Source organism: Mesoplodon mirus, assembly GCF_964341445.2.
Source record: "Mesoplodon mirus genome assembly, chromosome: 14".
Lineage (NCBI taxonomy): Eukaryota > Metazoa > Chordata > Mammalia > Artiodactyla > Ziphiidae > Mesoplodon > Mesoplodon mirus.
The window spans coordinates 48,530,704-48,602,792 of record NC_138990.1 but is presented as its reverse complement, the minus strand read 5'-3'; the positions used below and the strand labels follow the sequence as shown (position 1 = coordinate 48,602,792).

Here is a 72,089-nt window from a genome sequence, read left to right as displayed (position 1 = left end):
CCTGGAATAAACCCCACTTGACCATGGTGTATGATCCTTTTAATGTGCTGTTGGATTCTGTTTGCTAGTATTTTGTTGAGGATTTTTGCATCTATGTTCATCAGTGATATTGGCCTGTAGTTTTCTTTCTTTGTGACATCCTTGTCTGGTTTTGGTATCAAGGTGATGGTGGCTTCATAGAATGAGTTTGGGAGTGTTCCTCCCTCTGCTATATTTTGGAAGAGTTTGAGAAGGATAGGTGTTAGCTCTTCTCTAAATGCTTGATAGAATTCGCCTGTGAAGCCATCTGGTCCTGGGCTTTTGTTTGTTGGAAGATTTTTTATCACAGTTTCAATTTCAGTGCTTGTGATTGGTCTGTTCATATTTTCTATTTCTTCCTGGTTCAGTCTCGGCAGGTTGTGCATTTCTAAGAATTTGTCCATTTCTTCCAGGTTGTCCATTTTATTGGCATAGAGTTGCTTGTAGTAATCTCTCATGATCTTTTGTATTTCTGCAGTGTCAGTTGTTACTTCTCCTTTTTCATTTCTAATTCTATTGATTTGAGTCTTCTCCCTTTTTTTCTGGATGAGTCTGGCTAATGGTTTATCAATTTTGTTTATCTTCTCAAAGAACCAGCTTTTAGTTTTATTGATCTTTGCTATCGTTTCCTTCATTTCTTTTTCATTTATTTCTGATCTGATTTTTATGATTTCTTTCCTTCTGCTAACTTTGGGATGTTTTTGTTCTTCTTTCTCTAATTGCTTTAGGTGCAAGGTTAGGTTGTTTATTCGAGATGTTTCCTGTTTCTTAAGGTGGGATTGTATTGCTATAAACTTCCCTCTTAGAACTGCTTTTGCTGCATCCCATAGGTTTTAGGTCGTTGTGTCTCCATTGTCATTTGTTTCTAGGTATTTTTTAATTTCCTCTTTGATTTCTTCAGTGATCACTTCGTTGTTAAGTAGTGTATTGTTTAGCTTCCATGTGTTTGTATTTTTTTTTTTTTTCTTTTTGCGGTGTGCGGGCCTCTCACTGCTGTGGCCTCTCCCATTGCGGAGCACAGGCTCCGGATGTGCAGGCCCAGCGGCCGTGGCTCACAGGCCCAGCCGCTCTGCGGCATATGGGATCCTCCCAGACCGGGGCACGAACCCGTATCCCCTGCATCGGCAGGCGGACTCTCAACCACTGCGCCACCAGGGAGGCCCTGTTTGTATTTTTTACAGCTCTTTTCCTGTAATTGATATCTAGTCTCATAGCATTGTGGTTGGAAAAGATACTTGATACAATTTCAATTTTCTTAAATTTACCAGGGTTTGATTTGTGACCCAAGATATGATCTATCCTGGAGAATGTTCCATGAGCACTTGAGAAAAATGTGTATTCTGTTGTTTTTGGATGGAATGTCCTATAAATATCAATTAAGTCCATCTTGTTTAATGTATCAGTTAAAGCTTGTGTTTCCTTATTTATTTTCATTTTGGATGATCTGTGCATTGGTGAAAGTGGGGTGTTAAAGTCCCCTACTATGAGTGTGTTACTGTTGATTTCTCCTTTTATGGCTGTTAGTATTTGCCTTATGTATTGAGGTGCTCCTATGTTGGGTGCATAAATATTTACAATTGTTATATCTTCTTCTTGGATCGATCCCTTGATCATTATGTAGTGTCCTTCTTTGTCTCTTCTAGTAGTCTTTATTTTAAAGTCTATTTTGTCTGATATGAGAATTGCTACTCCAGCTTTCTTTTGGTTTCCATTTGCATGGAATATCTTTTTCCATCCCCTTACTTTCAGTCTGTATGTGTCTCTAGGTCTGAAGTGGGTCTCTTGTAGACAGCATATATATGGGTCTTGTTTTTGTATCCATTCAGCCAATCTGTGTCTTTTGGTGGGAGCATTTAGTCCATTTACATTTAAGGTAATTATCGATATGTATGTTCCTATTCCCATTTTCTTAATTGCTTTGGGTTCGTTATTGTAGGTCTTTTCCTTCTGTTGTGTTTCTAGCCTAGAGAAGTTCCTTTAGCATTTGTTGTAAAGCTGGTTTGGTGGTGCTGAACTCTCTCAGCTTTTGCTTGTCTGTAAACGTTTTAATTTCTCCATCAAATCTGAATGAGATCCTTGCTGGGTAGAGTAATCTTGGTTGCAGGTTTTTCTCCTTCATCACTTTAATTATGTCCTGCCACTCCCTTCTGGCTTGTAGAGTTTCTGCTGAGAGATCAGCTGTTATCCTGATGGGGATTCCCTTGTGTGTGATTTGTTGTTTTTGCCTTGCTGCTTTTAATATGATTTCTTTGTGTTTCATTTTTGACAGTTTGATTAATATGTGTCTTGGCGTATTTCACCTTGGATCTATTCTGTATGGGACTCTCTGTGCCTCCTGTACTTGATTAACTATTTCCTTTCCCATATTAGGGAAGTTTTCAACTATAATCTCTTCAAATATTTTCTCAGTCCCTTTCTTTTTCTCTTCTTCTTCTGGAACCCCTATAATTCGAATGTTGGTGCGTTTAATGTTGTCCCAGAGGTCTCTGAGACTGTCCTCTGTTCTTTTCATTCTTTTTTCTTTATTTTGCTCTGCAGCAGTTATTTCCACTATTTTATCTTCCACCTCACTTATCCGTTCTTCTGCCTCAGTTATTCTGCTATTGATCCCATCTAGAGTATTTTTTATTTCATTTATTGTGTTTTTAATCGATGCTTGATTCGTCTTTAGTTCTTCTAGGTCCTTGTTAACTGTTTCTTGCATTTTGTCTATTCTATTTCCAAGATTTTGGATCTTGGAAATAGAATCTTGGATCATCTTTACCATCATTATTCTGAATTCTTTTTCAGGTAGACTGCCTATTACCTCTTCATTTGTTAGGTCTGGTGGGTTTTTATCTTGCTCCTTCTCCTGCTGTGTGTTTTTCTGTCTTCTCATTTTGCTTATGTTACTGTGTTTGGGGTCTCCTTTTTGCAGGCTGCAGGTTCGTAGTTCCCGTTGTTTTTCGTGTCCATCCCCAGTGGCTAAGGTTGGTTTAGTGGGTTGTGTAGGGCCGGCGGATTCTTAACCACTGCACCACCACGGAAGCCCTTTACTTGTATTTCTTATCTCCTTCAAAGATCTCCTAATTCTTCCAACTTTTCCCAGTGTGCAAAAGGTAAAACCCAGACACATCATAATGACAAGAGGCAAAGAAAAGGGTTCCAATAGTCTCCTATGAGGAGATATGACAGCATAATTACATATAGGGGGGTGCACAATAATCTTTTCTGATCTTCAGGAGGTAGTATGGGAAAGAGGCCATTCTGCTGAGTTTGAATCCCAGCTCTATCATTTACCAACTCCAATTTTGGGCAAATTACTTAACCTTACTATGCCTCTGTTTTCCCTTCTGTAATGTAGGGATGAAAATATTAATTATCTCACAGCATTAGTATGAGAAATAAATAAGTTAATGTATGTAAAGTGCCTGGTATATTGTGTGTTATCTATTATTGTCATTACTAAGATAGGATTACCATGGCACACCAGGAATGTGACTAGTTTGAATGTTCAAACTAGATAATGTCAGAGTAACTCAGTAATCTTAACACCAGACAAAGAACTTACTGGTTAGTGTTGTATCTTCTCATTAGGTAGAAGGGCACCATCCACATTATTGCAGGTTTAATCATTAGTGGTCCTCAGTGGTGCTAGTTTAGTGTTAACCATGTTGCAAATTTCACAGAATCATTGAGTTCAGGGTTGGATGGTGCCCAAGAAAATCAAATCTAATTTCTTACCTCGTGCTTGAAACCTCTTAAAATAAAGCTATAGAAAAGGAAGACTTTTATGAAAGAAGATCAGAAAAGCAGGAATATTGAAAGGGTATCAGATCTACTTAAAAAATAAAACTGAGGAGATGGCAGAAAATAGTATGAATCAATAAAGTTTCAAAGATTGCTGGGAGTGGCCATTAAGAGAAGCTGAAAGTAAGGGGGGTGGTTCTAGAGAGCTGATAGCCTGGGTCCAAAAGAGAGAATTTCATTCAGAAAAATGTCTGTGCCTTGGAAACCAAGGGCATATTCTCAAGAGTCCACATTACTGCCTAAATGGGTTATCTGAAGGTCTTGGAACAACCCCTCCCCTCTTCCTGCCACCAGGCTGCCAACAGACCTGGTACTTCTACTTTTGTGTTAAGACTTTGGGTGCCCTACTGAAAGAATATATATATAATTTATGAGGAGTAAGCCCATATCATCCAAGGAACCCTTAGATTTAATTCCTCAGCTTAGGCCTAGCTAAGAGCAGGTCATAAGGTATATACATAGCAAAAGAAGTTCTGCTGGACAGAGGGGAAGGGAAATGCCCTGGGCATGGGACCCTCTTACAAGCAGGGAAGGTCAGAATGGAGCCTCAATGAAACCAGAGCAGGGGATGGAGTGAGGTAATACAGTATAGGGTTGTGAGTAAGGGTGTGGGAGGGGAGGGTGAAGAGTGGATGGAATCACCCACCTGGAGTTGGCTCTAGCTCCCAGAGGTTTCTTTCAAATGAGTTGAAGAGCCACAGACCTGTGGGGAGTCTTGACCCCCTCCAAGGAAGCAAGGTTAGATCAAGGCCCACATGTCACCATGTGGGATCTCCCTTCTGAACGCAGACTCCAGGGTCAGAGAGTTTTACATGCACTGTGGTTTGTCCCTGATGAGAGCAGCACCCTGTTTACAAGCACTTAAATATTTTTTTGCTGCCCCTTATACCCCTGGAAGCTGGAAAAGACAGTAACATTATCCCCAAGATATGGAAGAGAACACTGAGGGTCAAAAAGCAGGGCAACTTGCCATTGGTCCCACAGCTGGACAGGAAGGAGTCAGACTGGCCTCACATCGGGAGCCCCACAGCTGCCAGAAGGGAGCTTTGAGCCAAATGGAGAGCTGGTTGAAGCTATGGCAGGCACTTACCCCAGGTCATTATCTTAGAGCATGACTGGGCTGGGCTGGCTGCCCTAGGTGTTTCCTCCCACAGGGAGGGGTCTGCTAAGGGAGCTGCCACCCTGTAGAGGTCATACACCTGGGTGTGGGCACACAGTACTGTCATGAAGCTTGGTTGCTGCCCTGGCTGCAACAGCACCTCCTGCTCTAGCCCTGTGGTCACTGCCACTCCTCCATTCTCTTAATTCATTCATTCAACACACAGTGAGCACTGACACACTAAGAATACAGAGGCAAAATAGGCCCCTATCATGGCCTTTTAGTGTGGGGGAAGGAGGCAGTGCCTAAGCAGACGAGGGCAACAAAATCTTGACTCTCTTTTCAAGAGCGGGAGAATAGTGAAGTGGTTAGTATCACAGACTTTGGAGCCAGAATGGGAAAATGAATTAAGGCAGGAGGATATATTTGAAGGTATCGTAATTGAGAATGTTGTAGAAATAAAGAAAATATAAAACTTCTGTTGAAAGGATTCAGTGTTAAACAAGATAGATAAAAAAGGAACTCACGGGGCTTCCCTGGTGGCGCAGTGGTTGAGAGTCTGCCTGCCGATGCAGGGGACGCGGGTTCGTGCCCTGGTCTGGGAAGATCCCACATGCCGTGGAGCAGCTGGGCCCGTGAGCCATGGCCGCTGAGCCTGCACGTCTGGAGCCTGTGCTCTGCAACGGGAGAGGCCACAACAGTGAGAGGCCCGCGTACCGCAAAAAAAAAAAAAAAAAGGAACTCACACCTAGAAATATTGTAGTAAAAGTTAAGAACTTTAACAACAAGGAAAATTCTCAAAATATTTATAAAGAAAAAGTAGATCAACGAAAAAGGAAAAAGAATCAGAATATGAAACCTCAATAACAAAAATGCATACAAGAAAGCAGTGAAGTAATATTTTTTTTTTTTTTTTTTTTTTTTTTCTTTTTGCGGTATGCGGGCCTCTCACTGCTGTGGCCTCTCCCGTTGCGGAGCACAGGCTCCGGACGCGCAGGCCCAGCGGCCATGGCTCACGGGCCCAGCCGCTCCGCGGCATATGGGATCCTCCCAGACCGGGGCACGAACCCGCATCCCCTGCATCGGCAGGCGGACTCTCAACCACTGCGCCACCAGGGAGGCCCCTGAAGTAATATTTTTAATGTTGGTGGAAAAGGACTTCAAACCTAGAATTTTATATCCAGCCAAAATATCATTTAAATGCAAGTAAAATAAAAGTAATATCAAGTATATAAGGCTTCAGAGGGCTTACTCCAAACCCCGTTTGAAACATTCTTAGAGCTAATTTTATAATGCAGGAAGCTAGAAAAAAAGCTCCAGAATAAACCTAGAAAGAGGAAGAGGAGAAAGATGAGGAAGGAGGAGGAGGAGAAGGAGGAGAAGGGGAGGAAAGGAAAACATAACAATGTCAGAAATCAGAGAGACAGAGTGCAGAAACAACAAGACATTAAGCTGGTTTCTTGAAAAGGTTGTAAAATATACAAATAGTATATGACAAAGTTAGAAGAAGAAAAAAGGATATGTAAACATGCAATTAATACTGAAAGAAGCACCAGCACAAAAAGTTTTAGACTAACAATATTATGAAAAATTGAATGGAGACATTAAAATTGATACAATTCTGGAAAAATATGAAATTCCAAAGTTGCAACAGTAATAAACAGCAAACTGAATTGTCAAGTATTCAATAAAGAATTACAGTGTAGGGCCTCCCTGGTGGCGCAGTGGTTGAGAGTCCGCCTGCCGATGCAGGGGATACGGGTTCGTGCCCCGGTCTGGGAGGATCCCATATGCCGCGGAGCGGCTGGGCCCGTGAGCCATGGCCGCTGGGCCTGCGCGTCCGGAGCCTGTGCTCCGCAACGGGGGAGGCCACAACAGTGAGAGGCCCGCATACTGCAAAAAAAAAAAAAAAAAAAAAAAAAAAAAGAATTACAGTGTAATCAAAGACCTCCCCTCTTCCTGAAAAGCCCTTGGCTCAGATGGTTTTACAGATAAGTTTCACCTAATGGTAAGGATGAGATAATACCCTGACATATACAAACTGTTCCAGAAAATAGAAATCAGTTTCGCCTTTGTTATAAGACTGGTCTAACCTTCATTACAAAGTCAGATAAGGATGGTAAAAAAAAAAGAAACAAAAAACTATAAGGCTATTTCATGTTTGAATATTGATATGAAATTCTACATAAAATATTAGCTAACTGTATCCAACAGTGTATTTAAAAAGTTATGACCAAGTAAGGTTTATTTTTAGAATACAGGAAAGTTTAATGTGAGAAAAAACTATTAATGTAAGTTTTACCATTAATGAACAGAAGAAGAAAAATTTCATGATTATCTCAATAAATGTTTTAAAAAACATTTGAACTTTTATTTTGAAAACCATTTGTATCAAATAACACTTCTGAATTTTTTTAAAAAGTCTCCAAAAAAACTAGAATAAATGTTTTATTTTCTCAACTTGATGAAGGCTATATATTAAGTGTCTACAATATATATATTACATGGAGAAAGTTTAGATTCATCTCCACAATCAAGGGTGCCTGTTATCACTGCTATGGATCAGCATAGTACTAGAGACTTAGCTAAAGCAATAAAAATCAGAAAAATAAATAAGAGCTATAGGAAGGAAAGAGAGAGAACTCTGACCGACCACACTGACAACTCAACATAAAAAAATTATTAGCACTAATAAGAAAGCTCAGCGTTTGCTCATGAAGATATCACAAATATCTTTCTTCTATTGATACATCACCTATAAAAAGTATATTAAAATAGAAAATATATGAAAAACATACCATTTTTTTCAAAATAGCAAAAACAAGACAAGCCATGAAGTATTTGAGTATCATTCTTACAAAGAAGCATAACACCTTTAAAGAGAAAAAAATTAAACAAAAAAATCAAACCTACAGAATGGGAGAAAATATTTGCAAATCGTATATCTGATAAGGGGTTAAAATCCAAAAAATATAAAGAGCTCATACAACTCAATAGCAAAAAAACAAATGCTTTGATTTTTTTTTTAAGAGACGTCTTTCTAGACAAGACATACAAATGGCCAACAGGTGAAAAGGCACTCAGCATCACTAATCATCAGGGAAATTCAAATCAAAAGCACAATGATATATTACCCCACACCTGTTAGAATGACTGTCCTCCAAAAGGCAAGAGATAACAAATGCTGGCAAGGATGTAAAGAAAAGGGAACCCTTCTGCACTGTGGGTGGGAATGTTAATTGGTGCAGCCACTATGTAAAACAGTACGGAAGTTCCTCAAAAAAATTAAAAATAGAACTACCATATGGTCCAGCAACCCCACTTCTAGGTATATATCAAAAGGAAATGGAAACAGGATTTCTAAAAGAAATCTGGACTCCCATGTTCTTTGCAGAATTTTATTCAGGATAGCCAAGATTGAAAACAACCTGAGTGTCTGCCAATGGATGAACGGGTAAAGAAAATGTGAGATACAGATATAGATATAGATATAATCTCACATGTTCTCTATCCATTCATATGTTATATATATATATATATATATATATATATATATATATATATATATATGAATGTTATTCAGCCATGAGAAAGAGGGACATCCTGCCATTTGTGACAACATGGATGGACCTTGAGGGCATTATGCTAAGTGAAACAAGTCAGACAGAGAAAGACAAATACTGTATGATATCACTTATATGTGAAATCTAAAAAGCTGAACTCATGGAAATAGACTATAATGGTGATTGCCAGGGGCTGGAGGTGGGGGAAATGGGGAAATGTTTGTCAAAGAGTACAGAATTACAGTTATAAGATGAAATAGTTCTGGGAATCTAATATACAGTATGGTGATTATAGTTAATAATACTGTATTTATACCTGAAAGTTGCCGAGAGTAGAACTTAAATGTTCTCACCACAAAAAAAAAGAGATGGTAATTATGTGATGTGATGCAGGTATTAGCTAGCACTATGGTGGCAATCATTTCACAATATACAAGTATATCAAATCAACATCATTGTACACCTTAAACTTACACAATTATATGTCAATTATATCTCAGTAAATCTGGGGGGGAGGGCAGAAACTTCAGTGTGCATAGAAATCATATGGGGAAAAAAAAAGAAATCATACAGGGAATCTTGTTAAAATGCAGATCTAATTCAGTAGAAGTTGGTGTACCTGAAATTCTGCATCCCTAACAAGCTCCCAGCTTCCAGATGGCAATGCTGCTGGTCTAGGGACTACATCTTGAGTAGTAATGCAATAGATCTGTGCTTTCCAATAGGTAGCCATATGAAGCTATTTAAATTTTAATTTAAATTAATTAAAATTAAATTTTAGCTCCTCAGTCACACAAGCCACACTGCAGCTGCTCAAATAGCCACATGTCACTAGCGGCTACCATACTGGACTGTACAAAAGTATAGAACATTTCCATTATCATGGAAAGTTCTATTGGACACCAATGCTCCAGCATCCAACTATTAAAGAGTACGTAAAACTTGTAAAAGAATCAAGATCAAAGCAAGAGTTCAGTGATTTACTGTCAGCCTTATAAGGAGCTTACTCGGACTTCAGGTGATGGTGAGGACTGACTAATGTGTTGATTGTGGACATCACTGTCACCAACCTGGATGAAGGACTCAGAAGCATGTATAGTAAATAACCAAATAATACAAAATGAGCAGGGAAACACCTCCAAGATGATAAAAAGTTGAGAATAATATAAAACAAATCAGAAGCCAATAAGAATAAAACAAATTAAGTAGGCACAAGTAGCAGGTAATATACTTAGGGATGCAGGAGTAGGGGATGAGTAAAGCATATAAATATAAATGGGAAATGACTAGAAGTGTAGAAAAAAAGGCATCAAAATTAGGGTCCATGAGTTGTGAACAACAATAACAAAAAAATGCTTGTTAATAGCATCATAAACACATTATTGGTCAGAAATGTATCTGGTTCAAGCCTACAAATGAATGAATGAATCAATCAATCAATCAATCAGTGAAAGAACCAACCAACCAAATCGGAGGGGGTGCCCATTTAGGGGGTAAGAAGAGGTGTTGAGTGGGAACACAAATTGGGGATGATAGGAAAAGGAAATAAAATTAAATCAAACAAAACAAGAGAAGGTCTTCGCTTAGCTTGACTATGATAATGTACCTAAGTTGAGAATGATGACCTTATATGTCTACACCGGGAGTTTAAAAAGAGAGAAAGCAGATGGAGAGAGATAGAAGATCTCTCTTGATAGAAACATTAGTACAAGGTGGTGTCTTTAAGGCCATAAGACCAGGTTCTGAACTGCTTGGGGTTTTGTCGTTGTTGTTCTTGTTGTTGTTTTTTAACTACTGCTTGACTTTGGACAAATTGTTAAGCTGGCTGAGAGCCTCTTTATCTTAAAAAATTGGAGTTAAAACCATATCTGTCCTACCTCCCTCTCAGGACTGTTGGCCTGGTGAACAAAATCACAAATGAGATGGGAAGTTGCGCTCCTGGGAAGGACTGTAAAGTGTTGTTACTGTGACGAGTGCCGGGTTTGGGGTGAGCAGCAAGGGGGTCCTTGGTCTCTGGCACTTAGCCTCACCAGCAGCATTTCAGTTCTGAGCTGTCTGGCTGGGAAGGGACTCTGCCCACCATCCCTGGGACTGAGGGAGCTGGGCCACAGCACTGAAACTCAGGCCTCTCAGGTGCTGCCCGGGAGGTTCAGGGCTCTCCTGAGGACACAGGACCCCAGACGACAGGCAGCCCACGTGAAGCATGTCAACTGGAGTGGAGTGTCCTGAGGTCAGAGTGACCCTGACCAGAGAATAGGGTCAGTAGCATCCCCTCCTCTGCCTACCACCTCCACACCCCCAGCTCCACACCCCCTCCCCCGGCCTCCCAGCACAGGTGTCAACCTGGCCTCCTTGTCAACAGCTCACGCGCTAGTGAGAGACACTAGAGAAGCCTTCATTCAAACCCACCTCCACTAACCTGCCAGCATATTTTATAGTTTGCAAAGTACTTTAGCTGATCATCCTACGAGGCAGTTGTTATTACCTTCTTTTCATGGATGCAGATGCAGGCACAAACAGGGAAAGTGACAGAAGATAGACACTGGGGGTCTGAGGACCCAAACCTTGGATTGTTTGTATTCAAATCCTTGCATGTTTCAGTGTCTTGTGCTGCTGTAGGCCTCTTGCCTTCTGGGTGCAGGGGACCCAGAAGAGGAGAATGCTTTTCTTTCCATGCCCCTGGCTCCCAGATGCATGCCACCTGAAACCACAGCGGTCCACACCGGCGCTTTCCTACTCTTTCTTTGGGTTCCCTCTCAGTGAAAAATTCTTACTACACTGACTCCCAGACCTCCATGGGCTCTAAAGGATGTAAGCACCTATATAGAATGGCAGGCTTCTGCCCTCTGCTGGCAACTCACGAGATTGCCCTGAGCTAACCCATCCATTCAATTCCACCAAATCCATTTCTTCTTCTTTGAGATCACTTTCTTTTTTTTTTTTTTTTTTTTTTTTTTTTTTTTTTTTTTTTCTTTTTGCGGTATGCGGGCCTCTCACTGTTGTGGCCTCTCCCGTTGCGGAGCACAGGCTCCGGACGCGCAGGCCCAGCGGCCATGGCTCACGGGCCCAGCCGCTCCGCGGCATATGGGATCCTCCCAGACCGGGGCACGAACCCGCATCCCCTGCATCGGCAGGCGGACTCTCAACCACTGCGCCACCAGGGAGGCCCGAGATCACTTTCTTGAATAAATACTCTGGGATTTTTCCAGCTCTTACTGTGTCTGAACAGAATACAAATCATAATATCATACAATGAGCATCAGACTAAACGTTAGGAAACCTGGGCTCGAACTGCTTGTTTTTTGTGGGATATTGGGCAAATCTTTCAGCTTCTTTGAGCCTCAGTTTCCTTATTTGTAAAATGGGTATAATATCTACCCCTTGGAATGACCGTGAGGACTGAGTGATAGGAAGTACTTGAGGGTCACAGAGTGGGGTCTGAGGAGAGTCCCAGTTAATATTTGTTCATACTCATGGCTTTGCAGGATTGCCAGGGCTCTTCCGCTTGCAGGAGACCTACTAAATTCAGTTCAAATATTTCCAAGAATCATAGAGCTGGAAGGCAGCTAACGCAGGTCACAAAGTGGTTTTTAGAGGCTCCCTGTAAGGCACATTAAAAGTAGCCAACACCCTATCCATTGTTCAAATAGTCCTGCCCCCAAACCTCACCCCATATCCTCACAAAATGCGGAAGCTGAAGCAGCCCATTTCCCCTTTGGCCAACTTGGCCTGGGAGTAAGTTCTCTCTCCCTTGTGGGAGAGGATCCCACTTGACCCAGAAGTGAGGCCCAGAAGTAAGGCCAAGGGAAATGCTTGGGGCATATGCTACTTTCTGCCAAAATCCATTTGCTCTGCTCTTCAGTGGATTAATGTAAGCTGGGGGCTGCCTGGTTCTGCCTTTATTAAAACATCTCGTTCTTGAATTCTCCCATGTTGGAGTGACATTTGGAAGAACAGAGTCCCTACCTTACAACGCAAGTGTTTTTGAGTGGGTCTTTTGGCCATTCGTAGCTCCATGTGGAAGCCAGCCCCGCTCACTGATGCCTGCAGCACAGGGGTCAGAACTACCATTGATGAGAGGTTATTTGGGGACAGGTAAGCCTGGATGGGGTGAGGGACCTAGAGCAGTGAGGGGACCAGGGAGGCCCATCTGGGGAGAAGAGCACCCAAGACGGGAGGCTGGGGACATGTTCGGAAAACGAGGTGGAGGAGGCAGCTTGAACTGCTTGACAGTTGGCAGAGGAGCTGCTGAGAATCATCTCATATTCTTTGCCACTTGCGGGCAGGTTTTGCATACCTGCATTAAGAAATCTCCCAGTCTGGGGACTTCCCTGGTGGCGCAGTGGTTAAGAATCCACCTGCCAATGCAGGGGACATGGGTTCGAGCCCTGGTCCGGGAAGATCCCACATGCCTCGGAGCAACCAAGCCCGTGCGCCACAACTACTGAGCCTGCGCTCTACAGCCCGCGAGCCACAACTACTGAGCCTGCATGCCACAACTACTGAAGCCAGTGTGCCTAGAGCCCGTGCTCCTCAACAAGAGAAGCCACCGCAATGAGAAGCCCACGGACTGCAACAAAGAGTAGCCCCCGCTCGCCGCAAGTAGAGAAAGCCCACGCGCAGCAATGAACACCCAATGCAGCCAAAAAATTAAAAAAAAAAAAAAAGAAATCACCCAGTCTGGATGGCTACACACCTCAGCCTCCCAGAGCCCTCCCATTCTCCCCAGAACTCAAATCTGATTGCCAAGCGTCTGCCCTGCAGCTCATTGTTCTCCTACTTAATCCATCTTCTATTCCCTTTGGAGGGAAGGGAGAGGGATAGTTATGATGTGGAGGAGATACAGGCAGGTCTGCCCATTCCCTCCTTGCCTTTTATTTGTACATTACAGACACCATTTCCCTGATTCACTCTTTGTGGGGTCTCCAGAAAAAATTAATTCTGTATGCTTTATCTCCCCTGCTAGACTGTGGGGGACTTGAATGTAGGAACCAGGACTTCATGTATCTGAAGCCTCACATAGTGCCTGGCACACGACAGGTGTACAAAAATGTGTTTTGAATTTAAATGAACAGCAAGTCATCTGAACGGTTTAAAGTTGGAAGCTTGACATCATTTAGTCTAGGAGCTCTCAAACCTGGATGTGCATTAGAATCACCCTGGGAGCTTTAAAAAAAAAATTAGGGCCCTAGTCCCTCCTTAGACCAGTTAAATCAGAATCTCTGAGAGCAAGATTTTCATAGTTAACTGACCAGAAAAGAGCTCATCACCTGAAGGCATGCTGCAGTGAATCCTTTTATGAAACTGAGATCACTTTCTAATGCACCCTAATTATCCATTGCATTATGTTTCAGTCATATAATACATTTTCTTAAAGTTGAGCCTATGTGCTCTAAATACATAGAACATGAAGTTTTAAATAAGTAACTAGCAAATATAGAAGGAGAAAGGTAATTTTCACTGGGTATTCAGAGACTTGCCCATTTGTGGAGTGGCAAAAGGTTCAGCATGATATCATAATGGTTGAGCTGAATTTCATTTGAAAAAATGACAAATAACCTAAAGGATGGAAAGAAGTAAGAGAAGGAAGACCCCCACCCCCAACAAGAGTCTTTGTGTGACCTATTGGGACAGATTCTGGTCCAAAGACACCTTCTTTGGGGACTTCCCCGGAGGTCCAGTGGTTAGGATTCCACACTTCCACTGCAGGGGGCACAGGTTCAATCCCTGGTCAGGGAACTAACATTCCATATGCCTCACGGTGTGGCCAAAAAAACCAAAAAAAAAACAAAGACACCTTCTCTGGAAATGTGTATATATCTGAATATCCTCTGTTTAAACAGAACAGAAGTGATAAGAATCTAGTGTGGGTTTTAATTATATTAAAGTGTCTGCTGAGAGAAGCTTGGCCAGCACTACCTACACAGCCCCAGCTGCATGGAGATGGCAGGGAGGTTTTTTATAGATCACAGCACTTCAGGAGTGGAGCAGGGTAGAGACAGGCAGAACTTCAACGTCTTTCTCTGAGTGTGGTCCGGAACCAGCAGTGTGGACCTCCCTCATCCAGGAGCTCGTTAGACCTACTGAATCTGAATCTGCACCATAACAAGATCCCTGGATGGTGTACAAATACACAGAAGGTTAAAAACATTGCCTTTAAAGGTGCCCCACTCAGCCCCCTTCTGATGACTGCCACTGGCTTTACGTGGAGAGGGCTAGATCTTTTCTTTCTCACCCCAGTAGCTAGTGTGTAATAACTCTTACAATATTTTAACAGCATTTCTGAGCCCTCATGACTTTTTCTCTTTATAGGGAAAAGAAAAAAAAATTAAAAAGAAATGAAATAGCTGTAATTACTGATCTGAGGCCCAGAGGGAGAGAGGAAGAGATCAAAAGTCAACATCTGTGATTCTGCAAATAGAAAATGAAATGTTTCCCAGGCGGGCTGGGAAGCAGCCATCGAGTGCTTGGCTGGTCCTTCGTGGTCCCGTCGGAGGTGGCTGAGTTCAGCCCAGAGCCTTTAAAGGGCTGAGGTGGGAGCGCTTAGCCAAACTCCCAGGAAAACTTGAGGTGGGTCTGCAAAGGCCTAGGCACCAAGAGCGCAGGCCACTAACAGTCCTCTGCTCATTGGAGACCCTCACAAGGAACAGGATACCACCTGGACGTTGGACACTTCGTACAGGTAATGCTCCAGTTACCTCCTCCCCACCCCCACCCCCAGCTCTGAGCCTTGTCCTTCCTCTATCTGGGAACCAGGTCTATCTGGGGAGCACGAAAGTGATGTAGAGTCTGGAGCCTTCTTTCTACTCTGAGAGAAAAGCCAGAGTGTTGCAAAGTAATCAAGCTGCCAGTGTGCTGGGCTGGGGTCGAACGTGATGGGGGCCGGTGGGGTGGTCAGGGAGTGAGGGGATTCGTTCCAGAGACTTAAGTCTCCCAGAAATCCCTGTGATCCATCCATACCTGGATGGGCTTCCCCATCAGGGCTCCCAGAAGAGGTGGGACAGAAGCAAAAGTAGCAAATGTTACAACTGGCTTTAGTGAGCTCCTCCTGTGGGCCAAGCATGATACCAGGTCCTTTTCAAGCATCATCCCTGTTACTCTGAACAGGAACCCTACAAAGCAAGCAGTCCCCCATTTTACAGGAGAGGAAAGCTGAAGCTCAGAAGGCATGAGTACCATCCCTATGTTCAAAGAATTAATACACAGCAGAGCTTGGATGAATACCCGAGCTCAGTGGTCTTCTCCCTACTGTACCTGCCTCTGTACCCAGGGATTGAAAAGCACCCAGTTCTGGCCCTAGCCCTTAATTAATTGGCCCCGTAACCTTAAGCAAGGCCTTCTGTTTCTCTTGGCCTTGGTGTGCTCATTTGTAACAATGGGGATTAATAGGCCTCCCTTGTGTTAATTTTAAAGTGCCTGGCGCTCAGCAAATCCCCGGTGGGTATTAGTTTTCTTCCTTCTTCCTTTTAAAATGAAGGGATGGCCTTGGCACTAAGATGTAAGTCGTGGAGGTTTAAGACTGTGTGGCTGACCACCCGCAGGGAGGGCTACTATCTCAGATGGAAGGGCTCCTCCAGCGGGGTTCCTGCGTGAACCAGCATCTTTGCTCTCCTTCATCGCCACACCTGGCTCAATGCTCTGATCACTCTTGTCCTCTGTGTAGCCTTGGGACCTCCAACCAGACAGGCTCACCTTGACCCAGATGCAGTTTTCTTTTCCCTACTCTGAATTCTGGCCAAGAGCAAACCTCAGATACACTGGCCTCAGGACCATCGATTCTTGGGCCTCCTGCCGGCACTCCCAGCCTGAAGGGCTCCAGTGAGGGAGGGTGCTGGGGGGCCAGGGCTAGAATGGTTCCTCTGCTCTGCATCCCCTCTCCACCCTGCGTCCCCTCTCCACCCAGCGTCCCCTCTCCACGCTGCATCTCCTCTCCACGGTGGGGAGAACACATGTCAGTCCAGCGATTCAGTACTGAGGGGCCCCAAGCCAGAGTCCCCTGGCACCCTGAACAGGGGGCTCATCGCTGCCTGGGCTCATGCCTTAATCACTCAAGAATCAGAGTTGGGTATCACTGAACCACTCTTCATTCCTGACCGAGTACTAGGCAAACGGTAAAAATTGGATGCATTCCTGGCTTGAGGGTTGAGAGTAGGAAGAAACGCCTTTTTGTATATTTTTTCTATATGTTTGGGTTATGGTTTCTTTGGGGGGTAAAGCATTAAATGCTGGTGCTCTTTAACCAGTAATTTCATCTTCCTGAGGACATATTCTGGGATAGGAACTAAGATGTATATAGATGTTCATGACATTGCCACTAAAGATATGGAAAATAGCATAAATGTTCAACAATAGGGAAATTGTTGAACAATTATGCTACAGCTTTATGATGGACAATGATATCCATTAAAAGTGATGTTTTCAGGGGACTTCCCTGGCGGTCCAGTGGTTAAGACTTCTCCTTCCAATGCAGGGAGTGCAGGTTCGATCCCTGGTCTGGGAGCTAAAATCCCACATGCCTCACGGCCAAAAAACCAAAACATAAAGCAGAAGCAATATTGTGACAAATTCAATAAAAGTTTAAAAATGGTCCACATCGGGCTTCCCTGGTGGCGCAGTGGTTGAGAGTCCGCCTGCTGATGTAGGGGATATGGGTTCGTGCCCGGGTCCGGGAAAGTCCCACATGCCGCGGAGTGGCTGGGCCCGTGAGCCATGGCCGCTAAGCCCGCGCATCCGGGGCCTGTGCTCCGCGGCAGGAGAGGCCACAACAGTGAGAGGCCCGCATACTGCAATCAATCAATCAATCAATCAATCAATAAATAAAGGTCCACGTCAAAAAAAAAATCTTAAAAAAATAAATAAATAAAAGTGATGGGGGGCTTCCCTGGTGGCACAGTGGTTGAGAATCTGCCTGCCAATGCAGGGGACATGGGTTCGAGCCCTGGTCTGGGATGATCCCACATGCCACGGAGCAACTAGGCCCGTGAGCCACAACTACTGAGCCTGCACGTCTGGATCCTGTGCTCCGCAACAAGAGAGGCTGCGAGAGTGAGAGGCCCGCGTACCGCGATGAAGAGTGGCCCCCACTTGCCGCAACTAGAGAAAGCCCTCGCACAGAAACGAAGACCCAACACAGCCATAAATAAATAAATAAAGAAAGAAAATAAAAATAAAAATAAAATAAAAGTGATGTTTTCCAAGAACTTTAATCACTGGGCATATACAAGAATCATGTTAAGAGAAAAAAGTGGGATTCAGAACTGTATACATAAATTAATTATAATTGTGAAACTATATGTAATACAGATGTGTGTGTGTGTATAATATATAATAGAAAAATACGTAAAAGACAAAACCCTAAATGTTAATAGTAGCTGTGGATTATTTAATTATGGGTTTATTTATTTATTTCCTTGTTTAATCCTTTCTATATTTTCAGGTTTTCTTGTCAAATTTTAAAAATATATTTTAGGGGAGGGAAATCTGTTTGTATAAAGGGCACTCCTTAAACCCCATCCAACCAGTACCCGCCACGCAGGCTGATGTTGGGCTCCTGGCTCACCTCGTTGGTGTGTGGCAGCTGAGTCCACTGTTCCTCTTGCTCCAGCCCGGTCTTCTCCATCTGCTTCTCCAAATCCTGGGCCAGTTGTGTGTGTGGCTCTGCGGGTCACCAACTAATCCTGCAAGTCACCTGCATCACTGAAAGGAAGCAAGACAAATGCAAGTTGCAGTTTCTCCCTGAGGGGCCCAGTTCAGTTTTGTGGGTTCCAGTTTGTCCTTTTCTCCCCTACTTCACATCTATCTTTCCTTCCCAACTGCTGGCCGGGGGGACTTCAGGCCCAACACTGGATGCAGAAACGACTTTATGTAGACTGCTTAACCAGATCTGCAATTGTGTGATGCCTAATTCTCCCCCAAATGTCTTTACTTGATATCACTCATCGTGGCTCTGCCTCTCTGATCAAACTCCAGTGGATAAAGTGAGGGGTGCAGGGACACAAAGATAAACCCCAGAGCCGGGCTTTGATCCCAAGGCTCTCCAAAGCCCACCTTCTTCCATGACAGTATGTACCCCCTCTTTTAATGAACATTCAGGGTAATCTGTTCTACAGGACAATTGGCCCAGTTTCTGCAGCAAGTCAATAATATGGAGGAAGAAATATGGGTGAAAAATAAAGGAGGGTGGGGACTGCATGACTGCCTGTAAAAGAATTAAGAGACGGAATACCCAAATGTGATGTGCTGACCCTGTTTAGATCCTGATTAGAATAAACCATCTCTAAAGAGATATGAGAAAATTGGGGAAAACTGATTAGAGACTAGATATTGGCTAATCAAGAAATTACAGCTCAGAGCTTCCCTGGTGGCGCAGTGGTTGAGAGTCCACCTGCCGATGCAGGGGACATGGGTTCGTGCCCCGGTCTGGGAAGATCCCACATGCAGCGGAGCGGCTGGGCCCATGAGCTATGGCCGCTGAGCCTGCGCGTCCGCTCCGCAACGGGAGAGGCCACAACAGTGAGAGGCCTGCGTACCGCAAAAAAAAAAAAAAAAAAAAAAAAGAAATTACAGCTCATTTTGCTAGGTGTGACAAGGACATTCGGGTTCTGTAGGAAAACTTATCGTCTCTCAGATGTATCCTGAAATGATAAGATGAGGCGGAATGAGGCAGCAGCAGCACAGTCCCCGGCAGTGGGGCCCACAAAGTTAGCAGCAAGTGTCTAGCAGGGACAGCGTCCTGAGCAGCCCGTTCCTGGGGCGGGGTGTTACCTGTGCCTCACCTACCTGGATGAGATTCTCCAGCCTCCCCATCAGTTCTCTGAGTTACCTTCTTTCCTGCTGTAATAGTTTCCTATCGCTGCTGTAACAAATTACCGCAAACTTAGTGACTTAAAGCAACACAAACTTATCTTATAATTCTGGAGGTCAGAAGTCTGAAACAGGTCTATTGGAGATAAAATCAAGGTGTTGGCAGGGCTGGAAGCTCTAAGGGAGGATCCATTTCCTTGCCTTTTCTAGCTTCTAGACAATGCCTTTTCCTGCATTCCTTGATTCATGTTCCCTCCATCCTTCTTCAAAGCCAGCAGTGGAGCATCTTCAAATCTCTCTCTGACCTTCCCTTCCAACGTCACATCTCTTTCTCTGACTCTGACCTTCCTGCTTGCCTCCTATAAGGACTCTTGTAATTACATCAGGCTCACCCAAATTATCCAGGATACTCTCCCTTCCCAAGATCCTAGATTTACTCACATCTGCAAAGTCGCTTTTGCAATGTAAGGCGACATATTCCCAGGTTCCAGGGATTAGGACATGGACATCTTCCAAGAACCATTATTCAGCGGACCACACCCTCCAGTAAATTCTTACTCTGTTTCAGAAAACCAAGAACTGTTTACAACTGAAACCTCTGACTAGCACAGCCACAAAACTTGGAAGTGTTAGAGCTAGGTAGGGCTGGAATCTGCTTTCTTTGAAGAAAACAGGACCTACAGAGATTCAGCTCAACAGTAAAGAGAGTCTTTACCATCCAGGATCTCGCAGACCTGTTTGGCTCCCAAAATCTTAAGTCTCTCCAGCCAGAAAGGAACTTTGCCTGCCCAGTGTGTAACCACAGAGCAGTCTTGCAATCAGTGTCTCTGGAAAAGAAGCACACTCAGATTCAATAATCCTCCTTCCAGGAAACTATCCCGAGGAAATAGAGAATAGGGATGCACTGTGACATGCTGCTGGTGATGTCATCAGGGCCCAGGGCACTGGAGGCTGCAGAAGGCAGGATTTCTCTACCATGTCCAGGCAGGCAGTTACAAATGCAGATTCCAGGGCCCACCCCAGACCTACTGAGTCAGACTCTCTCATGTGTGAGGCTGGGAATCTGAATTTTAAATACTCGGTCCAAGTGTTTCCTCTGCACTCTAAAGTTTGAGAAGTCCGAGGGAGTAGAGTTGTTCTTCCTTTCCACACCCTATGTGCTCAAATCTGTACTATATCTGACATCGATGCCCTTTGGAGGAGGTGCTTTTCTCTTGCTTTTTTCCCATCACCTGTGCTCCTGCCCCTGGAATGGGCTGACATCTGAAGGCTGGACTCCCAGGCCAGCTGCCTGCCTTCAAGCTATCGTCCCCCTTAGTCTCTCGCCAAGTGGCTGCCAGTTGGCTGCCATGGGCAAAGGGCAGCTGACTCTCAGGCTGGGGTGAAAGGTCAAGGGTGCACCCTGCTTGAATAGACAGTTACCAGCCCATCAGGGAAGCTCACACAGGGCACCCACATTGGGGCAGCAGTGGCCTCTGCTGGACACACAGCCAGGAAAGGCCACCTCTAGGTTGACCCAGGCTTTGCACTATGATGGCCTCAGCCCACTGGGAGCAGCTGGATGGACATGAGATGGATCTGAAAGCCTGAAGCCACACCAGGTCACATGGCTGAAGAGATCCCTTTGCAGGAGAGTCTGAAAGGCCTGCTGTGCCTTTGTTCCAAGGAACTGAGTGTTTTACAGACTCTCACAATCCAGTTCAATGCACGTTTGCGATGTGCTGAGCACAGGGGTGGGAACTGAGGCACAGACAAGGGGAAGGGTAGGTCTCGTTCTGCACGTTGCTCACACTCCTGCTGGGGGTCGAGACCCACACGTGTGGAATCACGGACTGGAAGGCAGAGCTGGAAGGGGCCTCCAAGAGCTCGTCAACCCTCTCTCCCCCATTATAAAGAGGAAACTGAGGTCCAAAGAGGTCAAGAGTACAAGGACTAGAGCCAGAGTTGGTGGCAGAGGCTGCACTGGGTGCCGCAGGCAGAGAAAGGAAAGCGACACCAATGAGGGCTGGGAATGGCGGGGCAGGGGGGCCCGCTGAGATGGCATCTAAATTGAGTTCTGAATGAACGGGAGGAAACAGGTGAAGGACAGTGGGGAGGGGGAATCCAGGAGGCAGGAAGAGAATGAAATAAGACCTGGGACCTTGGTGCCCACTGAAGTACTGGAAGAGAGACCCCCAAGGAAGGGTCAGATGCATAATTTGGGGACCCCATGCAAAATAAAAGTGCAGGGTCCCTGCTGGGTTAGGAAAGTCATTCTCCCCTTCCACAGCTGAAGGGCTACCACCTCAAGCCACAGAGGCCAGGTGACCGCAAGGGATTGCAATCCTCACAACCAGACGCACTTGTACCTCCATCAGGGGTCGGCAGGAGGTTCTAGGCAGGCCACCCATGCCAGCCCTGAAGGAGGATGGCTGCTGGCAACCCCACCCTGAGATGTGGCGGGGTGGGAGCGGGGCATGTGCCTGACTATGACCTTCCTCATACCCGTAATCAGGTCCATGGGTCTGTCCCTCCAGTGAGACCTGGTCACCCCCTGGGCAGAGAACAGCAGTGGTTGCAGGAGAGGGGTGGGGAGGGGCAGGCAGGCAGGGCCTGGAGCCCCAGGGGACAGGGAAGAAGGTCCCCGGGAGGCGGCAAGGGGAGGGACCATGAATGAGACCAGGCTCCACTGTCCCATCAGACTTCACTCAAAAACACAGATTCAAAGACAGAATCATTAAGAATTTCAAGACAGCAACTGCAAAGCATTAAACCAAGAGTGGAAGGACCCTTTAGGAGTGCGGGGCCTTGTGTGACTGCACTGGCCACATGTCTATAAAGCTGGCCCTGCCCAGGGGACCTCGCCTGCAGCCCTCGCCTCCATCCTAGGGAGCTCTGTCCGCAGCAGAACTAGTCACTAACAGCAGTCAACACCCAGTGAACAGAGAACGGAAGAAATGAAACCAGAAGCCAGCGCAGAAGCTCAGAGGAGGCAAAGTTGAGGGAATGCAGTACAGACAGAGAGAGAGGAAGGGAGAGAGAGAAAGACTGTATGTGACAGCCACCAGGGAAAAAACGTGTATTTTAAAATTTTTTATTGAGTATCTTCCGCTTGGGCTAAATGGTGTCCTATTATTATTACTTTTTAACAAAAAGCCCTATTTTGATTTTCCATCCCAGCAGACTGTCATTTTACATTCAAAACTACATCAGTACCATAAAAACAAACCTGTGGATGTTTGTTAGTAAACAGTTTGGGGGAGCTGTAAAAATATTTTCAGTTGGTGAACACTTCTTATAATTTTAGTCTAAATAAGACTATCCACAAGAATATAACATTTGTGATGTTCTCCAAGTTTTAAATGTCAAGTTAAAAAATAGAAGTACTTTTTTGTTTTAAGCTGCCTATATTTACAAAGCACTGTTTCCATTGCATTGTTTACAAATGCCTTGTTATTTGATTCCTATGTCAGCCCTGTGAGCTAAGGGTCAGTGCCTGCCTGCTGTACAGACACTTACCTTAGAAAGTGCACCCCAGGCCTGGCTTTAGGTCTGAGCTCTGAGACCTAACCTCTCTGCCCTCGGTGTCCTCATCTGTGAAATGGGAACAGCTTAATCTCTCATATGCTATCATCAGGTGTCATGCTAAATGAGTGTGTGTTGGAGCCCTGGTGTAATGGGTGGTACAGGGCAGACATTCAAGTGGTAGTTTTTCATTAAGTCTCTTAAATTCTCCCCTAAATCTTATGCAGGGGGTATGATCATCTCTGTTTGTTAGTGCAAGGAGAAGAAGGGACCTGGTGAGCAGAACTTCAGGAACTGCCCTCGGGGCCGCCTGACTCAAAGCCTGGGTTGTCTCCACTACCCCACACCCGCAGTAACCCCCGCAGGTGCTAATGTCCCCACTTCAAACGTGGGAACTGAGCTTCAGGGAGTGTAAGTGATAGGCTCAGGGGCCCACAGCTCATAAAAGGAGAGGGGTCACCTTTAGACTCTAAATCAGAGACAAAGAAATGCATGTGAAGCAGAAATAGAGAACAGACTCGCGATTGCCAAGGAGGAGGGGGGTGGGGGAGGGATGGATTGGGAGTTTGGGATTAGGAAATGCAAACTATTATATACAGAATGGATAAAAAAACAAGGTCCTACTGTATAGCACAGGGAACTATATTCAGTATCCTGTGATAAACCATAACGGGAAAGAATATGAAAAAGACTAAAAGAATGCATACATATATATATCAATACATAAATGTATATGTGTAACTGAATCACTTTGTTGTACAGTAGAAATTAACATAGAATTGTAAATCAACTATACTTCAATAAAATAAATTTTAAAGAAAGAAAATAGCAAGACAGAAAGAAAGAAAGAAAGAAAGAAAGAAAGAAAGAAAGAAAGAAATGCATGTGAAGTGCTTAGCACAGCTCCAAAATGATAAGGAGGAGGGAAAGCATGGGAGGCAACCCCCTCTCTGCCACAGCTGCCTCCCTCCTCCTGCTTTCACCACCTTCAAGACACAGGTTATTGTTGGGTGAATGGAAGGCACTGTGACATTTCCCCTCTTTCAACTCTGGGCCATACTTTGTCATCCAGTCCCACAGCCACAGCCCTGGAATTACTGACCCCTTAGCCCCCAGCATGATGTCCTGCCACCATCCAGGCACTTTCATTTCAGGGTGACATTGACACACAGATCTGCTAAAAATAAGATCACGCTCCTATTTCAACGGGAGCATTGCAGTGGTGTATGAGCCTGCTAAGGAGCGCCCCCTCCTGGCCCCTGGTCAAACGAGGGAAAGCTCTTTCGTGTTTGCAAGTTAACAAGTGCTTAAGGCAGCCAGTATGTTTCTTTTCCTACACCTGGCCTCACTGTAATCCCACCCACTGGCCACTGCTACCAGGAAACGGTGGTGACCAGAGGCAAGATCTGTGAGAGGCATTTTTCAATCTATCAAGAGATGAGAACTGGCGTCTCCTTTTTTTTTTCTTAAATAGACAATATGTTTTAGAGCCGTTTTAGGTTCACTATAGGTTTTAGAGCCGTTTTAGCAAAATTGAGTGGAAAGTACAGTGGGCTCCTGTCTACCCTATGGCCCCCCACATACACAAAATTCCCCCATATCAACGTACCCCACCAGTGTGATAGATTTGTTACAATCAACGAACCTGCACTGACACCTCATGTTCACCCAGAGTCCATAGTTTACATTAGGGTTCACTCTTGGTGTTGTACACTCTGTGTTTTTTTGTTTGTTTGTTTTTTGGGGGGGTCTTTTTGGCTGTGCCACGCAGCATGCAGGATCTTAGTTCCCCGACCAGGGATTGAACCCGCACCCCCTGCAGTAGAAGCACAGAGTCTTAATCACTGGACCACCAGGGAAGTACCAGTGTTGTACACTCTGTGGGTTCGGAAAAACTGTATAGACATGTAACCATTATTATGATATCACACAGAGTATTTTCACTGCCCTAAAATCCTCTGTGCTCTGACTATTCATCCCTCCCCTCTAACCCCTGGCAACCACTGATCTTTTCACTGTCTCCATCATTTTGCCTTTTCCAGAATGTCATACAGTATGTGGGCTTTCCAGATTGACTTCTTTCACTCAGTAATAGGTATTTACACTTCCTTTATGTCTTTTCCCTCTACTTATAAGGATACCAGTCACTTTGGACTTAGGGACCACCCTAATCCTGTATGACCTCATCAGATGTAACTTGATTACATGTGAAGACCCTATTTCCAAATAAGGTCATGTTCACAGGTTTCAGAGGTTAAGACTTGAACATATCTTTTGGGGGGACAGAATTCAACCTATAGCACAATGTTTTCCCCATTATATTAGCTGCCTCATCTGAAACAAGACTAAAATGTCAAATGCTTCATTCAGGCATTATTTGTTCTCAGTTCTGCTTGAAGACTTCACACTATGGCAGAAAGAAATAAGAGTGGTCCTTGAGCTGTGGGTTGGCATCCCAGCTGTACACTGCAAGTGACTATTCTCATCTACTTGCCTCGGTTTCCACATATGTAATTATAAGGAAGTCAGACTGGATAGGTAGTAAGGTCCCTTTAGATCTTGATTTGACTATAATGACAAAAATCTTATATAGCACTTATGTCCAAATTATAGCTATTTTAACCCAATGCAATAAATATTTACTCAGCGCCTCTATGTATCCATCTCTAATTATATTGCATTTTCCACAACTAGATATGTTCCCTAGGGCAGTGATCATGACTAGCGCCTAGTGTGGGCTCAGGAAATGCTTGTTAAATAAACAGGAACATAGGAGACAGAGATTAGAGTGTCAGATTACGTTGACACCAAGTGTTGCAAGTGTTTATGCCTTGTTTCCCCAAAGGGAGTGTAAGCTTCTAGTGGACAGAGCCTTCCTCTGTTATTTACAATGCCCGGGGCAGGGCTAGAGGCAGTAGAGATGCACCACATAGTTTAACACCCTCCCCCTTATTCATTTTTACATAAACACATAAATGTGATCACATCATACTTGTTGGCTCTTCTTTGTTATAGTTCCTTTTTGTTTGGTTCCAACTTTCCTCTCTCCCCCACCCTCTCTTCAGCACCTACCACAAACCCAAATCCTGCCAGGGGTAACTGATATTAACAATCTTGTATGTCTCATTCCATATTTTTCTCCATATATGTAGACTCATATAGAGGCACATATTCATGTACATAAGTACTCATGTCATAAATGGGGAGGTTGTTTGTCATGGTTTTATATGATAGGATCATATTTTAGATGCTTTAAAAGCTAACATATTTTGCTTTTCTCATTTAATAATAATACCTGGTGGAACTCTATCCAAGTCCACTGGTATAACTCTAATTTGAAATTTTAAGTGAATGCACATTATTTCATGGTACAAGTGTACTGTAATTTATTCAGCCATTCCCTGGCAGATGGGCCATATGTGATTTGTTGATCACTTGAGGAAGAGAGCTGCCGAGAATTCTCTGATCTTACTGACAAATTATGTTGTCCTCATTTCCCACCCTCCTCCCCCTGCCCCTGAGGCGTCCACATGGGCCTGCCGGTACTTGGAGTTCTGACTTCTCCCATTGAATCGGAATCCACACGGTTCTCAATATTTCATCTTAATGGGATCCAACGCTTTTAAAAATGGAATCCAGACTTCCTGGGCTGTTTCCAAAGGAGATGACTTTTTAACTTAATGCCATCAACCCTGCTAATCTCGTCTGAAATCTAATCAACACATCAGACAAGGGAAGAAAATGCTGTTTCTTAAGTGAAACAGAACAAATCTTCCACAATGAGATGTGTCTCCTCTAGATAAGGAGCCCTGAAATGAGGGAGGGGCAATTCCCAGGAGCCCTAAATGGGCTGAGAGGCAGGTGAAGGAGGTGGTCCTTGCAGGGAGGGGCAGCAGAGCCTGACCGGGAGCTGGCCCTCCAAGCTGAAGCCGCTCTGCCTGGTGTGGGGGGGGTCCTTCCCAGCATCTCCAGTCTTCGGTTGCATCAAAAGAGCAACAACTGGGGCTTCCCTGGTGGCACAGTAGTTAAGAATCTGCCTGCAAACGCAGGGGGCACGGGTTCAAGCCCTGGTCCGGGAAGATCCCACATGCCGCAGAGCAACTAAGCCCGTGTGCCGCAACTACTGAAGCCTGCATGCCTAGAGCCCATGCTCTGCAACAAGAGAAGCCACTGCAGTGAGAAGCCCGCGCAACGCACCGAAGAGCAGCCCCCGCTCGCTGCAACTAGAGAAAGCTCGCACGCAGCAACGAAGACCCAACACAGCCATAAATAAATAAATAAATAAATAAAAGAGAGCAACAACTAAATTGATTGTTGAAAACTTTTTTAAAGTTGTAAAACATAGCCAGTACATAAGAGTATATGAAACAAAAATGTTATGAAGACTTTCATGAATAAACGACCATCTGTGCGACCACTTCCAGGTCAAGAAACAATATTACCTGCACTTCAGAATATTACCCCCTCCTGTCCTTTCTGGTAACAATCCTTCACTCCTCCCTAAAGGCAGCAGTGTCCCAACTCTCGTGAGAATCATCTCCTTGCACTTGTTAAAAAAAAGTGACATTTTGCTCAATATTTTTTTTCCTTTTCTTATTGAGTTATAACATACATATAGTAAAATGCAAAAATCTTAGTGATTTTTTTTTTTTTTTTTTTGCGGTACGTGGGCCTCTGTTTTGACCTCTCCCATTGTGGAGCACAGGCTCCAGATGCGCAGGCTCAGTGGCCATGGCTCACGGGCCCAGCCGCTCTGCGGCATGTGGGATCTTTCCGGACCGGGGCACGAACCCGTGTCCCCTGCATCGGCAGGTGAACTCTCAACCACTGCGCCACCAGGGAAGCCCCTTTAGTGAATTTTTGCTTATGAATATACCTGTGTGATCACTACTCAACTTAATATAAACATATCATTCAATTAGTTGAAGGCCTCAAGTGCAAAGACTGAGGTTTCCAGAAGAAATTATCCCCAAAACTGCAACATAGAAACCCTGTCTGAGTTTCCAGCCTGCTGCCCTGCTGAATTCAGACTCAAGATTGCAGCATGAACTCTTACCCGGGCTGACAGCCTGCTAGCCTGTCCTATGGACTTTGGACTTGCCAGCCCCACAATCAAGTGAGCCAAAACTTCTCTCTCTGGCTCTCTCTATATATATACATATACATGTGTGTGTGTGTGTGTGTGTGTATATCTCCTAACTAAAACATTCACTTCATCTTTCAAGCTTTAATTTTCTCATCTATAAAACAGGAAATAATGGAATCGATCTTGTAAAGTTGTTATGAGGATCAGATATAACACATATAAAACTTCTAACACAGATATTTAATGGGTATTTAATAAATGGTTATTTATAAAAACAAAAACAAACACCTAATTTGTGTCAAGTAGATCCAGAAAGTGATATCTGCCCACGTTAAAGAAAAAGTAGAACCAATGAGTACAAAATAAGTAATAGTCTCTCTCTCAGCCCAAAGAAAACTACTGTTAATGGTGGCTTGTATTTCTTCCAGAAGTTTTTTATGCAAAAACATATACAAACAGAATCAAGCTGTATCTATAGTTCTGAGCCTTAGTTTTAGTTCAAAATATGTAACAAACACCTACAAAACTGTCTCCACATGGTCTAGATTCTGAGCAATGTCCTGATCAAAGAAATAGCCACGACAACCAAAAGGTAATTAAAAACGAACTCAAGTTCATGTTCATATTTTTTGAACCACATGAAGGATTTGTCTTAGAAAACCCTGTTTTTTTTTTCTCTCTCTCCTATTCTCTTGGCTCACACCCCTGAACTATCCTGCATTTCATTCTCAAATTGCCATGAAAAACTTCTCCCTCAGCGATGAGTCTTGTTTCCTCTTCCCTTTCTCATGATCCTTCCCTCCTCTCACATAGGAAAAGCTCACAGAAACTTCCCTGGCAAGACAAGACCCCTCAGCTTCAGAAAGAGGAAGAAACTGAGTCTTCTTTAGAGGTGGGAGGGGAAAGGCTGGTGACAGGACAACAACCAACATGACAGTGTGCCAGGTGCCAGGCACTGTAGGTTACCTGTATTTAGTTCTCATGCAAACCCTACAAGATGGGTGCTGCTCTCACTCACATTTTACAGCTGATACAAGCTCATACAAGCTAAGTAGCTAGGTTAAGGCAGTTGTAATTTAAATAGCTGGCGTGTTGCAGAGGCCAGGGTCAAACCCATGACATTAGAGAGATTCCTACTCACATGCTAATAGGTTTTGTCCAGTTCCCCTTCCCTTCTGCTGATTTCTTTTGTGGACCTTCCCAAGAGGATGTCCAATGTCTAATAATGCCTCCTATTAACGCCCCCTGTTTACAGGCTAGAACCTCCCTTTCTTACATGATAATCTTCTTAGGACCATATTTAATTCCTCTCTGGGGATTCTTTGGGTACTGCTGGCTGGAGCTGAATGAGTCCATTTTACCTCCTTCTCACATACTAGGCTGGGGTTGGAATGGCACCATGGCAGCAAAAATCTTTTTTTTTCAAACATCTTTATTGGAGTATAATTGCTTTACAATGGTGTGTTAGTCTCTGCTTTATAACAGAGTGAATCAGCTATACATATACATATATCCCCGTATCTCCTCCCTCTTGCGTCTCCCTCTCACCCTCCCTATCCCACCCCTCTAGGTGGTCACGAAGCACCGAGCTGATCTCTCTGTGCTATGCGGCTGCTTCCCACTAGCTATCTATTTTACATTTGGTAGTGTATATATGTCCATGCTACTCTCTCACTTCATCCCAGCTTACCCTTCCCCCTCCCCGTGTCCTCAAGTCCATTCTCTACATCGGCATGTTTATTCCTGTCTTGCCCTTAGGTTCTTCAGAACATTTTTTTTTTAGATTCCATATATATATGTTAGCATACAGTATTTGTCTTTCTCTTTCTGACTTACTTCACTCTGTATGACAGACTCTAGGTCCATCCACCTCACTACAAATAACTCAATTTCATTTCTTTTTATGGCTGAGTCATATTCCATTGTATATACATGCCACATCTTCTTTATCCATTCATCTGTCGATGGACACTTAGGTTGCTTCCATGTCCTGGCTATTGTAAACAGAGCTGCAGTGAACATTGTGGTACATGACTCTTTCTGAATTATGGTTTTCTCAGGGTATGTGCCCAGTAGTGGGATTGGACAGCAAAAGTCTTAATGATACCTTTCAATTCCTAGTCCCCTCAAGCTTCAACGCCTTAGTTATGGTAAGGAAAAGGAAGTGTGGGGAGCAAGCAGCCTTTCAATCCCTATTTCTCATAATCTATGTAACTACGAGGCCTATGTGGGTTTTTAACTAGGTCCACCAATTCTTTGAAACTCCTCTCTCCAAACGGTGGAATCTAAACCTCCCCTGGAGTACAGGTTAGACTTAGTGACTCACTTCTAACAACAACAACAACAAATGTGACAGAAGTGATACTGTGTGATTTCCAGGGTTAGGGGCATAGAGAGGACACGGCACCTGCGTGGCTCTCTTGGAACCCTTGTTCTTGGACCCGGACACCATATTCTGAGGAAGCCCAAAGTACATGAAGAGGCTACATGTTGGTTTCCTGGCCAACAGCCCAGCTAGGGCTTCAGCCTGTGGTCAGCCTCAACAGTCAACTGTGTGAGTGGATGAGCCTTCCCATCATTCCAGCCCCAGCCTTCGCTCCTTCCAGCTAAAGCCCCAGAGTCGGTGGAGCAGAGGCAACCCCTCCTCACAGTGCTTGGCCTGAATTTCTGAGCCCTGGTACCCACAAGAGATAATAAATTATTATTGTCTTAAGCAACTAAGTATTGGGCCACATTGTTACACAGCGATAGGCAACTAATGCAAAGCCATTTCCAATCTCATGGTGAAATATCTGAAGGTGACTGATGGGAGTACATTGTTCTCACTCCTTATCTTGCCACGTGGAAAGCAAATTAGAGACTTATACTCAGTTCTTGAGAGTCCTGGGCAGGGGAACCTGCTTATCCACACCCCCTGAGACCTGGAACATCAGGGATCTGTCCTCAAAGGGTGGAGCCACACCGGCCTGGACATCAGACCTGAGCGCCATTTTTTAGTCCTGCTTTTTGCTGGCTGCTAGAGTGTCTTCTCTTTCTTCCTCAGCTCACGGGCACTCACATTCAATGGTACCTCAGAGTAACATTGAGGGCCAATACCCTGTGGTTTACTCGTTTTTGGCTGCATATCACTGTCCCAGGAACTCAGGGAGGGCATGCATGAATCCTCGTGCCTTGCTCTTTGGGTCCCAGACAGAAAGCACACTGCAATCATTTTGGGAGATGTCAATGCTCCCCAAGTCCCAGCTGTAAGGTTATGAATTTGATGTACCCATCCCAGTTGCTATCTACCCTGTCATATACTTATTTCAGAGAAGTGAGGGTGACCTGTCCGCCCAGAAATGCTCTCCTGCCAACGCTGCTCTGGGTGGGGCCTTGGAAATGCTCACATGGGTGGGTGGCGGCATCTCCCTGCTCTGGTGTGTTTATCCTCGTCCTCTTTCTGTAGCATGTTCCAACCCCTTCTTAAACATTTCCTCTTCTCCCCAGCATAGGGCTCCCTGTGCATCTTCCCAGTGGAAAGCAGTTCAACCCTGTGCTTCCCAGATATTTGGTCCCCAAGGCAGTGGCTGGTGGGCAAGCAGGTTGCTGGTCCTGAACTAGCCTGACCAGCCAATTCCGATTCTGCAAGGGAGTCTCAGAGACTTCCTCCATTTAGTGACTCACACAATCGTTCTCCACTTGGAACAGCCAGTTCTGAACCATGCCATCTCCCAGAAATTGTAATTCCAGTCTCATCCTCATCTTTACAACGTCCCTTTTGCTTTCCAGTGGTGTTCCAGGAAACTTGTTCATGCCGGGTTCTTCTCTCTCTCCCCCTTTCAGGAGGCCAGGATACAAATGCAATTTCAGCTCACATCCAGGGATCTGATTTTAATTTAAGATGCAGCTGGCCTGCTCCTTAATTCCAAAATGCTTAACAGCAATCTCCACCCGCAAGTTGTAACACTCACAAAGCCACCCACATGGTACAGTTTTAGAGCTGTGTAACCATTAATGAAATACAGTGTATTGTTCTACTTCATTTAATTTAATGGCTGCATCATGTACCATGGATGTACCATAATTTGTTTAACTAATCCCCTATTGAAGAACATTAAGGTAATTATTATTGTTATTAGACGAGCAGCTGAACCTTGGAAACACACTCTTAAATGCTTTCCCTCTGAGGAAAATGAAGAAACTGACTGTTTCTTATCAAACTAACCAAGCCCTTGGAGATTATTATACCCCAGCCTGAGATTCACTGGCAGCCTTAGAGGCTGTTACCGATAGGAGTGGGCCACTCAGGGTGTTGGAGCCAGAAAATGTTGACAACCAGCACAGCCTTTGAAGACTAAATTTTCAAATCAAGGACAAACCTCTGAAAGATCCACTGATGAAAAAGTAACCAAACTTCCTTGTATTTTCCTCTGATTATAATCCTTAGGACCTTCTTTTACCCAGCCACAGAATATGTCTTCTTGAATATGCTTATGGGTGATGTCTCTTCCTCTTAGATGTTCAGAAAGGCCTGCTTGCTGTATAGGAGAGAAGCCAAGAGACTCAGGGTGTCTGCACAGCCACAGCCCCCCTCAGATGACGGGAGGCTCCTCACCAGCAATGCGCCCTGTTTTGTGTCTTGTGAAAGTGCTTCGTAGCCAATGACAGCCACATTTAGGCAGACAAGAGAGAAGGCCTGTGAGAGCTCTCCATCCATGAGAAACACTACACTGGACTGTGGCAAAGAGACCTAATCAGAGCCCAGGCTTGATGGGGAGACCACAGGTAGATGGTGTAGAAGCAGGACGGCTGTCAGCAAGGACCGATGAGCCAGACAGTCCTCTAAACGCTTTACATGTTCTGACTCTTTCAATGTCATACTATCCCTATGAGGTAAGCACTATGATCTCCATTCTGCAGATGAAGATGAAACTGTGCAACTCAGATTTGGGACTTGAAACCACGCGCCAGGACTCGAACCCAGCCAAAACCCAGATTGGGACTTGAACCCATGGTCTTTTTTTTTTTTTTTTTTTTTTGCGGTACATGGGCCTCTCACTGCTGTGGCCTCTCCCGCTGCGGAGCACAGGCTCCGGACATGCAAGCTCAGCGGCCATGGCTCAAGGGCCCAGCCACTCCGCGGCATGTGGGATCTTCCCGGACCGGGGCACAAACCCGTGTACCCTGCATCGGCAGGTGGACTCTGAACCACTGCGCCACCAGGAACCCATGGTCTTTTAATTTAGATCAGACACTTGGTCTCAGGACTTAATGAAGCTCGGGTTCTTGATTGCTCGTCACAGAAAGAATTCAGTGAGAGACAAAGTGATAGGTAAGAAGTGGATTTATTTAGAGAGAAACACACTCCACAGACAAGACTGTGGGCCATCTCAGAAGGTGAGAGCGGCACCAGGGTATGGGGTTGTCAGTTTTTATAGGGGTGGGTAATTTCATAGGCTAATGAGTGGAAGGAGTATTCTAGCTATTTTGGGAAGGGGCGGAATTTCCAGGAATTGGGCCACCGCCTAATTTTTGACCTTTATGGTCAGCCTTGGAACTGTCATGGCACCTGTGGGTGTGTCATTTAGCTTGCTGATGTGTTACAGTGAGTGTATACTCAGGCTCAAGGTCTAGTAGAAGTCAGCTGTCTGCCATCTTGGACCTATTTGGTTGTAATCAGTTTATGTCCTGTCCTCGGGCTATGTCATTATTTTAAAGGTTGTGCCCTGCCCCCTTCCCTCCTGTTTCAAAGAGAATGAAGCTCAGAAATGTTACACAACCAGCTCAACGGAAGTGCCCAGTGGCACTGAGATCTGGGCCCCCGAAGTCTGACTCATGTTCCTACCATGACACTCACTGTTTTTCATTGTAGTTGAAGTAGAAGCGGCCACAGTGAGGGGCCATCAAGAGTAGATAAAACAGAGAGAGAGGTTTTTCAAAAAATATTATTATTTTATAAATTTATTTATTTATTTTTGGCTGCATTGGGTCTTCATTGCTGCCCGCGGGCTTTCTCTACTTGGGGCAAGCGGGGGCTACTCTTCATTGCAGTGCATGGGATTCTCATTTTGGTGGCTTCTCTTGTTGTGCAGCACGGGCTCTAGGTGCACAGGCTTCAGTGGTTGTGGCCCGCGGGCTCTAGAGCGCAGGCTCAGTAGTTGTGGCACACTGGCTTAGTTGCTCCGTGTCATGTGGGATCTTTGTAGACCGGGGCTCGAACCCATGTCCCCCGCATTGGCAGGCGGATTCTTAACCACTGTGCCACCAGGGAAGTCCGAGAGAGAGTTTCTTGACTGTCAGGGGGACTAGAGTTGGGAACTAAGGGGAAAACAAGGTGATCAGGTCACCAGGACAGCCATTGGTCCTGAAGGACAAGGAACCCTTGTTCCTGAGCTCCAAGGGTGGGTGGGGCACAGCTTTGCTGTTTCTCAATCTCCTTCTCAGATCACATTAGGCCTCAAGAAACTGGAGCCAGTCTTTGTTCCCTAGGGCTTGAAAGAGCCTATCTAACTTGCTTTATTATGTTAATTGTGCAGATAACCATTATAAGCTAAATGGTCAGAGAGAAGAGAAAAAAAAAAAGATTAAGGTAAATAAACCAGGAGCTCGAGTGCCCAGCGGAGCAGCAGATCAAAAGACAAAGGAATTGCCGGTCTTGGGACCCTAAAATCAGACAAAGCTCCCTCTGTAATTACAGGAGTCTGTGCATCAACACTACTGCCAATTTACTCTCCACTGTTTCACAGGTTCAATAGTTTTTCATGTCCTTTATTTATTTCATTGTCACATCCACCCTATGAGGCATGCCAGATAGGTATTACTGCAGATGAAGAAGCTGAGGCCCAGGGATGGTGGGAATTGCCCAGGGTCATGCAATTTGATTGCTGCAGAGCCAGAACTGGAACCCATGGTTTCCCAGTGGGCGTGGAACTAGGTCACAGCAGTTCTTGAGAAGTGACTGCGTGCATCTCTTCCCAACTTCACGTTCAGCAGCAACGCTTTGGTAGCTTGATGGAGTATTTACACCATGGAAACAGGAAGCACTAGAAATCCGGGCTCCCTGACTCTCCCTGCCACCTACCAACACACCACTGAGTTATCCCACTAATGTTTCAAGTTATTGCTGTAGAAATTGTTATGGCCCTTAAGATTTCAGTTGATGCATAATAACTGAGGTAGGAAACGGCTGTATTCCCAAACTCTTCAATCCCCACTTTGTGGTAGCAGAAATCATAACTAGCATTTATTTTAGGGCTTGCTGAGTGCTTTGTGCTCTGTGCTTTATGCGTTATCTAATTTATTCCTCATTACAACCCTTTTCTATAGATGAAGACATTTGAGAATTTACATAAATTGTTCAAGGTCACACAGCTAGAAAGTGGTGAAACTGGGATTCAAATATAGGTTTGTCTGAACTTCTTAATCATGGTGCCACTGTCTTAGTTCCTATTATTTCATAAGTAGAACAGACTTTTCTTCTCAGTTCTACAGCACCCCTCCTTCTCCCATGCTGTAAACATATAATTGAATTATAACTAAAATCAATCAAGACAACTAATTTCTAACACATAATGAATATCTTAAGGACCATCTCAAACCTCAATAAAACTCCATAACCTATTAGACCATTCTAGCAATTTATAACAATGGCCTATAGAGAATGTCAGAACTGATATTCTGCTCTCATATTATTTCAACCAACAGAGATATTTTACATGATAATTGGCTCTTAGAAACCACAATCCAATTTAATTTATTTATGAATACCTTGTATTTATATTTCATAGATATTGTTTTAATTATTAAATCACTATGTCTTGGAAAGAAATGTAATTTTGTTATAGAGCAAGTGTTCTTCATGTTGACATCTGTAATGCCATTTTAAAAGTATATGAGGATAAAAAGATTGCCTAGGTTTCAAAAACAAAATTTGGCAGACTTAGCTGGAAAACATTTCGTCGGAAAATAAATACTACACATTCAGAACTATTTAGAGTTCTAAAGTAATTATCTTGATGATTAAGGGGAAAAACCCACCTGTTAATGCACTTTAACCTGTAGTGTCCAGAATTAATATCCTAATTCAGAGAGATGGGCTCACTTGAATTAGACAACCAAGTCAGGAGGGCAGCACCACTGAATCAACAGAGCATGGATTTGGGGCTGGCAGCAGGGACCTGGCTTCAAATCCCAGCTCTGCCATTTTCCATCTGTATGAACTTGGGTGAGGTTCTGAACCCACTCTGAACATTGGCTTCCCTAGGATCAACAATACCTACCAAACAACAGAGTTATGGTGAGGATAGAACTGGTTATATAATTTGCAGGGTACAATGCAAAATGAACATTCCTTGCTCAGAAGACATTAAGAATCTCAAGATGACAACAACAGCAGAGCAGTAAGCCAAGTGCAGGGGCCCTCCTAAGAGTGGGCCCCTGTGAACTACGTGGGTCATGTACCCATGCAGCTGGCCGAGGGTAGGATTATATTAAATGCCGCATGTGAACTGCATCCCACTTGGGAGGTGCCTGAAGAATGTCAGCTATTTGTGTTTTGGCTCAGTTCGTCACTTTATTTTTATACAGCGTGGAAAAGAAATCTAATAGTCACTCTTTCTTTTTTTTTTTTTGAAGATAGGTGCCAGTCAAGCTTCACAGAATAGGCTGATAGATATCTAGCCCTGAAAGGGCTCAAAGCATAGCAGTTCAGGGTGGAGAGGGCACAAAACTCAGGAGAGCTGTGCCGACCCCCAGGCTGATCCCCACCCCAGCCCACTCCACCGCCCTGCCCCACCTTTCTGTCAATTTTTGGAAGAGGAATAGAGATCGCAGGATTCTGTTTCCTAGCAGAGGTCTTGAAACCATAAAGCCAATCTCATGGGCTTTGTACTACATTGAATTAAACTCCTAACTCTAATTTCACCAAATAGGGTTACTGGGAGACCAGGAAGTAAAGCTTGATAACTGAGTTCCACTGTCCAGAAGGAGTCAGGAGAGAACAGAAAATCAATTTCCTGACTGCGCAGAAGCTCGTGAAACTATTAAGATACGTTGGGACTAGTTTGTTTCTTTGTAAGGAGGCAGACATTTCTGACAGACTGTTCACACAGAGGGGGCCCATATGGTTTTCTAAACATTTTTCTTTGGAGGTCCTCTTCATCGTGGGCTGATGGAGCCTCCGCTGATTACCTTTGCACTTACCTTCTGCAGGTAAGAGCACCCTGAAGAGACTAGGGATTGGAAAGGTGAGGTGAGTGTCCCTGGGGTGGAGGCATTCATCAACCTCACGTGGATAATCTCGGGAGCTCCTTTTTGGGTCATTTTCCTAAAAACATGTGTCCAGCTTCTCCTCAAAGCCTACCACTCTGATTCTCACAGCTCCCCACTTTCTTCCCTAGGGCAGAAGGTAGCACCCCAACGTCTCCATGGTTTCAGAACACTCTCCATTTTGCATGCTGCTGTGCATTTCTACCTGAATTAACAACCTAGAATTGTATTGAGCTTCAGTTTCTATATGCCTCGTCCAGCTGGTCGACGCAGGTGTCTACTTCATTCTATGTGCCTTGAAAGTGGAGATAAAGACAGGGGTTGTTTTATAAAGTATTTTACATTTGGTACCTGGGGAGGGTATCTGTTGCTCACTTACTTTAGGATCTTCCACAGCACTTAGCACAATGCCTTACATGTAGCAGGTGCTCAGTCATTATTTGTTGAATGAATATACTCCTATGGCACCATTTGTTTTTATCTATTTAGTTTTATCATGCCACCACGACCATAACATCCTTGAAGCATTCATTTATAAAAATATTCACATTGGGGTTTCCCTGGTAGCACAGTGGTTAAGAACCTGCCTGCCAACACAGGGGACATGGGTTCGAGCCCTGGTCCGGGAAGATCCCACATGCTGCGGAGCAACTAAGTCCGTGCACCACAACTACTGAGCCTGCACTCTAGACCCCCGCGAGCCACAACTACTGAAGCCCGCATGCCTAGAGCCCATGCTCTGCAACAAGAGAAGCCACCGCAATGAGAAGCCCGCACACAAAAACGAAGAGTAGCCCCCGCTCACCGCAACTAGAGAAAGCCCGCACGCAGCAACGAAGACCCAATGCAGCCAAGAATAAATAAATTAAAAAAATATATATTCACATGAAAAGATGCTCAACATCGCTAATTATTAGAGAAATGCAAATCAAAACTACAATGAGGGACTTCCTTGGTGGCGCAGTGGTTAAGAATCTGCCTGCCAATGCAGGGGACACGGGTTTGAGCCCTGATCCAGGAAGATCCCACATGCCGCAGAGCAACTAAGCCTGTGCGCCACAACTACTGAGCCTGTGCTCTAGAGCCCACAAGCCACAACTACTGAGCCCAAGTGCCACAACTACTGAAGCCCGCACACCTAGAACCCATGCTCTGCAACAAAAGAAGCCACTGCAATGAGAAACCCTTGCACTGCAACGAAGAGTAGCCTTCACTCGTCGCAACTAGAGAAAGCCTGTGCACAGCAATGAAGACCCAACACAGTCAAAAATAAATAAATAAATAAATAAATATATTTATTTAAAAAAAAAAACTACAATGAATTATCACCTCACACCGGTCAGAATGGCCATCATCAAAAAGTCTATAAACAGGGCTTCCCTGATGGCACAGTGGTTGAGATCTGCCTGACAATGAAGGGGACCCCGGTTCCTGGCCCGGTCTGGGAGGATCCCACATGCCACGGAGCGGCTGGGCCTATGAGCCATGGCTGCTGAGCCTGCGCGTCTGGAGCCTGTGCTCCGCAACAGGAGAGGCCGCAGCGGTGAGAGGTCCGCGTACCGCAAAAAAAAGGGGAAAAAAAAAGTCTATAAACAATAAATGCTGGAGAGTGTGTGGAGAAAAGGGAACACTTCTACACTGTTGGTGGGAATGTAAACTGGTACAGCCACTATGGAGAACAGTATGGAGGTTCCTTAAAAAAGTGAAAATAGAACTACCATATGATCCAGCAATCCCACTCCTGGGCATATATCTGAAGAAAACCATAATTCGAAAAGAGACATGCACCCTTATGCTCACTGCAGCACTATTTACAATGGCCAAGACATGGAAGCAACCTAAATGTCCACTGACAGAAGATGTGGTATATATATACAATGCAATATTACTCAGCCATAAAAAAGGAATGAAATAGTACCATTTGCAGCAACGTGGATGGGCCTAGAGATTATCATACTAAGTGAAGTCAGAGAAAGACAAATGTCATATGATATTGCTTATATATGGAATCTAAAAAGTGTTACAAATGAACTTATTTACAAAACAGAAACAGACTCACAGACTTAGAAAACAAACTTATGGTTACCAAAGGGGAAAGGTGCGGGGGAGGGATAAATTAGGAGGTTGGGATTAACATATACACACTACTATATATAAAATAGATAACTGATAAGGACCTACTGTATAGCACAGGGAATTCTTCTCAATACTCTGTAATAAACTATAGAGGAAAAGAATCTGAAAAAGAATAGATATATAATATGTATATGTGTAACTGAATCACTTTGCTGTACACTTGAAACTAACACATTGTAAATCAACTATACTTAAATATAATTTTTTTAAACTTATTGAGTGCCTGCTGTGTGACAGGAAAATTCTGAAAATGAAAGGAACGAACATGATTAGCTCTATCAAATATTACAACATATGCTCTTGTACAATAACAATGTGGCATATCTGGAGAGGGAAAGCAACTCACTGGGCAGAGAGCAGGTTCAGTCATCTAATCACAGTTCTTCACAGGGACTGGACTTTCTCTCACTGCTGGGACTGAGATCTGGCGAGGGTGAGGGTCCCAGTGCAACATCCAGGATGGAGAAGATCAGCTTTGGGATGGTTTGTAACAATAACTATGGAACCACACTTCTTGTCAACTGGGGGCTTCCCCAAACAAGTTGGAACCTGGTGTCTTCTTAGTCCATCTGGGCTCCTATAACAAGAATACCATAGAGTGGGTAGCTTAAACAATAAAATTTTATTTCTCACACTTCTGGAAGCTGGAAAATCCAAGATCAAGGAGTCGGCAGATCTGGTGTCTGGCGAGAGCCTGCTTCTGGCTCATAGATGGCTGTCTTCTTGCTGTGTCCTCACAAGGTGGAAGGGGCAAAGGAGCTCTCTGGGATCTCTTTTATAAGGCACTAATCCCATTCACGTGGACTCCACCCTCATGACCTATGCTCATCCCAAAGGCCTTACCTCCTAACACCATCATATTGGGGATTAGGTTTCATATATGAATTTTGGAGGGGTACAAATATGCAACCTATAGCACCTGTCAAGTGCAAGTTTGTTCTTAGAAGCACCAGGGCTTGGTGTGATAAACACAGCCTTCAGATCAAGCAGGATGATCTCTTCCATTACTTGCTAGCTGAGCTTCCTAGGGCAAGTTGTTTCACCTCTCTGAGCTGTAGCTATTTCACCTGCAGAATGAAGGCACCTAAACCTAGTAGACACCTAATAAGGAACAGCTATCACAGTGTCTTGACAATGGGGCTGATACAAGGATAGGCTCAAAATGTGTATCTGGCTAAAGGTTAAAGTACTATCTCTACCTTTTCTAATCAGAGCTGCATAAGGCTAACTGAGAGCATAATTTTGGAGCCTAAGAAATGAGTGCCTCTTATAGAACTGAATTGTCAAGGGACGAGGTGAGGCAATCATCAATCCCTCTACAGCAGTGCTTCTCAACACAATCAAACCCAATGCCTCTCTTTTATAACCATTTTAATGCTTTGTATCAGTCAAGGTTCTCCAGAGAAACAGAACCAATAGGATATATGTAGATATACAAGAGGAGATTTGTTATGGGAATTGGATCATGTGATTATGGAGGCTGAGATATGCCATCTGCAAGCTGGAGAGCCAGGGCAGCTGGTGGTATCATTCAGTCCAAGTCTAAAGGCCTGAGAACCAGGAGCTCTGATGTCTGAGGACAGAAGATCGATGTCCCAGCTCAAGGAGGGAAAGGGAATTGCCCTTCCTTCGCCTTTTTTGTTCTATTCAGGCCCGCAAGGGATTGGATGATGCCCACCCACACTGGTGAGGGATCTTCTTTACTCAGTCTACTACTGATCTACTGATTCAAACGTTAATCTCTTCCAGAAACACCCTCAGGGACACAACCAGAAACCAGCTATCTAGGCATCCCTTAGCCCTGTCAAGTTGACACATAAAATTAACCATCACGTGCCCCTTTACAGTGTTGAAGCTCATAATTATTAACACCTATCTATGTGCATAATTTCAAAGAATTAAAAATAACACCCTGCAATAAAAAGGAGAAATAAAAGCAATGTATAATATTACTTATATGTATGTAGCTCAAATGTGTAAATGCTTAAGCACACTACATCAGAAGAAAAAAGGTGCCTTCCTGACATTTTCACAAGCCCCCTGGAGCCCACGTGGTTCTGCCTCCTATCCAGTTCTAAGGGCAGGGGGAGTAGGTATCAGGGATCAGTCAACTCCTGGTACATTAATCTTCACCCTCTCACCCCCTACCTTGACTCCATCACCAACAAGGAATGAAGCAAAGCATCCAGGATATGTTCTAGCCCTTTCTACCCTCCCCCACAAAGCTCTGCCTCTCCAGGGCCAGGAAGATGTAGCAGAAGAACCAGGAAAGCCTTTGATACCCCGAGTCTCAGCCTCAGAGGAGATGAGGGCCATCAGGGCTCTCTGTTCTTTCTGAAGGATGAGGAGAGCAAGGAGGGGTGCTTAGCTGTCCGACCCATCTCTCACCTCCCAGCAGGAACTAGGGTGCTGCACTCTGACCCCAGCTGTCTCCAGCTTGCGGGCCCTCTCTCAGGCTGGCTGGCTGGCTGGTCCCTGGTTTCCAGCTCTTCTATGGCTGGGGCAGACCCAGCTGACAGGCCCGCACTCCTTGAGGCTGGGCCTGGGTCTGCAAATATGTGATGAGGTGTCCCAAAACCTCAGGCACAAGAAGGACAGTGTCAACTGCCCTCCTTCAGCAGGACTTTCTCATAGGCTGACCATGAGGTGTGCTCACTGGCAGGGTGGGGGACTGCGGTGCACCAGCACAGCAGAGGGAGCAAGGCCTGTCACTTGGGCTAGGCTCTCTTTGGCCCTTTCTTCTCATGGGCGAATGAGTCACTTGGACAAGACATACAAACCCTTCCCCAGTGGTGCCTCGTGGCCACAGCACCCGTGATCAGGGTCTTTGCTCAAGCCCAAGAATGGGAGCTTCTCTGGCCACTGGGGAGTTGTATTCAAGCCTGCCCAGAACTTGCTTTAAAGCTGTGAAGCGGGAGAAGCAGGGTTCTGAGCCGTTCTCTGGGCTTCCTAGCTACACGGGCAAGGGATCTACTCTGAGGCGATTCTTGGGCCTGGTTGTTCCCCAGGGACTGCCATCAGCTCTGTCCACGGGGAGCAGGGGCCTGAGGTGGCTGGCCTGTTTCCTGGGAGGTCTGGCATTTCCTCTGGCCAGACCCAGGTGTGCCCACCGCTTGAGGGAAAAAAAATGCCAGATAAGAAAATGGTCCAATGGCGCTCCCTGCTGGTCACATGCTAGACTGTGTGGCTTTGCTGAAGGACATGCCAACCTGCTGTTTCTCACTTGGGAGAGGAGACTTTTTTTAAAAAGCACTGTATTAGGTAACTATTGCTGCAGAACAAATGAGTGGCTTAAAAAAACAATACCGTTTGTATGGGTCAGGAATTTGGTGTGGCTGGGCAGTTCTGGCTCCAGGTCTCCCATCGTGTGGCCATGAGATGTCAGCCAGGCCTGCAGCCATCTCAGGGACTCACTTCAGAGGTGGTGCATTAAAACGGCTGGCAAGTTTGTGCTGGCTGTTCGCAGGGGGCCTCAGTGCCTCTCCGTGGGGGCCTCTCCACAGCTGCTTGCCTGATCTCATGGCATTGGAGACTGACATCCCCTGGAGCAAGTGATTCAAGAAGGTGAAGTGGAAGCTCAGGTGGTTTTTACCACTTGGCCCTGGAAGTCACACACTGTCACTTGCACGATAGTCACACAAACCAGCTGTGATTCAGTGTGGGAGTAAAATACATGAGGATACGAATTCCAGAAGGTGAGGATCCCTGGTGTCATCTTGGAGGCTAGCTACAGCAAGCACCTACCATGTACTAGGTAGTGTGCGAATAATATATAACATCAAACAGAGCATACAATTTGCAATTACTGCATGCTTACTATGTGTCCAGGTGCTAAGTACTTTCCCTGAGTTATCTCGTTTATCTTCACAATGCTACCAGTTTGGTCCTGTTATCACCACCCATGGAAGAGGTTAGGAAATTGGGACTTAGGGAGGTTAGATAGTGAGGTCACATAGCTGATAAGTGGTTGAGTCAACATTCAAGACTTTGCTCTGTGTTCACTATGCTGAATGCCTTTCTAGGCATTTAAAGCGAACAACCAAGGAGGTGGGCACAGATGAGGAAACTAAAGCTCAGAGAAGTCAAATAACATATAGTCAAGTTTACAGAACCAGTAAACGGCACAGCCAGGATTTGAACAGAGGTGACTCCAGAGCCCATCCTCTGTCCACCCCACCGCATTGCTCCAGAACAGAGCAGAAAGATACAGAAAGAAGAATACAAAGAACTCTGAGGTAGCCAGCCCATCCAGTGCCTTTCTATCTATCAGAAGACACACCCTCTGGGAGGCTGTAGTTCTGCAGGTGTTGGACTTAGCAAGCTCAGTCCTTACTTTCCTCCAGGGCTAGGTGCTCCTGCCCAGAGCAAAATCTGAGTGTGGTACCCCTGGGGTTGGAAGCTAACAGGTAGACAAATGGGAGAGAAGTGGTCATAAGCTTAAGAGGGTGGTGGCAGGGGAAAAGGAAAGGGGGTGGGAGGAATAATAAACAAAAAAGGAGAAGGGAGAGAGAAAAGTTACGAGGAGGGGAAGAACAGGGAAAAAAGACAAAAAACAGACCAGATGCATGGGGCCTGATTAGTCCTCCCAGGTGAATGCTTGGGACCTTCTCTACGTGTGGCTGCGAAAGCAGAAGACCAAGTGTGTGAAGTCCTTCGACTCCAGTTCACACATTCCTCCCCACCTCCATCACTAGCCTGGGGAATGGGGAGAAGGAAAGACACTGGCCAGAGGACAACCTGCTTTCAGGTAAAATGGGGTGCAGCAGGGTGGGCAGCCTCCTGGGGGACCCAGGGAAACCCAATGTAGAGGATAACCACTAGAGTATCAGGGAGTTGATGGATGGATCGATTAACTAGAAGATAAAACGGGAGAGTATGATTGATGGCTTCATCATTGCTTTTCTTTGCAGTTTGATCTCCAGAGCTAATTGTTTAACTGGCAGGTTCAGCTTTGATTATTAGTGGCCGCTGATGATCTAATGTCTGCTCGCTTTTGCGTTTGAGTTTGTCAAGTTTTACTTTCACAGAAGGTTATGGAGTCAGAAGCCACCTGGAGGGGCTGATAATTTGAAGTATAAAGAGTTATGAGACTCAGAGGCAGAAAAACCTGGATTTGAGTCCTAGTTTCACAGAAGCTGGAGATGACAAGCCGCCACCCCCACCCCAGTAGCCACGAGTGCTCCCACAATCAAGCTTCACTTGGGCTACCTCTCTGGAAAGTTCAGCAGCCTCCCAGAGGCCAGTCTCTAGAAGGAGGGTGAAGCAGAAAACTCACTTTTTTTCTGCCTCCAGCCTCTCCCGACTCCAATAAGATCTCACAGTTGCCAACTGGCCTAAAAAACATGTTTGTTTCACCCTTCCACTTATAATCTTGCAATGATTTCCATCTACCTATGGCATAAAATTCAAATTCCTGAACTTTTGCTTATGCTGTTACTTTTTATTGAAAATCTTCTACCTCTCTCTGCCTGGTACTCTCCTATTCAAACTTCAACTTGATTATCCACCCATTCATCCATCCATCCATCCATCCATCCTGAAACTCTACTTCAGTGCTTCCCAAGCTTGTCTGCACGTTGGAATCACCTGGGGAGAGTTGAAAAAAATGCTGATATCCTATCTCATCTTCAGAGACTGTGATTTAATTGGTCTGAAGTGTGGCCTGGGCTTCAGAATTTTAAAAAGATCCCCAGGTGATCCTAATGTGCAGCTAAGTTTTGGGACCACTGCCCCACCACTCTGAACCATATACTGTAATAGCCCCTGAGGACTTAGAGATAAAAGTTGGTTTAGACTAGAAATTTAGTGTAGAGGAGAAATAGATTGGTAAATATATAATTACCCAACAATGTACACAAGTGCTATGAAAGAGGTAAGCCAGGTATTCTCAGGAAGGTACAGGAGCAAATAACCCACAGTGGTGGCACTATGGGATGGTGGTGGTCAGGGCTGCCGAGTCTTCCAGGACAAGGAGGGGGTGGGCATCCCAGTTGGATGGAAACCTGAACACAGCACAGCAAGCTGAAGAAAGCATGTCACTTTTGGGGGTGGACAAACACTTAAGGTGACTGAAGCTGGGGGGCAGTGAGCGTGTGGAGGCTGATGGGGCCTTACAGGGAGCAGGTACTGGAGAGCTAATGAAGGCAGTGTCAGGGATGTGACCTAGTCAGACTCAGTGGCTGTGAATGCAGGGCAGGTAAGGCACTTGGTGAACTAGGAGAGAAGATGGTAGGAACCAGTAGGAGGGCCTTCTCTTCTCCAGGGAAGTCTCCCTCACAGCTTCTGCACCTGCACACTCCAGCCCACGACAGAGCCCTAACCTTCCTTATGCCTCTGGCCCGTAGCTCTGTGCCTGGCAGAGAATAACTGCCCACACCTCATGTCACATGGTGAGGTAGAGAAAGCATAGGCTTCGGTGTCAGACCAACTTGATTCAAGACCCAGCTCCAGCGGTATGATATTGGGTGAGTCAGCCATGTTCTCTGATCTTGGTTTTCTCCACTATAAAATGGAGAAAATGCCAAGCTCATGAGATGACACTGAAGATCAGAAGAAATTCATCAGTGTTTTTCACAGTATGGTCCTTAGACCATCAGCCTCAGCACTGCCTGGGAACTTGTTAGAAATGCAAATTCTTGGGCCCCATCCCAGACCTGCTGACTCAGAAACCCTGTGCAAGATGCCAGCACTCTGTATTTTCACACACCCTGCAGTTAGTTCTAATACATGCTGAAGTTTGAGAAACACTGATGTAACTGCCTCATCCCTGTGCTTGCTTTTCTGGAAACCTACATTACTCCTAAAAAGTAGAACAATCAAACCGGCCACAGAGCTCCAGCCTCTGCTCTGGCCCCCCCTTTCCTTCTCATTGGTCATTGCAGATGTGAGGCTCAGGAGGTCAGGCTTTGAAGTCAGTATGTCTGAGAGGGAGTTCCATGTCAGCTGTGTGTGTGTGTGTGCCCATGCAGATTTTTGACCTCGAGTAAAGCTGTGTGACCTTGACCTCTAAGCATGTATTTCCTCATCTGGAAACGGAATTGATAATACCTATGGGCCAGTCACAGGTCTAAGTACTTTCCACATATTGAAGCATTTTATCCTCACCACAGCCCTACGGAGTTAGTACAATTATCATCCCCATTTTAGACACAAGGAAGCCAAGGCACAGAAAGGTTAATAAACTTGCTCGAGGGCACACAGTTCTTAAGCGTTAGAGCTGAGATTCAGGAACAGGCCCTCTGGCCACGGAGTCCATGCTCTTAGGCAGTCCACCTCCCAAGTCTCCTCTGAAATATGAGTAATGCATCCGACCTCTAGCATACTCTGTGGTGCTCTCTGTTGTGTTGAAACGCCTCACCTAAAACACTCTTCTCTCTGCTACTTACAGAGAACGTGCCTTAGTCACTTCACCCCTCCTGGTCTTAGTTTCCATATGTTTAAAATGAGAGGTTGGACTAGGTGAGGGATGTAAGCAGGAGCCCCTAAGGTGTAAAGAATAAGCTGTGTGTGGCCAGCTATTTTGTTTATTTGACTTAAACCAAGCGTCTGTCTTTAACTGGTATATGCTCCCCCTCTTCACTCTATAACCACCCCTTTCAGTAGTCTTACACCAGGCCCACTTGCCTTATTTTAGTGAACTGTCTGGCATCTAAAGGCATCTGAGTTTGAGATCACTAATCCGACAATGCCTAAATCTATGAGTTTACAATTCTTTCACCTTCACCTTTCTTCTCCCCCAATCCAACTTAAAGAACACTTTACCTGGGCCGTTTCTCGTGCAAAGGCTCTGAGCCTTGGCCCCTGCCTTTCACTGTTACGGAAGTCCTCTACTTGGCATGTCTGTTGGAGGTGAGCTGGTGTTCCTTCTTTTCTCCATGTGCCCTGAAAATGCTGATTTACATTTGCTTCTGGAAGGGAGACAGAGGAAGCTCATTTTAGAATGTAAGGTTAATCAAATTTCAGAGTCCATTGCACATGGGAAGATGATTTCTGTTATTTCCATTTAAACTGGTAGGTTTCCTCTTTTCAAACTTAGAACTTAATTGCTGGAAGAACGAAGGCCTTTTATTCTGCTTTATGAGCTTGTGCACCCGTGTTGAATGTCTTCATTTCCTGTAGCAGGAATACAGTCAGTATTGATACAGTGGCTTTGAGGATTTTTACTGGGCTTTGCAAACATCCTTCATAAGGCTGCTGGGAAGTAGGTGTCAGGTGTTGCTGACTAATGACTAGCATATTGCCTGACACACGTAATAGGCACTCAAATATTGCTGAATATGGATAAATGAATGAGCAAATACTTTCTAGCAACTGGAGCCTAAGCTAATTAAATAACTCATTGAACCTCACTCAATTTATAGAAATATGTTTTATTTTTAGAATACTGTATGGCTTATAGTTTTCACACGTTTTCTAGAAATTAGTTTCCATATTTTTTTCAAGTTGAGGAAATGAGGCTTCAAGAGGTTAACTAACTTCAAAGTCACACTGTGATGTTCCTGTGATCTCAGGCTGTCATTGTCAAAAGACAATATCAAAAAATAGTTGTTGAAAAAAATGTTTGAAGTTGTGCAAGCTAAAGCTTTAGATACTAAAACAAACATGGTGGAAAAAAAATCACTTACCACAAAAGTCTGGAAATAGTACTATTACTTGTATAGTAATTCATAGTTTCTAGGGCATTTTCTCACGGACAATTTCATCTGACCCCCCGCAATTCTACTCCAGTGGGGTGAAATCTCCTCTGGCTTCAGGTTAGCTGACTATTAACAACAGTAACAGACTGCCCCAGATATTAACTCTTTTCCAAGGTAGGCCAGACTGGCACTTAAGAACTGAATATCCTGCATACTCCTGCCACCTTCTGGTGCTTTTCTGGTAGCATGGGTTTCAGCTAATTTTATATTAACAAACATTTTTGCTTCAGTGGGACCACTCGACTCTTTTACTCCTTATTACTCAAGTCCTTAAAAAGACCCCGTCCCTCCCATCTTTGAAACTCAATTTCTAAGGAGCCTACTCTGAAACAGGACCTAAGACTTTCTTAGGAAAGGGGTGGAAATACTTTTGACTCCTTTTGGCATACTGGCAGGTTTCAGAAATGTCTCTGAGCACCTTCCAGTTGGCTTAGAGGCTGGGGGAAGGGAGGTAGGTGACTTAGCTAGGGACAGAGAATACTCACGGATTTCAGGCTTTCGTAATATTGCCTCCACTTTGCCCAGTATTTTCTGGGAGGGCTACAGGTAGAGAGCGGGTCCGCTGAGAAAGTAGTGTGCCAGATGCTGACAGCTTACTACATGGCACCCCAACAGTTAGTGGAAGAGGAATGAAATTCTGGGGGACAACTGAAGCCAACGTCCTGACTCAGGGGCACACCAGTGAAGTTTCTCAAACTGCACCAATCCCTGAAAATCTCTGGTCAATATCTTTTTTCAAAGCTGGGCTTTGCTCTGGATACAAGTTTAATTATTACACAAAATCTGTCTATGTACTTTACTAGAAATCCAGAGCTGAGAGATGACTTGTTCATCTTTAGGGCAAATTACCAGAGTAGGATTAAAATGAGATGATCTGGTATATAAATGGTTTCTCATAATTTTAGGGTTCTTTAAAAATTGAACTAACACTATTATAGCAGTGGTGTGAAATAGGCTGAGGCAAACACGGGAGAAAGAAAATTGGATGTGAAAAGTAACTAGTGGAATTTCAGTGGACATTCTTGCAGGATTCTTTTCAAAAAGTAAATTTGTCTGGGGAGAAAAACTGTATGCTTTTAATTTTTCTTTTTTCTTTCTTTATCACTGAGGTTGTATTTAATGAACTTTTAACCTTCCCTTCCTTCTGCTCCATGGTAGGACAAAAATAGGAGCTCTGACAATTTTTGAAAGCAAAGTAAAATGTCTATTGTAGCAGATGATGAAAGCTTTCTTATGGTCAAAGGTGAAGACAGTAACATTTGATAAACGGCAGATTTCATGCCCTAATTCCCTTAAAGATTTAGCAGTACATATCAAGACCAGGAAGGATTTATAAAACTTTGAAAGCATTCTGGTCATTCTTTAATTTAGAGCAAAATTAAGTTGTGAAGGGTTGTTCAGGATTATTGAAAAAAAAAGTAGTTATTTCAAACATTTTGCATGATACTTAACAGGTTTTTAGGCCATATATTTCACTATATTCTAACCAGAATCATTTAAGATAAGGCTTGTTTTCATAATTCATACTTGAGAAAACTAAGGTTCCGAGGTTAAGTCACATACTTCCCAAAGTCACACAGCCGATAAATCACAGCATTGAAGACAGGTCTTTATAAAGTCTAGTGATCTTTCTAGAAACTCTTCCCGAGACTCCCCCTCTCTTTAAACATCAGTTTATCTGACTACTGTACTTAACTGTTCTAAAGAGCCACTGTTTTTAAAAAGCAGGTTGAAATTAATCTGTTTTTTCTTAGTCATACTTCTAAGCCTGTGGGCCTCCTGTGATAAACAACTGCTTTTACCAGGTGGTAACACACCAAAACTATACATTATTTTGTTTGAACAACCCTTTGAATAGTGATTCTCACATCTTAGCGATAGGATATCTTCGCAGTTTTGTAAAAAATCTGATTTGGCTCCACCTCAGGGACCAATCCAGTATAGTGGGAGGGAATGGAGACATAATTCACTGTTAACAAGCCTCCCAAAATGGTCAAATTGCCGATGATTTTAAAAAACATAAATATGGGCCTTCCCTGGTGGCACAGTGGTTAAGAATCCACCTGCCAACGCAGGGGACACGGGTTTGAGCCCTGGTCCAGGAAGATCCCACATGCCGCAGAGCAACTAAGCCCGTGAACCACAACTACTGAGCCTGCGCTCTAGAGCCGCGAGCCACAACTACTGAACCCGTGTGCGACAACTACTGAAGCCCGCATGCCTAGAGCCCGTGCTCCACAACAGGAGAAGCCACCGCAATGAGAAGCCCGTGCACTACGATGAAGAGCAGCCCCACTCGTCACAACTAGAGAAAGCCCACACGCAGCAACGAAGACCCAACACAGCCAAAAATAAATAAGTAAGTAAGTAAGTAAGTAAAGCAATGCCCAGGATCACAAAACCCTTAATGGTGCTTTGAAATGTATATTTTTTTTGCTTTAATGTAGAAAAGTTTCAATTTGGGAAGTACCAATATTTTAAAATAAAGAAGCCATACAATTCATATCCAACTTAGGATGAGTATCCATGCTAATTTCTCCTTTTAGTTCTGCTTTATTTCTATAACAGATATCTTACCATTGCAATGTGCTACCTTAACAGGAGTTTTTCAGTTTAATCTTGCTCTATTCCCAATTCACACCTTTTCTAGATTAAGGGTTTTAGTTTTATATGGCTCCTGGTGGCAAACGAGTGTTAAAAAGAGACATGCAATTAATCAGTGGATCTGTTTGAACTGTGAGGTACTTTTAACTGTTGTAAAAATGAAACCCATAAACCTGTCTCTGAATATTTTACAGTTGGTAGTTTCCAAATCCTGCCTGATCAAAAATTACCTGTGGGGCTTCCCTGGTGGCGCAGTGGTTGAGAGTCCGCCTGCTGATGCAGGGGACACGGGTTCGTGTCCCGGTCCGGGAAGATCCCACATGCCGTGGAGCGGCTAAGCCCGTGAGCCACGGCCACTGAGCCTGCGCGTCCGGAGCCGGTGCTCCGCAACGGGAGAGGCCACAACAGTGAGAGGCCCGCGTACCACAAAAAAAAAAAAAAAAAAAAAATTACCTGTGGACTGATTTAGGCCTGGGCTAGGGCCCAGACTCTACATTTAAACACCCCATATATGACTTTTATGAATAGGTATTGAAAACTGAAAATAGAAAACAGTTATGGTATTGCTATTTTTATCCTCCAATCCCAAAGTAGCCACTCACAATTTAACTTAAATCATTACATAATTACTAACAAATATTTAACTCAGAATATTCACTTTAGGACAGTCTCTGTACACATTTCAATAAGCCACTCATTACACAGTATATTCACCTGTATTTGGTTAACTTTTCCTTCCCACAGCAAAATCATTTCCACTAGTGGTTTCCCGTCTCAAGTGCACAGTGTGTTTGCTTTTCTGTGAACAATCCAATCTAACTGGATCCTCCATATTGCTATTTGTTTTTGGTTTTTTGCAAATGGAAGTTTTTAAGCAGAAGGGTGTAGAGGAACTTGCTGCTATGGTACCTAGCGCAGCCACCTAAAAGTTAACCTAGTGCTATGACATTTTATTTGTTCATATATACTGAATCATAGGTGTCAGTGTCTGAGGCAAGAGTCATCTCAGAGAAGTTAATATTTGTAAATTCAGTATCTCCAAGTGGAAATTAGGTAGAGTTACCTAAACCAGAATGTCACTTTATCACTGCCAACTGAAAAAGCTATAGCTACTCAAAGGTAAGATGTATGTGTTCATAGATAAAAACTAAGATGATTACTAGACAAGGATCAGTGGAAAATAAGTAGCAGTTTTGCACCAATGCAAGACAAAATATACTTTATTGTGACAGCAAATGCACATAGTGCTATAGGTAAGGCATGCTACTAGGAATCTGCATATAATCAAAGGCTGGTATGGAAATGAATGGGAATCAGTGTTGTGTCTCAATGCTTGAAGATTTAGTCCATGGTGAAGGAAAGAGAAGAATTTGTGTCCACATATCTCAAATCCAATATTATACACCTACCAAATCAGAGGCCTATGCCTCTAACCAAGAGCCCAAAGGCAAATAAGAGAAACTTAATCCTAACTGCACTCAGAAATCACTTCTAATATCAATAACAGAAAGATATTGCTAATTAATTTGAGGCAAATTTCATCTCTAGACAAAGACCTAGAAATTGAGCAAACATCCATTCATTCAAGTATTTAGCCAATTTTAACGCCATTTATTCCAGAAACAAATACTAGAATATCTAGAAATAGTTTGGATAGAGAAACACTTACATTTTAATACCTCATAATGTTGTAAATTTTGGGCTAAAATAACCCCCTGAGTCAAATTTGATCCCTTTCTATTTGAAGGGGCCAAGTAGAGTTTCAATTTCAACAGCTAAACTTCTGAGGGAAGATCTGAGAAAATAATGCTAGAAGATCTAGTCCTTTGATGTAACTATCAGGCTCCACAGACTTGTCAAAATCAATGCAAAACTGAGGATAGGCTGAAACACTTTGCAAAAAGGTAGTTTTAGATAGGCTGCTTCACTTCCCTCCCTTTAAAACAGATGCAGATGAAATGCTTTCTGCATGAATGCACACTGACATTCTGTTCAACTGTTTTCTAAATGCAATACTGTGGATTTAAACAGTATGCTTTAATTTAAACAAAGTAGAATCTTATACACAATTTAGCTTAAGAGATGAAAAGAAACACTACTATGAAAATTACTTATCAAATACTCTGCTCTTTTAAAAGGTGATTTTAAAAGCAACACAGGACCAAAAACATCCAACTATTACTTTATTTATATTACTATGCTTAAGTTACATGGAAAAGACAACCAAGCAGTTCTGCCCCATATCAGGAAAAGTTTCCAATCAACACCAATTATGTGGTGACAAGTAACTAGGAATGGTGACATCTTTGGGTCAAGACTGACAATGAAGAATGGGCTCTGATGCTACGGTTCATCTCCAACAAGAATATGGCACAATGGCCAGCACAAGCCATACTAACACTGAACCTTTAGCGCTGGTCACAAATTCGGATCTCTTCTCTGAAGCTAGCAAATCAAGTGAAATAACTGGGTTTAAAAAAAAGTTTTAAAATGAAGCCCAAATAAATTTAAGAACCATGCTCTTGACACATTTTCCTTTCAAAATTTACATAAAACACTTTTTCACTCTAATGGCCCAGATATTTTTCCTCACATAGCCCACCATGTAGCTGCAGATAGACTATTCTGCCTCAAGATGTAAACATAGGGGGAAAAAATTAACGGCATCCGCATAATATTCTCTCTACACACTGCTGTTGGATGGAAATAGAAAATTAAAAAAAAAAAAAAAAAGAAAGAAGGAAAGAAAGGTTCCATCATAGATTCTCACAACCTCTTGTTCCACAGTTCATGAATCCGACTCTGATGCTAAGGTGACAGTGTATGTAAGTAGATTTTTGTTTTCAGTGAAGAAGACCTGGGAAAAAGATGGATTTATCTCTTTTTCTTCAAGAGTTATCAGATGGTACGTGCTCCTCAAAGCCCTCACTTTCTCGAACTAGCGCACGTTCTAGGATCACACGGCCTTCCTTATAACGCTGGCTGTCTTCAGTGGCAAACTCATAGATCCATCCCAGTTTGCTATTGCAGTTTTTGCAGCTCACATCTCGAACCATGTGGCGGCCAGTGAGCATGACCCGGTCTTGAACTTCACTGTACTGCAGGTTAACTACCTAAGAAACATGTGAAAACAAAATTGCAAAGCCATGTAAGTTATCTGCCAAAAATGGTACACAATATTTTTGTTGGTGCAAGAACAGCAACTTCAGAAAAGCAAATAGCAGTTGTTACTTTAGTCAAACCTGCAATACACTTCCCAAGAGCTATTTTTACAAACGGCTGGGATAGGTAAGCATCTGTACTCAACTGGACATCTAATGTAATCATGCATTATTGTATTAGTCTAAGTCACACTATTATACACGTTAGTTACACTTCTCTGTTATAGTGAAGAGTCCTTAACTTGGAGTCATAAAACGTAGGTCTGGGTCCAACTGTTATAATTCACCACTCAATGATGAGTACAACTAAGGCTACCAATGCAAAAGAACCTAATACGCAACAGGTACTCCATAAAAAGAAATGTGGCAGATTTGTTTCTGAAATTACATTTTATCTACAAAGAGACTGGGGTAGATTAGTTTTCAAGTGGGTTCAGAGAATCTGTGAAGAATTTCCAATGATTCTTAACACCCAATAATCTTCTACGCTTTACTTTTCTGTAAAGAGCCAGATAGTAAATACTTTTGGCTTTGAGGGCTATATAGTCTTTGTTATAGTTATTTAGCTCTGCTGTTGTAGCACAAAAGCAACCATAGATAATAAATAGAAGAATAAATACGGTTGTGCTTCATTAAACTTTACTTACAAAAACAGGCAGCTGGCCTGCCATGGTGTGCCAACCCCTGCTCTATACTGAAATAAAGACCAAGGGGTATATACGCTATCAATTCTTTGAGAAAAAACTTGTTTCTTTGAGAGAAAAAACTTGTTTCTAAGTGGAACAGAGGAGTGTTCACTGGAGAGGTTTAAGTTGAACTTCTAAGAACAGGACCTCGGACTAGTTCTGTTCCTTAGCGTAAAGTATTGGGAAATTCAAGTTTGCTGGTACACATTAGATTCCAGGAGGCAGAATCACATCAACCCATTTCAAAGCCAGCCAGAAATTACAGAAGGAGGCAGACTATACATTAATGTTTAAGTCAGGAAGTGCTCTTCCTGTTAGCAAACCTCTTAGCCAAATCATAATCAGAAGGATGACTGGTAGGCATAAATTAAAGCAAGGGAAGTTGGTTAGATGATCCTTATTCACTTGCACTGTCAAACTATGACAGTTTAATGCAGCTACCTCCCTATAAGGATAAATCAGTGATATGGGGGTGTCTTGGCCCCTTCAATAGTCTGTGAAGTAACTACCAAATTCTTACACTGAATTTCTGAAGCAACGGAGACCACCCTTCTTATTATAATACAATCTTTAAACTCTCAACAATCAGTTCTGTAGAGCACAGCTCTCATTCTGACTCTTCCTGGCATCTCCATGCTCTGAGGAGTATTCTGGTACTGCTATCAAATATATCCACTGAACCCACTTAGGAAATGAAACTGGTTTTCCCCACCAACCTTGTTAAAAAGAAATGCTCTGCCAGTGGCGCCTGTGAATCGAGTGGAGATGAGTTCTGAGCGGTTGGTCAGGATCGTATCGCAGTTTGCACAGGAAAACAGACGGGTACCACCAATATGATCAAGGAAAATCCTGCCCATTTTTATAGCTGAAGTTCTAAAAACCTAGGAGCAAATGGAGAAGGACAAGAAACACATTATGATTTTTTGAAAAAATTTGCTAGTATCTACTTGGTGGTGTCATAGAGAACCATTTATATACACATATGTGATCTCTTTATAGTACTAAATACGTGAAATAACTGACTCTGAACAAAAGGATACAAAGTTCACACACTGAGGAAACAAACAGTCATATCCAAACTAAGAACATTTTAGAAGCAATAAGTCAAGGAAGTAAACATGCTTAGGAAGGCCAAAGAATGGTATCACTTCTCTTTTGATCGGTATGAAAAAAAAACAGGAAGACAGTGGAATATCAAACTGAATGATGAGAAGCACAAGCAGAGAGCCGTGAGAAAAGAGGTTTAGCACAGGGTTAAGTATACATTCTGAGTATGTGTAATTTGAGAAAAGACTTGTGGGACGAGAGTGGGATGATCAGATAAAAGTAGAAAAAGGGGCGATCAGAAAACAAGAAGAGGGTAGTCTGGTTCGAGAGCATGGGGGGCCTGGCTCTCTGGTCATCAGGGGCGTCAACAACCACGAAGGGGTGATGGCAGTGACAGTAGTTACGTTGGAGTCTGTGGAGCACTGTACTAGGATGCTTTACTTATTTCAAAATCATCACGACAACTCTGTGAAGTTATCGCCCCCACTTCAAAGATTACCCAAGGTTACTAACTGGTCAAAGGTTCCACAGCTTTCAAGTCCAGAAAATTGTGACCGGAATACGGCTCACCCAAGTCAAAGACAAAATTTTTCCATTACTCTAACACAAGAAGAGGACACACAAGATGGTCTAGGCTGGTGTAAGGCTAGGAAAACAAGAACAGAGAGGAAGGGAAAGATGAGCTGTCGTTATATAGCTTACTATTTTTAAGAAATCCTTCCAATTCAACAAATCACAGAAGTTCTGAAACACTGCAAAAAAATCTCTGAATCCAACTTCTGAAACAGGGATAATCACACTCCAATATTTTAAAACTTAGGAGAGTTAATATATGCAACTCCTTAAATTCACTGCAATTAATCCCCTAAAACAGTATTTTTAAGATCTAGACATAGTCAAGAATACACTATAGCTTTTCATTTTAAAAAGCATTTATTCCTGCGTGTAGTGATCAGCTCCTATGTTTTAAATATTTAACATTATATGTCTTTAAAATGGCACGCAGAGCTAACACAGCTACCACTATGGAAAAGAAAAATCTAGAAGCCATGTGTAATCCACTGTTGTCTTAAACTTGGGGAAATTCCATTACAAATTAAAAAGAAAATTCCATTCCTTCTAACATCTATCAACTTCCTCAGCCATTAGGCAGTCCTAATGTCATCAGAAATGTCATTGTCACAAAGATAATTATGACTCCCATTACACACTATGATATGGAAGTTCAATAAAGAATGAAAAACAGGGCTTCCCCGGTGGCGCAGTGGTTGAGAGTCTGCCTGCCGATGCAGGGGACGCAGGTTCGTGCCCTGGTCTGGGAAGACCCCACATGCCGCGGAGCGGCTAGGCCTGTGAGCCATGGCTGCCGAGCCTGCACGTCCGGAGCCTGTGCTCCGGCCACAACAGTGAGAGGCCCGTGTACCACAAAAAAAAAAAAAAAAAAAAAGAATGAAAAATAGTGACTATAATTACAATTTATAGCTTGTAAAAGGAAAGCCAGTGCACTAACAAAAGTGTCAATGAGTAAACCCTGTGTAAAAACACAAGACTTAAGAAATAGCATTTAGCTTTCTGATTATATTTCTGCAAAATGACAACAGAAGGTAAGACTCGCTGCCTATTGTTTCAGTCTCTAGAACAGCATTACTTTTCCCAGATGCCTAAGAACACATTATTTGTTATGCAGAGGTCAAAGGTTGCAAATCTGAGGCCTGCTGGCTGAATTCATTTGGTGGCAGAGCGATACAGCAGTGAACAAAACAACCCTTCCCTCACAAAACATTAGTGGACATGTTTAATCTGGCCCACAGTTTTTTACTTTTAATAAAAAACCTCTGAGAATCATTTAAAGTTTGAGAGATTTCATTAAGAGCCTGTATTGGGCCTTTTTAAAAAAAAAGCAAAAAAAAAAAAAACAACAATGGGGAGAGCTGGCAACACAGGGAATATATTCTCTCATAGGGCAACGACTGGCTAGAGCTGAGTGGTGGCCGCGACTCCCCCAGCTAGGCCATTTCATTTGCTTTGTGTCCATTCTGTGCCACAAAATTACTTCACCTGTTAAGACACTTGAGTTTATGACTCTTGATATAAATTAAGCATTCAACGACCCTGTGAGTAGTTGATTTTGGTCATGTTTCTTAATACCGGTCAATTACAGAAAGGATCAACATCAGGGTTTTATAGTCTCACCTCTGAAGACACAGTCCTCAGAATCTATATTTCTCTGAAAATTAGTATTTGTGCAGTAATTTAGCCTCCAGCTTGGGCTTCTGGGAACTGTTACTTTCAAGCCAATTTTCCTTCAAACTTTTAAATACAATGTTCATCTTGTAAGTTATTTCAACCATAATGCAAGAATAACTAGATATTTTTGAATTGACTGTGACATATACAATACTATTGAGAAAAATGTTCAGAACTTCAAAATGAACTCTCCCTATACCTTCCACGTACATCTCAATCTTTGGTTCAGTATTACAACATAGCTGTGGCCATCTGCTTGCTACTGGATACAGGCAAACTATTTCTAAATGGGGTAAATAGATTTAACATGCCTTCTCTTCCCTGCTTCAAATTCAGACTATTTTTAACTTTTACCCAGCTATTTTTTTACCAGATTCAGTTACATGATTCATTACCAAGACTAAAAATATCTGTACAGAATCACTATTCCCAATTGCAGTTGCCATTTGGAGAGTTCTATATATGTATATAAAACTGTAAAATGTAGTTCTTATTTGCCAAAAGAGATAAGCTAGAATGCCATGGAATCTAGCAGAAGCAAGCAAAACACCACTTGCTGTTGAAGGTCTCTGGGACGTAGAAAAACCTCTGCAGGCCACTGGGTCCCAGGTGTTAGGCTTTAGCTTCGCTGGGCTAGGAGTGCTCACTTCCCCTGTGCACACTCGGGAGGACTGCCGTCAAGCAGACTGCCACTTCATTACAGAAGGGGGAAGGTCATTAAAAAGCTAAAACATAACACCTGAATCAGGTTTCTCTGGACCTGGACAATATATTGAACTCTGCCTTAGACTTAATAATTTAGTGTCTACACTGTATATGGGACACTGCATTTGGTACTTTACATATCACATTTAATCTTGACAATTTCTAAAGTAGATATGTATTATCCTAATTTTGTAGAGGAAGAAATAAAGACTGTGACTTTATGAAATCAGCCAAACTGGGATCTGAACTAAATTCTGCTCCAGTTCTTTTCACCCCACTAACTCTCTAGTGATCAGAAGAAACAGCCAGATTCAGTCTTTCTCCCTCAGATTTATCATGCACCCCTCCCGTCTCCATGCTGAACCTCCTATATTCCCTAACTTTGTTGATGGCAACTCCAATCACTCTCCTAAACTAGAAACCCTGGCAACTTCTTTAAGAAACTGCAAAATTGACAATACCTCCTCAATCACTTTTCGAGGTCTTTACTCCCCCTCCCTCATCAATGTCTTAGTTCAAATTCTCATCACTTCTAGATAAACCTCTTGTGGTCAGGGAGTGTGCATTAGTAAATGCAACATACATTCACAGGTGCCACTTCATTTATGCTAAATTAGATAGTGCTACAAAAGGTACTTCAGCCTTACTTACTTACAAAAGACATGGACTTCAGCCACCCCTTTCTAAGAGCTTATACAGACCACTCCTCTACAAACTTTGAAACTTTTTATCTGACAGGATAGAATATAGCTGATTCTTCAAAAACAATCTTCTTAAAGGAACAATTTATGTAACATAAAATTTGGCCATTGTAAGTGTACAAATGAATGACTTTTAGTAAATTTACAGTTGTGCTACCATCACCACAAACCCTTTAGCTTTAGAATACTTCCATCACCTCCCCCAAATCCCCACAAACCCTTCTTCAGTCAATCTCCAGCCACAGGCAACCAATGATCTACCTTCTGACTGTTTTTACATCTAAATTATTTCCCAGGTATGCTAATCACCTTGCTTGAATTTAGAAGAGTACCAAATATCTTCAGTCACATATCTCTAAAATATCTTAAGAATGAATTGCTTTCACAGATGACTAATGTTCTCTGTATTGATTCTGGGGGCACTTACTGTGTCCCTAAGTAATAAAATGTGTTATGGTATCAGTGTTGAAGTTCAAGTTTATAACCAAAATTAGCACCAAACTCATCATTAATTAAAGCTTTAAGACGCTCTCTTCCTTTTTAGCATTTCAAGCAAAAAAGAATCTAATAATCTTAATTTTTATAAGTGCCATTCCCCAAATAATTTAATAAATAAGGTCTCTTGGGTACTAGATTTTCTTTGCTGTTATTAAAACCCTTAAAAGGCGGAAGTAAGAAAATTATCAAATTTGAGTGTTTAACTGGAAGCCTAACATCAGTTCATTTGAAATTACTGGAAACAGTGAGGTGTCAGGTTGAAAATGTAAGTGAAATTCACACATGATATGTTGATATTTTAGTAATTGATTTCAATTTCCTCCCTCTTCAATAAATAGCATTTAGCTACCTACAATTTTCAATTTCTATTTTAATAGGAGACTCCAGTGAAGCAATACATTAAGACCTTTTCCTTTTTACAGATTTTTTTTTAATTTATAGGATTTATAGAATCTAAGAGAAAAAATGGTTTTTCTCTTTCAGAAATCCACAAATATAGTCTCCAGGAATGTATTATTTTAAAAATTAAGACATTATGGACTATATAATTTCCTAGTTTGAGTCCAGGTCAATAAAACAATTTTCTAAAAAAAGGTTTTTTGGGCTTCCCTGGTGGCACAGTGGTTGAGAGTCCGCCTGCCGATGCAGGGGACGCGGGTTCGTGCCCCGGTCCGGGAGGATCCCACGTGCCGCGGAGCGGCTGGGCCCGTGAGCCATGGCCGCTGGGCCTGCGCGTCCGGAGCTTGTGCTCCGCAACGGGAGAGGCCGCAACAGTGAGAGGCCCACGTATCGGGTGGGGAAAAAAAAAAAATTAAAAAAAATTTTTTTTGAGATTTAGTATTTTAGAGCAGTTTTAGGTTCACAGCAAAATAAGGCAGAGATTTTCCACATGCTCCCTGCCCCCACAAATGCATACCCTCCCTCATTATCAACATCCTTCACCAGAGTGGTACATTTGTGACAACTGATGAACCTATGACACATCATAACCACCCAGGGTCCGTAGTTTATTAGGGCTCACCCTCAGTGTTGTACATCTTATGGGTTTAAACGAATGTATAATGGCATGTATCCATCATTATGTTATCACTGCTTTAAAAATTCTCTGGGCTCTATTCATCCCTCCCTCCCCCACCAACCCCTGATCTTCTTACTCTCTCCATAGTTCTTCCTTTTCCAGAATGTCATACCGTTGGAATCATACAGTATATAGCCTTTTCAGATTGGCTTCTTTTTCTTACTAATATGTATTTGAGGTTCCTCCAAGTCTTTCCATGGCTTGATGGCTCATTTCTTTTCAATGTTGAATACTATTCAACTGTCTGGATGTACCAGTGTATTTAACCATTCACCTACTGAAGGACACTGTGGTTGCTTCAAAGTTTTGACAATTATGACTAAAGCTGCTATAAATATCCCCATGCAGGTTTTTGTGTGGACCTAAGTTTTCCATTGGGTAAACGCCGAAGAGTGTCACTGCTGGATTATATGGTATGTTTCGTTTTTTAAAAAACCACCATACTGTCTTCCAAAGTGGCTGTACCATTTTGCATTCCCACTAGGAATGAATGAGCTCTACAACCTCACCAGCATTTGGTGGTGTCAGTATTCTGGATTTTGGCCATTCTAATAGGTGTGTAGTGGCATCTCACTGTTTTAATTTACATTTCCCTGATGACATATGATGTGGAGCATCTTTTCATGTGCTACTTGCCATCTGTGTATCTTCTTTGGTGAAGCATCTGTTAAGGTCCTTGGCCCAGTTTTTTTTTTTTTTTTTTTTTTCCTGTATGCGGGCCTCTCACTGTTGTGGCCTCTCCCATTGCGGAGCACAGGCTCCGGACATGCAGGCTCAGCAGCCATGGCTCACGGGACCAGCCACTCCGCGGCATGTGGGATCTTCCTGGACCGGGGCATGAACCCGTGTCCCCTGCATCGGCAGGCAGACTCTCAACCACTGCACCACCAGGGAAGCCCTTGGCCCAGTTTTTAATTGGGTTGTTTTGTTATTGTTGAGTTTTAAGAGTCCTTTGTATATTTTGGGTAACAGTCCTTTATCAGATATGTCTTCCGCAAATTTCTTTCAGTCTGTGGCTTGTCTTTTCATTCTCTTAACATTGTCTTTCACAGAGCAGACTTTTTCATATTAATGAAGTCCAGCTTATCAATTATGTATTTTCATGGGTCATGCCTTTGGTGTTGTATTTAAAAAGTCATTGCCATACTCAAGGTCATCTACATTTTCTCCTATATTATCTTCTAAGAGTACTATAGTTTTGCATTTTACATTTAGGTCTGTGATCCACTTTTAATTTTTGTGAGTGGGGGTGTAAGGTCTAGATTCATTTTTTGCATGTGAATGTCCAGTTGTTCCAGCACATTTAAGATTATCTTTGCTCCACTGTACTGCCTTTGGTCCTCTGTTAAAGATCAGTTGACCACATTTATGTGGACCTATTTCTGGGCTCTCTATTCTATTCCACTGATCTATTTGTCTATTCTTTCACCAATACCATACTGTCTTGATTACTGTAGATATATATTAAGTCTTGAAGTTGGGTAGTGTCAGTTTTCTGACTTTATTCTCCTCCTTCAATACTGTGTTGGCTATTCTGGGTCTTTTGCCTCTTTATAGAAACTTTAAAAACAATTTGTTAATATTCACAAAATAACTTGTTCGAATTTCGACTGAGACTGCATTGAATCTACAGAACAAGTTGAGAAGAACTGACATCTTGACAACATTGAGTCTTCCTATCCATGAACACGGAATCTCTCTCCATTCATTTGGTTCTTGTTGATTTCATTCATCAGAGTTTTGTGTTTTTCCTCATATAGATTGTATACACATTGTTAGATATGTACCTAAGTATTTCTTTGGGGGGGGGCGGGCGTGCTAATGTAAATGGTACTGTGTTAATTTCAAATTCCACTTGTTCACCACTGGTACTGATTTATACACACCACACACACATACGCAGTAACAAATATCCTGTTCATTAGTCTGGTTCATTGCTGAATATATTCTTTAAAAGCAGGGGTCAGCAAACGAAGACCTACGGACAAAATTCAGCTCACCACCTATTTTCGTATGACCCACAAGCTAAGAATGCTTTTTACACTTTAAAATGGTTGGGAAAAAACACTGAAAGAATATTTGTGACATGAAAATTACATGAAATTCAAATTTCAGTGACCATAAATAAAGTTTTATTGGGACAGAGCCATACCCATTTGTTTATACTTAGCTGCTCTCTTACTACAATGGCAGAATTTGAGTATTTGCTACTTAAACCTTATGGGCTGCAAAGTTCACAATATTCACTATCTGGCCCCTGACAGAAGGTGTGCTGACCCTTGCTGAAAAAACTGGAGAGCAGAAGAGTTCTTCATTTAGAAAGCAGTCTTTCTCAGAAAAAAAGGAAACTTGACTGGCATTCAGGTTTAAGGATCAACAGGAGTATCCAACAAAATCAATTTAATCCCACTCCCCTTTTCTTCATGGATTTTCTAACTAAAGTCCTTAACTTTCTGTAGTAAATTCAGCATGTTGAAGATCAACAATACAAAGATTATAAAAATAGATAGTATACCCAGCTGCTGCCTCCTTCTCTCTCCACCCCTAGGATTTAAACAATGTAGCCCAAATACTTGAACTCGGTGTTCCAATCTCAGCTCTGCCGCTTAAAAGCTGCATAAACTTTGGGTAAGGTATCCTCACCTCAGTTTCTTCATCTATAAAACGGTGGCAGCAGCACCCATCTCTGAGTTGTGGAAATTAAATGGCGATAATACATTTTGAGAACAGTGCCTGGCACACAATAAATGCTAAATAAAGATAAATCTAGTAAAATTAGATTATCTTCTTCAACATTCTCCACCTGAACTTCCCCCTCCAATTACAGATGAAGAAAGCAAAGCTCAGAAAGGATATGAAACAAACAATAATAATTAACTGGCTTCATTTCCTGTTAATCACTGCAAAGCTAAGTGACCAGGTGATAGAAATTACATGCAGGAGGAAAGTTAGAAACCCTTTGAAGCACCTCAAATTCTCAGTATCATAATTCTAGGTTTTAAAATAGGCACTTGCCCTCCCTGTAACTAATAATCCAGTTCGGACTCAACCCTGGCAATTAGAATTCACAGAAGGAGGAATCACACTTCCCAGCCCTAAAAATACCAGGGAGGCATCTCTAAGAACCCTCTGGTGGGAAAACACCCAGTCCACAGATAGACTTTTCCTTTGTAAAATAATTATTTCCTCAGGGCACTTCCACAGACCACAAAACACACACTCCACCCAACTCTATCTATCATTGGACAGGTAAGAGGGGCTTTTCCACTGCACTAGGAGGTGGTGGGCAAATGCAAGACACAAAAACTCTCTCCTGCAGGGAACTGAGTGTGCAGGAGCCTAGGGCAGAAAGGGTTAAAGGAATCTGCCCTTCCAGGAAAGGCTGTGTTTTGCAATGGTTTGGCTAAAATGGAAACATGCGGGAGCAAGTTTGTATATCTGGTTTTCAGTCTCTTCCCTCTCCAAAAAGGGAAGGAACAAAACTCTAAGGACTTTCAACAGTGCTGGGTTGATTACTATAATTAACATCTAATGCTACTGTTATCTCATCAACTATTTCAAACGAATTTGTGATGAAGTTCTATTGAAAACCTACAAGAGAAAATAATAAATTGAATTTGATCCATAAAACCAATTTTCCTTTTTTTTTTTTTTTTTTTTTTTTTTTTTTTTTACAAAATGTTCACCAAGCCAAGGTTTCAGTGACACAAGAAAGCTATGCTTTCCTCTTGCTCTCTTGCAATACCTGACCAGTTTACTTTGCTGTTTCAAATGATATTCTGGTTGTGGAATCAGGTCTTCATTTGACAGTAAGTTTTATATTTTTGTTCTTGCCCTGCAAATAATGCCTTTGCTGTTGTTAAACGTTTTCCAAGTTCACTATGTTTCTATAATTCTTATTGTTCAGTCATCTCTAGAAAATAAGACTAGTCATGTAACTCAGTGAGTCAGCTAAACAATCTGAGTTGGTAATCTCCCCAAAACAGCTTTTGGCAAGACAAATTCAAGATCTCTCATTTGCTGTGATGCAATACCATGAGTCAAAAAAGCCTCTAATTGGATGGACTGGAGTACAATTTAACTCTCTGGTTTCCTGATTCAGGTGTCAAGTAGCAAGTTTCATGTCACAGCTAAGGTTCAGTTCCTACACCACCAAGACATTACTACACAGGATTATCAGAGAAACCGATATTGGTTTATATAGTCATTTAGGCACTATGAAACCTAAAGTGATAATCTGGACAGGATTATACTTAGTAGGACTATCTTCACATCTTGATATTTAGGATTAGCTTTATGTCTCATGGACTGTTTTTTTGGAGGGTAGTAGCTAATTTAATCTCGTTTTTAGACTTAATTTTGGCCTTATTTCCCTTCCTTTTTTATTTTCTAAACTTTTTTCTTTCCTACCACTTAAATAGAGCAAAAGAAAAGGCAACTAAGTCTAGGGAAAGGTCCTCAATGATCCAGCCAATCCAGCCAGATTATTTTAGAAGCAGCAACATGTATTTTACATGTCGTTAAAATCCAATTTAGTGTCCCTGTATAGGGTTAAATAACTTACTTAAGCACATTTCATCAACACCCTCTCCTATAGATAAGGTGGCTGCCAGAAATAAACTTAAAAAAGAAAAAAAAAAAAAAAAGCCAAACAGTAAGCCTGTATTGGGCACTGAGCTGGGTGAGAATGTGATAAAGGCAGACATTGGTCCTTTCCAAGGAGCATGACATTTTACCTGGTATTCCAGTACAAAGCCAGAAAGATAATGGCATATGTGGAAAATACTTTGTGTGCCAAATTCCACAAGCTCTACCTTTTCACTATCTATAAAGGCTCTGGGCCTCTTTTTTTTTCCTCCTAGGCCTCTGTTTGCCCAATAGCATCCCAAAGCCTCTTCATTTTCTAGGTCTAATTAATATCAATCCACTTGGGCGCTTCACTCTTACTTCTCACTGCCCCATTTTTGAACTCCTACAACATCATTTCATAACTTACTAATATTTAACTGCGTGGTGTTACCCAATTTCATTTGCCTATGCCTTTTTACTAAAAACTGTGCGTTTCTAGAGAAAAGATCTTAAAATCTTTGCAATTTCCTTCTTACCTAACATAGCGCGAGTATGCAATAAACTTTTAGGGGAAGATTCCACCAAGACACTTCACATCTGGCACAAATATGTACCCTGGACACACTTCATGCATTTTGGTTCGTCTTTTGTTGGAACACAGCTGCAACACTGCATTCGCGACTGTGCAAGATTAGCTAATACCCTATTACCCCCAGTTACTTCAGCAAGTCTAATTTCCCCAAAACACAAGGTTAGCCTGAGGTTACTTCTGGTTTTCCATCTGTCAAGGAGATCTGAAATAAAAATCCTCAGATTACCAACAGGGCTCTGTAAACAGAAAAAATTTAAAAATAAATGAGCTGTACACCTTCCCAGACTCTCCGCGCAAGAGGAGATTAATCGGTGTCGGGATTAAACAGATCTGTGTAGTATTCCAATTTTCCAACTCCCACTGTCCGGAATACTCATTGTCCTACCTACGAGTGCAGAATAAAGCGGTGGCCAGGGCGCGCATACGCCCCACCGACAAGGAAATCAAGGATGCTGTTCGCCGTGGGGCAGCAGGCGGCCGCGCGACCCCCCGCGCCGGTGACCACCGCCGCAGCAGCCCACGCCCCGCAGCCCCGGCTGGCCCCAGCTGATTGCGGGCACGTGACGCCGCGGGCCAATCGGGAGGGGCCGGGGCCCGAGCGCGGCGCGGCCGGGCCTCCTCAGGCACAACAAACACGGGCCGGAAACAGCTGAGCGGGCGGCCCCGCGGCCTCGGCCGCCAGACGGCCGCCCAGCAGTTGCGCCACGCCCTCCGTCAAGCGCACCCCTCCCTCGGCCCGGGGATCTCCTGGGGTGCAGGAGGGCAGGGTGGCGGGCATCCAGCCTTTGGGGGGCAGCAAACAAAAGCCAACGCCGACCCCCGCCCATGGCCACTGCCAGCCGAAAGGGGATGTGGCCCTTTTGAAGGACAGGCCACGCCGTGGCGTTATTAACGCCGCACATCTCGGAGCGGAGTTCCGACTTCACCTCGGTGCTGTGGGCGCAGGCCCCGGCGGAGACCGCGGCGGCGCGGAGTCCGGGGCGCGCCCCCGACACTGCGGCGGGGACGCGGCCCATGGGGGCGGGGCAGCCCAGGCGACGGGGTCGCCGGCCAAACTGCCCGCGGAGGGGCGCCGGAAGCCCCGGCCGCGACGTGCAGGGCCTTCGAGGCTGCGCCGGGGCGGGAGGGCGCGGGCGCCGAGATGGAGGTCGCGTCTGTTGCGGTTGCGCCGGTTGCCCCGGTTGCGCGGCGGGGGCGGGCTGACGGCGGCCGCCGCGCCTGGGCCTCACAAAGAGGAAACAGGCCAGCTCGTCAGCCCGCAGCCCCGGCACCGGAGCCCGCCCAGAGGGGCGGGGGTCGGCCGCGCTGGGACCCCGGAGGGAGCGCGGGGAGGAAAAGGCACTTCCTGCCTGGGCCCCCCGACCCGGGCCGATCCCGAGTGTTTCGAAGCCGCTGACCCGGAGGGGCGCCTCAGCCCCCCTCGGGCCCCGAATCCAGCCCCCGACCGCCGCACTCACCCCGAGCGGCTGTAAGATCCACGGCCGCCAGCGGCTCTTTGGTCCTCAGCTGAAATGAAGCCCCCTCAGCCAGCGGAGTCTCCAGGTTTAGTCAGGCCCTGGCCTTGGCCCCGCCTCTCCCTGGTTGGGCCTCAGCGTCAATCACCCGTCGTAGCCCCGCCCTTCGAACAGTCGGCTCTCCTGGTTGGCCCAGAACGCTCATCATTTCTAGACCCCGCCCTCTCCTCGGCACCCTGCCCTTTCCGCTGGGCCCCGCCCCTTCCCTGGCTCACCCTCCCCCACTCCCGCTCCCCTTTGCGTCGCGGCCCACCCCTCCCAGAAGCCGCAGACCCAGGGCAATCTCCCTCCAGCTCGCCCCGCCCCTGACCCAACGCCCGGGACTCGGAAAGCCAATCAAAGAGGCTAACTCTGCCCCCTCTCCAGACGCAGCCAATGTGGAGAGACCTGAGATCCACCCCCTTCCCAGCTGAGAGCACACAACACAGCGTCCACGTGAGTCAGCTTCTTAAAGGAGACTGCCCGGCCTTTCTAATTGTTGCAGCTGAGAGACAATGCGCGTCATCAGCGTCGCCAGGTGCTGGCTAGGGCCTAGTTTCCTGAGGCCCAGTGATGACAACAATAGACAGTTTTTCTAGGCAAAGCAGGTGCCTGGATAGTTTCAATGCACCGTGTAATTAATTTCTTTGAGATTGTTTACTCTTGCCCCTCCTTACGGTAGGCCAACTTTTATTTACAAACCCCAAACCCTTTGAGTCTGGGCATATAGGAACAACTAAAGAAAGGATTTTTCAGGTGTGGCCGAACTTTATTTACAACTGCCTGAGTTCTTTCTTGGTAGTGGAAGTGTTTATCAAAAAGATGAGAAAATTCAGAGCCTTCTACATGAAGATTTTTTTGCCTCAAGAGAGTCTGAGATTTGTTTGTTGAAAAGGGTAGCTATTCCCTTAATCCTCATCAACGCTTAAAATGGAAGATTTTGCGTCTCATTAAATTAGAATTTCCCAGGTAATTACATTAATGGTCTTTGGATTAATGGATAAAGTAGAAATGTTTGACGATAAAGTAGAAATGTTTGACGATGCCTCTTTCTCAGGTAAAAAATAAAGACTAACATTTGAGACTAACCTGCAAGGTGCTTAAAGCTGTCTTTAGTGGGATAGAGGTTTCAGAGCAAATCGTAGCATTTGACTACTCACCAACCCCAAACTCACCAGTATTTTCATTCAAGGCAGATAAAAACCTGGATTATCTTTTGATAAGTGAGTTTTCCAAGAGATGAGGAAATATTAAACTTCTTAAAAGTTTTTTTTCTCATTATTCATTTGTTTTTACTTAGTTTTAATTACAAAATCAACACATGTTCATTGTAGGAAGGTCATACAGTCTCATTTCATAACAGAGACTGTCCTCTGCTTACAGCTTCATGTGTTTTTTCCTATTCTTCCTGAAAAGGATGTGCATCTCTTATTCCTCAATTTGCTTTTTTCACTCAATATGTTATGGCCATCCTTCCATGTCAAATATATCTTTTATCTACAAATTTACCTTTGTCTCCATAGTTTTTTATAGTAGGACTTCATCTTTTATTAAACATTACTTTTTCTACTAACAGACATGAGGTTGCCTTCAATCTTTTGCTATTAAAAATATATTTTTAGAAACTTGTATTCGTTGATAAAATATTGGTCAAATATTTCTGAATATAATCATTTGAAAAGGGCGTACAATGCCTAAACCCCAAGGAATGAGTTTTTCTCAAAGTGAACACTTTAAGTACCAGCAAAAAACAATGGGAAACATACTTATTCATTTAACAAATACATATAAAGCGCTTACTGTTCCAAGTGCTTTAAAATTATTAACTCACTTTTCATAATAACCCAATGAGGTAAATACTGCTATCATTCCCATTTTACAGCTCAATAAACAGAGGCATATTGATTAACTAACTTGTCCAAGATCACCCAATAGAGGTATTGAATACAACATTTGTAAACTTGTAAAAGAATGATTAAAACCATATTTTAGAAAGATAAATCTAGGTGTTGGTGTTGTGCAGAGTTAGGATCCACATATGAGGAAAGGTGGGCAGATAGGAATGGAATGGAAGGGGTAGGTTTAACATTAACAAGAATGGCTATACAGAACTTACTGACTGTATGTAGGTGGACTAAGAAGAGAGAATTTTCAAAGATAAACCAGAGGTTTTATCCTAGGTGATTGGTAGGGTGACGACTTCCTATTGCTAGGTATAGGGTGGTTGAGAAAGTTGATTTGGGGTGAAAGCTGATGGGTCTGGGCTGATGGTGGCATGCCCATTAAAAATAAAGAATTTACTCTTGAAGATAATATAACAAATATGGAAGAGAAATAAAAAGAAAGTTTGAGAGATTTGATACTGTATCTTGTTTGATTTGTGTTGTACCTATTAATTTAATTTGGAATAAATTTGTACTTTATGATATTGAGACTTTCCCACCAAGAATATGGTATGTTTCTCCATTTATTCAAGTGTTCTTTTATGTCTTCCAGTGAAATGTCATGATATATCTGTCGTCCTTTAGGTTGCTCCTATCTTCTTAGAGTTATATTTAGGTATTGTATATTTTCTGGGGATATTATGGTCTGAGTTATGCCCCCCTGATTCGTATGTTGCAGTTCTAAGCCCCAGTACCTCAGAATGTGACTGTATATTGAGATAAGGCTTTTAAAGAGGTGATTAAATTGAAATGAGGTTCTTAGGGTTGGGCCCTAGAACAATCTGACTGGCATCCTTGTAAAAAGAGGAGATTGGGATATACAAGGGATGTGTGTGCACAGAGAGAAGATGGCCACCTGCAAACCAAGGAGAGAGGCCTCGCTAGAAACCAAACCTGCTGACTCCTTGATCTTGGAATTCCAGCCTCCAGAACTGTGAGAGATGAATTTCTGTTACTTAAGCCACCCAGTCTGTGGTATTTCATTGTGGCAGCCCTAGCAAACGAATACAGGGGGTTACTGTGAATAGAAACTTCTCCTATCATATAACTCTAACTGGTTGTTTGTTATTTTGTAGGAAAGATAACGATTTTATAGTTTACTTTCCTGAATTTTCTGGATAGAAAATTCCTCTGCCTGCAAATGATCATAATTTTGCCTATGTCTTTCTAGTCATTTTGCCTTTTATTTCTGTTTAAATATCCTTGTACACGTATCTTTGAGTACATGCATGAATATTTCTGTCAAACAAATTCCTAGAAGTTATCGATAGTTTGTAAAGTTTCTTTTTTTAAAATGGGTATGCAATTTTATCAAATACCTTTTTAGTGTCTTTTGAGATAAACATTTCCCCCTTTATTCCCTTATGTGATGTATTATAATAACCCATCTCCAACATTAAACTAGATTTACATTTCTTGAATAAAAGTTCCTTCATCACTTGACATATGCTAACTCTGACATTCTTCAAGTCCATAAAATAAGAAACAGGAATATACCAACATACAACAACATACCATGGTGCTTTATTCTGGTTGCTGATTATACTTTCTGGCCTAAACTGTCTGATATCCCCCCAGATGGGTGATTCAATATAACTACAAACCCTGGGTCAGGCTTTCAGAATGCCCTTCTGTTGCTGTTTCCTTGGACCCCTCCTCTGTGCTGATTTGCTTTCTCTTGCTTTAGAGGACTCTCACACTGGCGCTGCTGCTTTAGAGGTAAGACCACCTTTCAAGTGTATGCTTCATGCGCAATCAGCTATGAGCCTCCCCACACTTCCCATGGCCTAGGAAACCTCCTTGCTTCCCAAGCTTGAGACATGTGGGCCTCCACCCACCTGTCTCACTCTGCAGGTACTCATGTCTCATAATTTAAAGTCAGATGAAGACTGTTGGAAATGAGCTACTTCAAAGTTTCTCTACTTGATGTTTTTCCCTACATCACCTACTTTCTTGGCACTTTCTCCTGTGTTGGATGAAAAACAACCTTTCTTCTTTTCCAGAGTCTGATGGACACCTATAATTGGATAAAACTCTGAATCTTAGTTTGTCCTAAACAGAACCCACATTTCCTCTCTCAACAGCAGAGACAAACAACAATTTCCTTAGGCCTAGATTGTCACTCCCTTCTCGTGTCTGTTAATGGACCACAATCCCCCAATCCCCCACAACTTTGTCAATTGCTGCAAGTATTCTTTGGACTCTACATACAGGTGACCTGTCCTGACACCTAACACTATAGTTTAGACCCATGTAACTTCTTACAGTAACCCCTTTATATTTTCCCTTGCTTTATATTGACGTGACATGCATTTGCCGCCCACCCCCCACCCCCATCCTGCTTCCTGCAAAGTGGTTGTTGCCTGGACCACAGGGAACAGGATTCCATCCTAGGGAAAGGAACCTGGATCCTGAATGCTGTGTAGAGTAGAGCTGACATACTAGCCTGGGATGGTTTTCACTTTAACCTAAACTTATGAGAACTCTGGGTAATTTAAACAAAATAGCTCCTTTGGGAAGAAACAGATATATGTAAATACAATTTCAGATTAGTAGTTAACATAAAAAATATAACTTATTCTGAGTTACAGTCCTGCCACTTTACTAAAAGCTGTCTCAAATGTCACTGATCATAAAATTCTTCTTTTTTGTATTTGAAATCATCAGCCAAACATCCATTCTTCAGAATTTTTATTCTTTTGGCTTTGGCAGTAAAGTAGTCACCTATGGTAGACAGAATAATGACACCTTTTGCCCAACAGAGTTATCTGTGTTCTAATGTGTGGAACCTGTGTATGTTACCTTATATAGCAAAAGGACGTTGC

The 72,089-nt window shown here is 43.4% G+C and overlaps 1 protein-coding gene and 1 long non-coding RNA gene across 2 annotated transcripts; both read right to left on the bottom strand.

Moving 5' to 3' along the window:
- Positions 1 to 17,986: 17,986 nt before the first annotated feature.
- LOC309815799 lies at positions 17,987 to 47,424 on the bottom strand. The gene is made up of 3 exons (XR_014295935.1): positions 47,006 to 47,424; positions 39,591 to 39,821; positions 17,987 to 18,165 (listed from the first exon to the last, which is right to left on the bottom strand). It is a non-coding gene; the product is annotated as an uncharacterized lncRNA (long non-coding RNA).
- A 5,290-nt stretch (positions 47,425 to 52,714) lies between these two features.
- On the bottom strand, positions 52,715 to 67,434 carry YPEL5 (yippee like 5). Its single transcript, XM_082642805.1, has 3 exons — positions 67,286 to 67,434; positions 55,108 to 55,272; positions 52,715 to 53,657 (listed from the first exon to the last, which is right to left on the bottom strand). Exons 2-3 carry the CDS (start codon positions 55,246 to 55,248, stop codon positions 53,433 to 53,435), a joined length of 366 nt encoding a protein of 121 aa, XP_082498931.1. The 5' UTR covers positions 55,249 to 55,272; positions 67,286 to 67,434; the 3' UTR covers positions 52,715 to 53,432.
- Between the last annotated feature and the right edge of the window lie 4,655 nt (positions 67,435 to 72,089).

What these genes read in the sequence shown, in the direction of transcription:
- YPEL5 (XM_082642805.1), bottom strand. Translation starts at nt 55,248, where the DNA reads ATGGGCAGGATTTTCCTTGATCATATTGGTGGTACCCGTCTGTTTTCC. An exon ending in GAGCATTTCTTTTTAACAAG is followed by an intron (nt 53,658 to 55,107) that starts GTTGGTGGGGAA and finishes CATGTTTCTTAG; the next exon opens with GTAGTTAACCTGCAGTACAG.